The following is a 57780-nucleotide window of genomic DNA, read 5'->3' as shown; positions in this document are numbered from 1 at the left end:
AATCTGAGTCTGCTTCACAGCTGCAATTCCAAACATATTCAGAAATGAATAAGCTTATTTGGGGGGGGCACCTGACAAAGGTGTATAAAATAATACATGGTGTATAAAATTCTGGGCCATCCAAGGAAGCTGAAGATTCAGATCTGACACAGGTAGTTACCCTTTTCACCAGGTACATGTGCAGAATTTTCTCCCATGAGATGCAGTGATGGTCACAACACTGGATGACTTTAGAACAGGGGTAGGCTGGATGCGGCCCAATCGCCTTCTCAATCTGGCCTGCGGACGGTCCGGGAATCAGCTTGTTTTTACATGAGTAGAATGTGCATTTTATTTAAAATTCATCTCTGGGTTATTTGTGGGGCCTGCCTGGTGTTTTTAAAAGAGTAGAATGTGTGCTTTTATTTCAAATGCATCTCTGGGTGGGGCATAGGAATTTGTTCATATTTTTTTTCAAAATATAGTCCGGCCCCCCACAAGGTCTGGGGGACAGTGGGCCTGCTTTGGAACGTAAGAAGGGCCTGTTGGATCAGTCCAAGTTCTTACAGCAGCCAAATAGATGCCTGTAGGAAACCATCAAGCAGAATCTGAACACAAGAGCGCTCTCCCCTCCTGTGGGTTCCAGCAACTGGGATTCAGAAGCATCATTGTGCCCGACTGGAGGCAGAGCGTGGACAGTGCAGCTAACAGCCTTATATCCTCCACAATTTCGTCTAATCCTTTTAAAAAGGCCATATAGGTTGATGGCCACCATCTCTGCCTCCAGTGGGAGGGAGTTCCACTGTTCATGTGCTGCGTGAAGCTTCCTATGTTCCTTAATTTCTTTGAGGGGGAAAGAGATACAATCTCGGAATATTTTAAAATGAGGGATGCTGATGGGGCCCATGTCTGGCTGGAAGTCACACCCTCAGATTCTAGAAACCCTGGGGTTGAGACTGGTCACTGCTGAGAGGGAAAAGCACTTTGTGCATGCTCAGAGAATGTTACTGCTAAACATGCACAGCAGAAGGTTTGAGAGGAGCTAAGCCCTGCAGGTTTTTACCTCCCATTTTGTGCAGCGTTACCGGAGGCTGCATGTTTACTCAGGAGTAAATTCCATCGGGGTTGCAATAGCAAGGCTGATTCAGTGCTTATACATGTATATAGCCCCGACTTGCAAGCTCCAAAATTCCTAGGAAGCCACTGGCCTCTCGCTTGGAAAGCCTGCGGGGACAGGAGCCCTTCACACGTGCTCAGAGGCAGTGCTGCGTTTAGTTGCGACTCCTATCTCAGGGACTCTCTAGAAAAATGAATTTCGAGGTTAAGAGTCCCTCTGTGGAGTAGCAAAGCTGCTCTGAGCACGTGCAAACTTGCAAGTCAGCGAATTTCAGATCCGGGTGTATTTCAAACCAGAGCACGTTTACGTGATATGGCCACGAAGCTTGATGGTCTCCGAACATGTGCAGAGCGCCACGCTTTTGCCGCTTAAAAATCAGCTTTAGCAGCGGTGAAATCAACAGACCTCACTAGTCTGGTAATGCGTTTCAGACCAGAGACGCGGCCAGGAAACTGGGGCGCCTCTGAGCATGCACAGAAAGCCTCCCTTTGGGCTCCTGGCTCAAAACTCTGTCCCCGCCCCTTCTGCTAAGGAGGCTGCCGAGTCCAGCCAATCTGAAGAGGGCGAGGAGGGGGCGGCGCCCGATTTGAAATCTTTTCAAGGACCCGCAAAAAGAGGACCAGATCTCCCAGCTGCAAGCGGCAGAGGTGAGTTTAAGGGGGGCTCTCTGGGGTCCGGCTGCAATTATTATTAGCCAGATGCATGCATGCAAATATCGGGGCATCATAGAGGCTCCCTCTTTGCACCCCAAAGCAGGATGCGGCGCGCCTTTCTTTGCAACGCGGAATAAACCGAGTCTTACATTCCTGCAGGGCGTGGGCGAGCAAAAGCATACAAACGAATAAAATACAAAACGATCGGGAACAAGCTCGAGTACACAAAACAAAACGTAGACTGGGCGTTTCCACGCGTTGCCAGGAAAGCAAAATATTTGGAAATCGTTTTGCACGGCCAGAGTAAAAATGGATAGCGAATTGATCCATTAGCCATTTATCCTCGCGTGCTGTTTCCATCTGAGTATCTCTTGTTTTCAAAACAAAATTTAAAAATTCCTTCCAGTAGCACCTTAGAGACCAACTAAAGTTTTCAAGCCAGCGACCAGTGATGCTTGGGAATGCTATCCAGCTACATAGAGCTTTGAACACAAGAAGATCCTGCAGGATCACGCCAATGGCCCCCCATAGTCCAGCATCTTGTTCTCACAGTGGCCAACTGGATGCCTCTGCTGGGAAACCCACAAGCAGGATTTGAACACAAGAGCCCTCTCCCCTCCTGTGACTTATAGGAACTGGGATTCAGAAGTATTGCAGACAGAGCACAGCCACCCTGGCTAGTAGCAATCCATATCCCTCTCCTCCATGAATTTGTCCAATCCTTTTTAAAAGCCATCTAGGTCAGTGGCCCTCACTGCCTCCTGTGGGAGGGAGTTCCACAGTGTACCCATTTGTCCAACATACATCTTCATTGAATAGACATGAGTTCTACTGTTATGAGAGAGGGAGAAAAAAAATTCTCCATCCACTCTTTCCATGCCATGCTTTATTTTAAAAGCATTTATCACATTGCCTCTTAACTCGGCTTTTCTCTAAACTAAAAACCCAAACGCAGCAACTTTTCCTCATAAGGGACTTGCTCCATCAATCCTTTGATCAATTTGGTTGCCCTTTTCTGCACCTTTCCCATTTCTACAATAGATATAAAGCTAGATCAATTCTCCTGTATTCTGCTTCCCATTCCCTACCCTAGCAAACACAAAATTACCGTATTTTTCACACCAGACCATAAGACGCACCTAGTTTTTGGAAGAGGAAACCAAGAAAAAAATATTCTGAATCCCAGAAGCCAGGACAGCAAGCGGGATCGCTGCGATCCCGCTCGCTGTCCTGGCATCTTACTTAGCCGCGTGCAGCCCCGCTGCTCCCTGAGCTGCTCTTTGGGGATGGTGGGGGATAGCCACACACAGCCTCTTCCAGGCAAGGGGAGGCTGCACATAGCTAATCCAGAAGCCAGGACAGTCCCAAAGAGCAGCTCAGGGAGCAGCAGGCAGGCTCTGCTCTGCCGGCACCCGGGGTTTCCCCCGCCAGCCCCAAGGAGCAGCTCAGGAGAGTGCCGCACTCCGGCAATTTAGCTCCAGGGACCACACATTCGCTCCATAAGACGTACAGTTTTTAAGAGGAAAAAAGTGTGTCTTATGGAGCGAAAAATATGGTAAATCTGATGGGAATTTGACTGACCCCTCTTGAGTAATCCAGGTGGTTAGCAACTGACACTAAATGCCTGCCTTTGTTCTCCCCTCCCCTCCCCTCCCTGTAACCCTTTTGTGATCTTATGGACTAGAAACCTGAGTGGGCTTATTTACAATACTTTACTTAGGGGAGCCCAGCACAAGGAAAGGGAAGATGGCATCTGTGTTCCAGAGTGTGGTGGGGTCCGCCGTCGGCTGGCGAAATCACGAGATCCTGCCTGACCTAGAGGAGAGTCCGCTTCCAGACAGGTTCAGGAAGAAGTCTTCTCGCAACATGACGTCCATGCGGATGTCCCTGCGGAAGCGGATGCCTTTAAAAGAAGTGGAGGTGAACTTTGAGGAGAATCCGACATGGGAGAGCCTGGAGGCCAAGGAGAAAAGACAGAACTTGCGGACGCTTACGAGGACAGCTAAGAACGCCTTTGGGACAGTGTCGCAGGTATGGGTGGCTGCAATGGGCAGGTATTCAAAGGAAGTTCAGATCCAGCTACTGGAATGCTAATTTGGCTTCCCAGAAGCCGTTTACAAATAAAGATAAAACAATGGCATTATCACTAAAGCAATACTAGTGACGATAATGTAAGACTATTGAAACGTTAAAATAGCAATAGACTAAAAACGGATCAAAACTCGCACCAACCTTTTTAAGCCTTGTCTGAACAAAAATGATTTTAGCAGGTGCTGAAAAAAGTACAGGGCTATCAACAGGCAGTGATTTCCCAATTGCCATGTTAGAATATAAAGTTCATGTGGCTTCTGTAAATGGGCCATTTCTGCAGATTGAAGCAGTCAAGCGGGCAAGGCGATCTTGTTGCAGTTCAACATCTGGAGAGTAGCATGTTTTCTACCCCATGCATCCCAGAGCCTAAATCCCAGACACTGCCTTAAATACGTTTTTTTTCCCATTTCAGAAAATCCAGAAAAGCTGTCAAGGCCCCACACGCTCGCTAGTCTCCTCCTGGAACAAAGATTCTGTGGGTGGCAGCAGCAGGAGCTCTGCCAAAACCCAAAGCAGGCCGCCCCGGACCCCTCGCCGCAAGAGCAACAGGCTTGCCGCTGTCTCGACCCCAACATCTGACACCAGGATTGTGTCCCCATCTGGCAAGAGATCCCCCTTTCAACCTGGCTCCTGCCGGCTTAACAAAGAGCTTCTCCCTCTCCGGAGATCCATGAGGGCTGCAGCCTTGAGAAGCCCATACGGTTCTCCTGCGTCTGTCCGACAAAGGAGGCAAGTGGAAGAGAAGTCTGCTGCTTGCTGAGCTAGTTTGCCAGCAAGGGCTTAGGAGGAAGGAATGGAGGGTTGGAGCCTTTCTTATTTTCAGGCTCAAAAGGTGTTTCCAGTGAGGCTGATGTTTTGATTGATCAGCTCTGTGGCTGGGCATCTCTCCTGCATGCCAAAATTCTTGGTTACAAATCCTGACCCCTCCATGTAAATTGCAGGCTGGGGGAAACATCTTCTTTGCTTCGAAATATAAGGCCACTCCATATGTGAGATCTATGCCAGCCTTTCCAGCAAAGAGGCATATATCTTTTTTTGCCCAAGGGCCACTTTTCTCTCTGGAGAAACCTTCTGGGGGCCACATAGCAATTGTGGGGCAGGGCCAGAGGTAATTCTGAGGATTGCGATGTTTTCTGAGGTCAAGGAGGAGGGTTTTCATCTGTGTCTGGATAAAGGTGGACGCCATTTTGATTCAAGATGGTGGACTGATCCTTTCAAAACTGCAGTGACTTTATGATGTCTTTGAACTCCTGAACTCCTGTATTGAATAAGAATAATAGATTAAGAACATAGGAGCCTTCTAGATCAGGCCAATGACCCATCTAGTCCAGGGAGGAAGTTCCATAGTATGCATTAACTATATGCATCAACTGGTTTAATGCTTAATTTTAAACTGTTGTAACCCACTCTGACACCTGCTGATGAAAGGTGGGGGATAAATTTAATTAACAACGACAACAACAACAACAACAACAATAATAGACAGAGCAAAAGATGTTACTCTTAACTTTGCAGAGTAGGCTACATTCCTGCCACGGAGAACTCTGAGACTTCTGTACATACACAGTCTCTCTCTCTCTCCCTTCTGGTTCACCCATTCAAAGGAATGTCTGTTATGTTCTGCAGAGGCTACTCCTGCTGATGGTCCTTGCCTGAATTCCCCCATAGCGCTAATCCTAGGGGCTCAACCTGGCTTAAGAGAGGTCAGTTTGAAGTGCTCTATAGATAAATCTATACGTTTTGGAAAGTTGCTTTCCTGCCCGCTGTGCCTTTGCACACCTCTGATGATATCATCAATGCTTCTTGAGATCAAAGAGCGGGGCTTTCATCTGTATTTTGGATACAATCGGGTGCCCATCTTAATTCAAGATGGCAGACTGGAACCTTTCAAAACTACACTGACTTTATGGTTTCTTGGAATTCCCAAGCGATGAGGCCGTTAGAATTAAATAAATAATAATGGACCGGGCTAGGAAGAAGTCCCCAGTCTCTTGCTCAAGACCCGATTCATGACCCTCCTTCGTTCTCTCTCCATTGCAGACAATTTGATTGCAACCTGGAGCTGGTCTCCACCGGCATTCGCCAGTTGAAGCGTCTCTCTCGGGCCTTCAACGACATCATTGTCCAAGAAGAGAGGTGAGCCCGTTGTGTGGGGTGGGGCTTCTTCCTCCCATTGGCCAGGCTACTTGCCTGCTATTTAGGGCGGGGCTGTAGTTGCCTTGACTCTGCCCTGTGGCAGGGAGTGCATTACTTGAAGGGGGCCTGTGTTCAGATCCTCCTGGTCAAATGTGCTTTTGTAGATGGAGGCTATTTATTTCTTCAGTGAGAAATTAACCCTTAGGGGTTTTTTTAAAAAGTCTCTAAGTGGTTTACATAATTGTATGAAACAGTCATTAAAAAAAACCCCCACATGATTGAAAACAGGCTTTAAAGACAGCAGACAGTAACATTATCAATATGTTTTTATGGGCACCCAAAGCAGTAGGTTGTATTCTACTTGGAATAAACTCGCTTAAATGATCAGACCTCAGCTGAGGATTGGACTAGAAGAGCCTCTGTATCCCTCCCAACTCTACAATTCTATGATGCTAGGCATGTCAGTTAATTTCAATGATTCTACTCTGAGTAGGACTGATACAGCCGACTGCAACAAAGATGCCTGCCTAATGATAATCGGCAAGGAGTTGCCACCCCTATCTGTGCTACACATTTAAAGCAGTATTGCCATGACTTCCCCCAAAGAATCCTGGGAACTATAGTTTGCTGAGGGTGCTGGGTGGCCTCTAATCCCCTCCCAGGGTGCTACAATTCCCAGAGTTCCCTGGGAAGAGAGATTTACCACTTTGGGAACTGTAGTTCTGGGAGAGGAATAGAGGCTTCTCAACACCCTCAACAAACTACAGTTCCCAGGCTTCTTTGCAGGAAGCTGCGTCTGTTCCCTGGGAAGAGGGATTTACTGTGAAACCACTCTGGGAATTGTAGCTCTGGGAGAGGAACAGGGGTTTCCTGACAGCACCCTCAGCAACAGGGTTGGGGGTTCTTCCAGCCCCTTCAAAATGCATCATAAGGCACCTAAGGATGGAAGTAAACATCAGAAGGAGCTGGTGAAAAATGGCTCTGCTGCTTTTACAAGCACACTCCACTCTACAATTATTTAGCATTTCTATTTTTCCATGTATGAACATATGGAGGGCATCCCATGTTGGTTACCCTGCATTAAGGTCCTTAGTTATCAAATGCTGCTCAATCCCCCTTTTAAACTTTTTTTTTCCATTTAGAGTTGTTGTTGCTTTTTAAGCTGGATGTCACACCTACCAGGGATGTTGTTACCATAGATATTTCCTTCCTGCACTTGCAGGGAGCTGGAGGACTGGGTGATCTTTCTGGTCCTGTCCAAGCCCACAACTCTATGATTTTGTTCCTTGCCAATCCAGAGGAACGGAAAGAAAGTTATGGCAATGGGGGTGGATGGCAGGTGGTGGAGCTCAGGAGCTTAGCCCTTAACTTTCTGTCCTGAGATATTCTAGAGGGCAACCTGTTGCTGACCAAGGCTCTAGCGGCATCAAAATGGAACCACCTATGAGCCAGTTGAAAATCTCATACCTTTTCAGCTTGTAAACCCTTTGTTCCTAATATTCTCTCCACCTACCAGCAATATGAGAGATTCTCTCATTTCTAACTGAAGAGAAAAAAAACAAACACCCAGGTAAAAATGTGCTCTTTTTGTTTTGCTTGGAATATTCTCTAACACACCCGTTTCCTGCATGAAGAACACCAGCTTTTAAAGATATATGTGCATGCTGAATTAAAGCCCTCTTCGGAACCTTTACCCCCAGGTTTTCTATGACAGCTACCCCCTGAATAATACCATCCTTCCTTAAAGTGTGCCAAAATGGAATCTTTTATGTGTTTGCAGATGGTTTGGGTGGGTACATGGGTGTCAAGCAGCTTAGTCAGTGCATTTCTTCTGGGTTACATCTACAGAAGTCTAATGTCCAGTTCATGGGAAGTCATGGTACCACTCTATTCTGCCTTAGTCAGACCCCCACCTGGAGCCTGGGTCCAGCTCTGGGGCCCCCAGTTTAAGAAGGACATTGGAAAGCTGGAAGGTGTGCAGAGGAGGGCAACCAAGATGATTCAGGGCTTGGAAACTATGACTTATGAGGAACGGTCGAGGGAGTTGGGGATGTTTAGCCTGGAGAAGAGGAAACAGAGGTCATATGATAGCTACCTTCAAATATCTGAAGGGCTGTCCCATGGAAGATGGAGTGGGCTTATTTTCTGCTGCTCCGGAGGGTAGGGCTCACGTTACAAGAAAGGATATTCCAGCTGAACGTCAGGAAGAACTTTCTGACAGCAAGAGCTGTTCGACAGGTGGTGGACTCTCCTTCCTAGGTTTTTAAGCAGAGGTTGGATGGGCATCTGTCATGGGCGATTTATTGTAGTTGAGATTTCTGCATTGCAGAGGGTTGGGCTGAATGATGCTTGGAGTCCCTTCTGACTTTTGTGATTCTATAAAATGACAAGGAAGGAGATTCCGACTAAACATTAGGAAGAACTTTCTGATGGTAAGAGCTGTTTGACAGTGGAACAGACTCCCTGGGAAGGTGATGGACTCTCCTCCCTTGGAGGTTTTTAAACAGATTTAAAGTGCCTGGCCAGCACTTTCTTGATCTCCTGGGGCAGAAGATACAGAAGCATGATTAGTCGCACCAACAGTGTAAAGAACAGCTTTTATCCGTGGGCTGTTAGGCTGCTGAATGAAAAGATAACAACAGGGCAATCGAATTTCGGGGTTGGTGGGTGTCCGTCAGTAAACGAAGGGAATTAAGACTAAGAGAGCTGAGTGGGGGGTGCTCGAGTAATCTCACTGCATACAAGTTGTACAAGTGACAATAAAGTATTTCAATATCTGCCATGGATGAGACTCCTGCATCCCTTCCAACTCTACGATTCTGTGAAATGTGGTGCTGCATCACCAACCGTGGCCTGCCCTCAGTCAGCCCTCACTGGCTTGCCTTCTAACTTACAACCAACCAACTCAGGGGGTTGACAGCCCTGGCTGTCAGCTTCCATCCACACCAAACATTTAATGTGCTACAGTGCTCCTTCAATGTTTGACATTTTAATTTGCTGGCAGCTGCCCAGGGTGGCTGTGGCAGCCCAGTCAAATGGGCGGCATCTATTCCTTGGGATATGTCTGCCCTGTCTTCACTGATCTAACTTGGAAGTCCTTTGTGTATCCAACTCGATGTGAGATGTTCTTAACACACTTTTCTCCTTCTCTGCAGAGATCAAGCCATTGTCAACTACTACCAGGTGATGGCGCAGAACTTGCGGGCTGCCCAGGTGCGGTCCCGAAACCTCTCCCAGTCTTCGCTTAGGAGGCGGGTGGCCAAACTGCGCTGGGAGCTCAGCAGCTGGGCTGAGAATAACTTTAAATAGTATTAATCTTCGAGAATATGAAGGGTGTGTGTGTGTTTATCTTACTTTTTTAAAATAGTGTTTTTTGTATTCTACTCTGAATAAGCTTGTGTTTTAAAAAATGCACACTAATTTTTGTAACGTCTCAGTGAAACTACATGGGTTTTTCTTCCTATATATGTGAACGTCTGTGCTAAAACTGATCCTATTTATGGCATTAAGTCAAGCTTAACCAACCTGAATTTCATCTCTCTTTTATTTGAAGGCTGAGGTGTAAGTGTATCAATGAATAAAAGGAAATAAAGCTACAATGCTGGCCTGCTTAATCGCTGGAAAGCGGGGATGAAGGACGTTGTGGTTCCTTCCAGATGTTGCTGAACTACAACTCCCAGCAGCCAACACTGCCAGTGATGAGGAATGATGGGAGTTGGAGTCCAGTAACATCAGGAGGGCACCAGGTTGGCAAAGGCTCATCTAAGCCCTGCTTTAGCTTTTTATATTAGGAAGACTTTACCATCTCATTTTTAATTGTTCCCTGTTTGGGCCTATGTGTGTCATTTAGCACTCTATTAAAAGCACCAGCCAAAGTTAGCTGGGGGTGTCTGTATGACACCCTGCCCCCCCGCAAGCCAACTTGAAGGAGGCCCAAAGAAGAAGCGTAAAATGTGACACTGAATGCAGCTTCCTGGTAATTTTGGGCTTTGATTTAAAAGAGAAACACCAAGCTTCTAGTCCTTATGCATGAAAGGAGTTGGCTGAAAAGGTTTTGACAACACACAACAAAATATTGGGCCTTTGAAAACTTATTCAGCATCCCTCTAGTTTGAGGGAGGGGGGCTTCAGTCCACCCACCCGCTGTCATTCCTAGTCAAAATGTAATAAATCGCAAAAAAACCCCCAGACTATTTGCATAATTTACGTGTGGAGAGGTGAGTTGGGTCCCTTTTTTATTTTTTTGCTTAGCAGAGATGTCACACAATGCAAGACCTATCAACTGCTACGTATTGCTGCTATCTACTCCCACTTGCTCCTCTCCTAATTTGGGGGATGCTGGGAATTAATCTAACTTTTTGTGACTCCTCTGCAACTTTCCCAGTCATTCCTGGTTGCTGGCTCAGGGTACAAAATGATGCAACCAGAACTGTCCACAGTCCTCTCGATGGGCAAATTGCAAAGAAGACAGTCAGTTCCAGGACCAATGCTTAACTGCCTTATTGTGTGTGTTACTGATTTTTGTAGATAATGAGTGTAGATTATTTGAGGAAGTCACAATCACACAGGCTTTCACAGGGATATTTCCAGCCCTGGTCTTCCTCTCAATGCAAATTAACACCCTCAAGGGAGCAAAGTTTTGCCAGGCCTCACCAAGAGCCCATTTTGGTTCAATCTTCAATCTTGAAAACCTCCATCCTTCTAGTGACTGCTTTAATTTTTTAAAAAAATTGTTTCTATACCACCTTTTTATCCATGGGGGTGGCAGACAGAATTTGACCCCCCCCCCTTTTAAAAATACTGTTTATTTTCATGCTACAGAGGATAAATTTTGAGAAAACAATTGTTACAACAGTAAACAACAAGTAACTTGTCCTGATATAATTTTACAGACTTTTATCACGCCATGTTTGCCCCTCTTCATTTAATCCCCCCCTACCCCCCTGTGAGGTAGGTTAGGCTGAGAGGTTAGTGGCTGACCCAAGGTCACTCAGTGAGAGCTTCATGGCTGAGTGAATTATTTGAACCCTGGTCTCTCCCAGTTCCTAGCCCAACAATCTAACCGTTTTACCACACATGCATTTTAAACACAAACTCACATTGGGCTCTGCGTCTTGATTTGGGACTCAGTTAACCTCTGGAGACCAATTGCAGCTGGTAAAATGAGTTCTGGAAACCAGATGCACTGTGTCAGTGGGTTGCCCTAATCAGGCTCCAGGTTTTAAACAGTGTCCCATTTCCTGATTTCATTTTCTAACTTGTGTCTGATCAGAGCAAGCCATTATCTCTCCCTGCTGCACGGCTGAATATTGGAAAAGAAGGAAAGGGTTTTGCTTTGTTTTGTTTTGCTGAAGAAAAATTGAGCTGTTTAAACATCAATGGCCCCAGGCAACTGATTGAGGCTTCTCAGGGTTGGATAACTTCAGATGCCACAGGAAAGAGTTGCCCTTTAAAAAAACTGGTTGGGGTCCAACATTCAAAACAAAGCTTTTCTCTTTAAAGTCTGTCTCCTTTTCATCTTCCGTGGGTCCTCCTTTGTCTAGAAGGATTTAAGCTTAAGCAATAGTTGAGCTGTTGCTTCCAAAACTTGCCTTTGCAGATGTTCGGTGAGTGAGGGTGGTTCTGAAGAAAGAGCAGATTTTAGCAGGAAAGTGCCTTGTGCTGTGTCCATGTTGCTCAGCATTCCCGACACGGACTGGCCGAAATTCTCCAGTGCTTCGTATTTCCCACGCTGCCAGGGAGTGAATCCGAGGCCTTCTGCGTGCGAGGCAGGTGCAATACCATTGACCAGTGGTTGTTCTTCCCCATATTCCTTGGTTTCTGTGTAGGCCAACATGACAACAAAGTTTGGTTCTGTAAAGGCAGGAACTCCAGGGGCCCGTGCAGCAAACCTCTTTGCTCTCTGAAACTCCCCCCCCACACACACCAATTTTTAATTCTTTCCCCCATTTTTCCTTCTGGCTCTGTTATAGCTTGCCTATTCTTTCTCCTGGCTAACTTTCTGGTCAGAAGGACAAATGAAAGGGTTCCATTTCAATGCTGAAGGACTGCTTCAGAGGGATGGTCCCTCTGGCATAACCCTAGTCCTTACACCTTAAAAAATGTAGTATAAACACCGACAACTGCAAAACACTGGCCTGCGAGTGCCCCAATTGGAGAACAACCTTTACCAAAGGTGTCATGGGCTTTGAAGACACTAGAACTTGGGACGAAAGGGAGAAACGTGCTAAGAGGAAGGCACATTTGGCAAACCCTCACCGTGGTCGACACCTGCCCGGAAACCTATGTCCCCACTGTGGAAGGATGTGTGGATCCAGAATTGGCCTCCACAGTCATGGACTCACTGTTAAAACTGTGTTTATGGAAGACAATCTTACTCGGCTATGAGTGATCGCCAAAGAAGAAAGAAGAAGTTCTTAGTGGTATGAAAATATAACCTTATGCCTGGAAGCTGCACCTGAAAATCCCCTTCAGATGAACTTTGTTCAAAGGGGATTTTAAGATGCAACTTCCAGGCATAAAGCTATTGTTTAATTACGCAATGAGCAAAGGGCATTCCTAAGGAGACCAGCCCTTTGTTGAAGTCCTTCAGCACACAAACAGATCCAGCTTCTATCTACCTCATAATGGCCCATTCAGCCAGCTGTAACAGCCAGTGCTGTTGTGGTCAATGAGTCAAGAAGCAGAACAAACCATTCTGTAGAATGGGTGGGGAATGGGTGTTGCTAGACTCCAACTCCTGTCACCCCTGACCATTGGTGATGCTATAATAGGCATCTAGTGCAAAACATGGTGCTCTGCTCAACAGACCCAGAATCTGACCACAAGGGATCTTTTCGAAAGGGGATTAAGCAAATTTGTCGTGGATATGTCTGTCAAGGTCTAATAGCACTGAGATCTCAGTGGAAACTCCATATCCAGAGGCATCTACCACTGGGTGCCATAAACAATAGAACAGGGGTGGAGAATATAGCACCCTCCAGAAGTTTCTGGAAGGGTTATAGGGAGTGTGCGAATAACATGTTACAACAGCTCCACTGGCTATTGCTCTGTTTGTGGGCACAGTTCAAATATTGGTCATGAAAGCTTTATACAGCTTCGGCCCTGGCTGTCTGAAGGACCCTATGAACCTGCCCTATGAACCTGCCCAGGCTCTGAGGTCCTGGAGGGAGGCCCTTCTCTCTCTCTCTCCCTATATATATATATTCTATTACGAGTTTAATTACTTTTTATCTATTATCTTTTATACGTTTTTAGCCTTCTGTATTTTATCATTGTTGTTTCAATTTTTGTAAGGTGCTTTGATTCCCACACTGAGAAAAAGGCAGGATTTAATACTACTACTACTACTACTAATATATCCTTTGGTCCTGCTGGCTGCTGAGGCTGCTGGGAGCTGGCATCCATCAACATCTCCACCAGAAGGCTACAGATGTCCCCCACGTCACCTGCCTAAGTTTGCCACAAGAGAATAATATTACGGGTAGCCTTGGTATTGTGCTGCTTGCCTTGGTTGAACGCAGAGGTTTTCAACCTTTTTGTGTCCACGACTCCCTTGTCCAACTACATTCCTTCTGTGGCACCCCATGTGGGGCTTAGGAGCCCAGTTATGTCACCCTTTGCCTGCAGAGCTGGCAGCCTCTCACCCTTTTCCAAACACCCTCCCTTAGTGTTCCCTCAGCCTCCTCTCCTCTCCCCTCTCCTTGGGAGTCTTCTGGGCAGCTGCTGCTGCTGCCCCTGGTCTCTGAGATGCCCCCCTCACCCTAAAGAGAGATACCTCCTCATACTGCCTCACAGGGGCCTGGGAAGAGGATGCCCCCAGCCTTAGTGGCCCAACAGAGACTGGCCAAAGGTGAAGATGAGACCAGCACTTTACCTTGGGAGGCAGCAGCAGGTGCTGCTGGGCCTGCATGGCAGAAAAGCTCCCCTTTAGCACTGGGCACTGAGCTCCCAGGCAGGCCTTGCACACAACAAGGACAAGAAAGGCCAGCACACTGCCTGCCTGTCCAGCCTCCCACTTACCTGTCAATTCCCGATGGCAAGAGCTGGCAGACTGTCTGGCTGGGCTCTCTTGCCCGTTTGCTTGCTTACTCCAAAGCTGCCTCAGCTCCTGGCAACCAGCACCACCTGGCCAGCCCCAGAGGCACCATTTGCCTGCGGAACTTGTAGCCAGGGTTGCTTCAACGAACAGCTGTACAAGCCTTTGTGAGAGGGCATCAGAGGAGGGAGAGAAGGAAAGGGTGCCATGTGTTGTAAACAAAATAAGCCCTTTTTCCCTTTCAAGAGCCCGTATAGAGTCTTTAAGTGGGTTCCCTATCAGTAGGAGAAAATAAAAGAGGCCAACCAGAGAATATTGAGAAGCAAAGCAGCTATTAAGCCTGATCTTTATTAAAACTGTTGCAACAGGGTGCTCCCCTCACACACAGGAGAGAGGAGGAGGACCCAGAACAAAGGTTTGCCTGCCCTTATATAGACTTTGAAATTGCCCACCCTCAAACTCCAGACCATCCCCAGAAACATCATACATAGATCACAGAAGGGGTGTAGCCCAGGACCACCTCCCCCAATACAACATACATACATCACAGGGGCTGATCTAAAACAGAATCCTGAGTGTGTTGTTTATCTCATTCTGCCATTTACCTGATTGCATTATCTGGGTTTTGGCTACTCTTTTGTTATTATAACTATGGTACTTAATTTCTGAATCCAGGCATCCTCCTTTCAGAGAAACATTTGGTCAGTTTGGGAGAGTCAAAATGGTTTCAGGACTGTCTTCCTGTACTGCTTCAGACATGTGGTGTATATAGTAATGTACGTGTTTGCCTTGTACATTTAATTTATATATTTGAGACCTGAAATTCTTATAACACATGACACACTGCTTGAAAACCACTGGTTTAGAGAAACATTAACCTGTTCATTTTGTTTCCTCCTGATTTGATATCCCCTCATTGTGTGCTTTGTCTTAGTCACACCAAACAAGGCAAGAGGTGAAAAGCAAGAGTTCTTTTATAGCGTTTGACAAAGATGCTTCCTTATGGCTTCCTTACCAGTCCCAAAGAAAGCAGTCATGTTGGCACTCAAGACATCTGGCGAGCAAAACAGCGTAATAAATTCTCAGTCCTTCCCGCTGGCTAAGGCTGCAGATTTTAAGGACATAAGCAAAACTTACAGTATTATGGATCAGGCCCATGTCATCCTGCTCCCACAGTAGCCACCCAGATATCCACATGGGAAACCTGCAAGCAGGACTCAAACACAAGAGCCCTCTCCCCTCCTGCAGCTTCCAGAAACATTGATACATCCAGCTGTGGAGGCATAGCCATTGAGGCTAGTAGCTGTTGATATCCTCCATATATTTGTCCAATCCTATTTTAAAGCCATCCAAGTTTTTGTTGTTGTTGTTGTTGTTTTGGATTTGATATCCCGCTTTATCACTACCCATAGGAGTCTCAAAGTGGCTAACATTCTCCCCCACAACAAACACTCTGTGAGGTAAGTGGGGCTGAGAGACTTCAAAGAAGTGTGACTGGCCCAAGGTCACCCAGCAGCTGCACATGGAGGAGCGGAGATGCGAACCCGGTTCACCAGATTACGAGTCTACCGCTCTTAACCACTTCACCACACTGGCTCTCTTTTGATGGTCTTCGATGTTTCTTGCAAGAGGGAGTTCCACAGTTTAATTCTGCACTGTGAAGAAGTCTTTCCTTTCATCCGTCCTGCATCTTTCACCATTCTGGATCACAGAAGAACAGCTTCTAAACTGGATCGGGACTAACTGACCAAGCTGTCTCAGAGGGTGCATGAAACAGCAGTATCTCCATTTATCAAAAACAAACATGTTCATAAGATGATGGATTTTTTGGAGCTAGCCGAACTAACTGGAAGAGTCCGCGACCAGAAGGAGGAGGAGTACCAGGGAGAATGGAAAAAAGTTAATGATTATTTAATTAAATATGTTAAGTTAAATTAGTTGGAAATAACTTGCAGATAACTAATAGGCTTAGGATTTTATATAAGTTAAGTGATGAATCAATTTGTATAATTTCAAAAGGTAAAGATTGAAAGATGTTAAAGCTAAAGGTAAATTTTATAAGAACTGTGATTTGGAAAACTGTTAAATGGATATGCATGGAAATTCAACCAAGGGGAAGCGAGGAAGTCATTTAACAATGTTAAGAAGTCAGGAAAGCATTGTTTAATGTTTGGATTAGATATAAGGATTTATTGGAAAATAAAACCCCAAGGTGGTTGTCACCAATGGAGGCTAAGGCTCAGAAAAAACTTAACATGGAGGCCAAATGGCCAAAATATTGGGAAATTTTGGAGCAAGAAGGGGACAGACTAAAATTGCAGAGTTTTGAGAAATTAAAAGATAAAGTGCGAGACTGGCTTCATTATTATCAGATAATGGAGGCTTACAATTTGGATAAGAAAGTTGGCTTCCAGGTGGAAAAATCCAAATTGGAAACAGAACTGTTAGAACCCAAAACTAAGACTTTGTCAAAAATGTATAACTTGCTGTTGAAATGGAACACTCAGGATGAAACGGTGATATCTGCTATGATCAAGCGGGCACAAGATGTTGGACATAATATTATGTTTGCTGACTGGGAACAGTTATGGACCACAGGTATGAAGTTTACGGCATGTAATGCCTTAAGAGAGAATATTATGAAAATGATATACAGGTGGTACATGACCCCAGTCAAGCTTGCAAAAATCTATCATTTGCCCGATAATAAATGTTGGAAATGTAAGGAAAACGAAGGTACATTCTTTCACCTTTGGTGGATGTGCCCTAGGATTAAGGCTTTCTGGGAAATGATATATAATGAATTGAAAAAGGTATTTAAATATACCTTCTTGAAGAAACCAGAGGCCTTTCTCTTGGGCATGGTCGGCCAACTGGTGCCAAAGAAGGACAGAACGTTTTTTATGTATGCTACAACAGCAGCAAGAATACTTATTGCAAAGTATTGGAAGACGCAAGATTTACCCACTCTGGAAGAATGGCAGATGAAGATGATCGACTGTATGGGATTGGCAGAAATGACTGGCAGAATCCGTGACCAGGGAGAAGAGTCGGCGGAAGAAGACTGGAAGAAATTTAAGGACTATCTACAGAAATATTGTAAAATTAAAGAATGTTGAATGATGTTGGATTGAAATTAAGGGGTTTCCAGCTGTAATGTTTTGAGATAAGGATTTGCTGAGTAAATAATTTGAATTGGAATACAAGAAGGGGAGGTATGAGGAGGTCAGGGAAATATGTCATTGAAAATTAAGGATTGAGAACTGTATGTGTTTTTTCTTTCGTTTTTTTTTTCTTTTTGTTTGTATAAAATTGGAAACTTAATAAATATCTTTATAAAAAAACAATGTTAAGAAGTATAACTTCTAATAAGATTATGATTTGTGTTTGTTTGTCTTGTTCGTTTATAATTTTGTGAAAATTAATTTAAAAAATTGAGAAAAACACACCAGCAACTGTAAAAAAAAAAAAGAGTAAAGAAAAGTGAGGAAACCGTCCAAAACGACAAAAAACAACAACAACCCATATTCATGGGTGCCACTGACATGGCGTGTAAGCCAGCATAGAGCTCTGTGTACAGATCAGAGCTTTTCAGAAGATTCTAGACTCTGGAACTGGGCCATCAAACATATTTGCCCAACAGACCTCTGCAAAAAAAGGGATTATTGTTTCCACCCCACCCAAAACTCCCAGCTTTGGTTTGTCTCGAAGCAAGGGAAAATCCAGCAAGCAAGAAGCACACAGCCTTCCTGCTTCTTCAGTTCTGTGGGGAATTTAAATTTCCACTGTACAATGTAAGTCAACAGCTGAACAGGAGCAACTTTTCAGGGTCGTGAGTTCAAGCCTCATGTTGGGCAAAAGATTCCTGCATTGCAGGGGGTTGGACTAGATGACCCTCATGTTGTTGTTGTTGTTGTTTAGTCTTTTAGTCGTGTCCGACTCTTCATGACCCCATGGACCAGAGCACGCCAGGCACTCCTGTCTTCCACTGCCTCCCGCAGTTTGGTCAGGCTCATGTTTGTGGCTTTTAGAACACTGTCCAACCATCTCGTTCTCTGTCGTCCCCTTCTCCTTGTGCCCTCCATCTTTCCCAACATCAGGGTCTTTTCCAGGGAGTCTTCTCTTCTCATGAGGTGGCCAAAGTATTGGAGCCTCAGCTTCAGGATCTGTCCTTCCAGTGAGCACTCAGGGCTGATTTCCTTCAGAATGGAGAGGTTTGATCTTCTTGCAGTCCATGGGACTCTCAAGAGTCTCCTCCAGCACCATAATTCAAAAGCATCAGTTCTTCGGCAATCAGCCTTCTTTATAGTCCAGCTCTCACTTCCACACATCACTACTGGGAAAACCATGGCTTTAACTATACGGACCTTTGTTGGCAAGGTGATGTCTCTGCTTTTTAAGATGCTGAGATGACCCTCATGGTCCCTTCCAACTCTATGAGTCTGTGATTCTATGAAACCTAAAAAGAATCACAGACTCATAGAGTTGGAAGGGACCATGAGGGTCATCTCAGCATCTTAAAAAGCAGAGACATCAGAGAACCACTTTAGAGGACCAGCCCTACCACTGGACACAAGGAGGCTGCTGCCTCAGGTGGCAGTAATTAGTTCTCATGGTGGCCAATCAAATGCCCCTTATGGGAAAACCCCCATTAGTGAGGACAAGAGCATTCTAACCTCCAGAAACTGGTATTCAGAAGCATAGCCTTCATGGCTAGTAGCCATGGATAGCCTTCTCCATGAATTAGTCTAATCCTCTTTTCAAACCATCCAAGTTGGTGGCCGTCACTGCCTCCTGTGGAAATGAGTTCCATAGGTTAACAATGTGCTGTGTGAAGAAGAACGTTCTTTTCTCTGTTTTGAACCTTCCAACACTCAGCTTCATTGGGTGTCTGTGACTTCCAGTGTCATGACATAGTGAATGGAGGAAAGTTTTTCTCCCCATCTCCCAAATGTCATGCATAATTGTATGGACTTTTGTCTTGTCTCCTCTTACTTCCCTTTTCTCTAAACTAAAAGTCCCAAATGCTGTAATCTCGAAAGGGTTGCCCTTTCACAGACCTTTTTCCAACTCTACAATAAGTGGCATAAATTTGCTTTAAACCTTTGGTGTGGATGTGACCCAAGTCTGACTAGATTTGTTGGGATCCACTTTTGAGAAAACATGCATCACATCAACCTCTGTTGCTGGTCAATATTTTCAAAGTCTTTTCTGAGCCCATCAATGGCCTGATGACTGATTCACAAAGGCAGTTTTGGTCCTCAGGTACAGTGAGAAGCAAGGAGGTCAAACCGCCTTGTTTAAAGGCAATTTTCCTTTGCGGGGTGAGGGGGAACAGGGGAGAGTTTTACTCTGAATATATCAGGACTAGGGATTGAGGAGAAATGCAATCCAGTTTGCATTCAAAGGCCAACCTACCTGATTTGCAGTTTTTGAAACGAAACATGCTGACAGGCAAAATCGTCCTTCGAAATCTGTTGTCCTCCAAATTTCGCACATGCAGTACTTTCCAACCCAGTAAGGTGTACAAAAAAATGCATATATTAAGATGTGCCTAAAATTGCAGATATTACTGAAATACATACAAAATGCATTGCATAAGGTAAATATTGCTTTTCTTTTCTCTTTTCTTTTCTTTCTTTTTTGGCAGAATAGTCAAAACTGCATTCAAAGACAATGTGCATGAAAATTCTGCTGAATTTTCTCAAGGACTTCTTTTTAAAATAAATAAATCAGCAAAGTGATGTGTTAAAGTGGGAAACCGAATTCAAGAGAGCCAGAATGCGAAACTGAAATCAACAGATTTGCATATCCCTTGTCAGGAATGTAAGGCATGGTCTTTTCTGACATGCTTCATTGCATTTTTTGAAGTGGGTTGGATCCCTCTTCTTTCTTAAGAATAAATCACTGACTAATATTTATATAACCTTTCCGGCTCCAGTATCTCATAAATTTATCCCCCAGGAACAAGGAAGTGGGACTTCTCTGTTCGATGGAGGAAGAACCTAGCAAATATTTCCTCTTGGCCTAAACCAACCTGAGGTTGGTGTGTGTGTTTTCCCTCATCCCGGTCTCATCAAGAACCTGCCCACACCTGATAACCAGAGACTATAAAAGTACTCAGCACCTAGCAAAATCCACAGCCAGGAGCTGAGCACAGCAGGTGAGGCTTAGCACCTTTTTCTTGCTGCTGAGGACATGGCAGTGCCCAGCTTTCCACACATAGGAAGTTAGTCCATTAATTTCAATGGGTCTACTCTGAGTAGGAGTAACACAGGCGACAAGCCTTGGTCCTATTTATTGCATTTCTATTCCACCTTTTCCTCCAAGGAAACTCAAGGTGGTGTATATGGTTTTCCCCCTCCTCGATTAACCCTCACAGCAACCCTGTGAGGTAGGTTAGGCAGAGTGTGGATTTGAACCTTGGTCTCTCCCAAGTCCTAGTCCAGCAGTCAAGTCACTGCAACCACACTGGCTCTCTCCTTTGCCTCCATTGGAACGACTTTTGCGGGGTTTTAAAAGAACGTTTTTATTCTTTCCCCTACTCAAAACCCACCCGTTCCTCTTTTATTTTGCAGAGATGAAGCGAGCCCTTTCTCTCCTGAGCCTCTTAGTGGCCTTCGGATTCCTGCCAGCATCTGAATCTTCCTCAGAAGGTAAACAACAAATCCTGTGACTCTTCCAAGGGTGGGAATATTTCTGGGGGGAAGATGGAAAAAGGAATGTAATCGAATATTTTCCTTTATTTTAATTTCACAATATCTATATACTCCATGATTGCTCACAGCAGCTCACAAAAAGAGTTTTTAAAAGTGTGTGCATGGAACTCATTTCTAGGAAGTTGCCTTTGATTTTTCATATAATCACAGAATTGTAGCTTTGGAAAGGGCCCAAAGGGTCACGTCTTGTAGAGTTCGTGCATCGTTTTGGGGACAGGGTGGGGTGAATTTATGAAAATCTTCAAGGCGATCCATGATTGATTGGGTTGGGGAGGGTGCCTCTCTGAACCCCTTTTCTGTCAAAACCTGGTATGTGGATAGGAACCAACCTCCAAGAGGGCATCTCAGCTTAAGGCCTGCAAATAGCCACTCGCCTTTGGTGAGTTGAGAGTATTTTCAAGGTGACCAGGAAAGGAGATTTTTATTTTATTTTTTATGGTTGGTCCTGTGGAACAGGCTCTCAGAGTGTGGTGCAAATGATTTGACATACACATTTATGGGAAGGCTGGGCTGGTGAAAAATGCCAGGTGGTTGGGTGGAGAATCTTTTGTCAACTGAATTGGCCAAGATTGTCCTGGATAGTCGCTGCATCATGCCATCTGTGTACCTTGCGGCTGAAATTTGATTGCCCTGGTTTGGACTTAGGGGCCCTTTGAGCTGATGTTTTTGGCTCTCTCTTTTACAGCTTTGGCCTCTGAGAAATTGACTGGTCCTGACATTTTATTCAGCATCAACACAGCCAAGCGGTTGGTGGATCAAGCATACAAGTTATACCGGGAGAGGTGAGCTTCCTTCATGTAAATCTGCATTAAATCTTCCCTCCCTCCCCTTTCAGTCATCATTAGTGGAGTACGCCCCTATGGTATATAAGTACATACGGTAGGTAAGGTAAAGGGTCCCCTGACCATTAGGTCCAGTCGTGACCGACTCTGGGGTTGCGGCGCTCATCTTGCTTTATTGGCCGAGGGAGCCGGCATACAGCTTCCGGGTCATGTGGCCAGCATGACTAAGCCACTTCTGGCGAACCAGAGCAGCACATGGAAATGCCGTTTACCTTCCCGCCGGAGCGGTACCTATTTATCTACTTGCACTTTGACATGCTTTCGAACTGCTAGGTTGGCAGGAGTATAAGTACATAAGTACATACAATTAATCCAATAAATGTAAAATTATTAACGAGACATTATGATTTTTATGAATGGATCCCAAATATCATTGTATTTATTCATGCACAGTCTGCATCTAAAAGCAATCTGTTCATATATTGCCGGAGTTGGCATAGCATCATTAACAACAAAGAATTTTAGAAAGAGCATGCAGTGGTACCTTGGTTTTCAAACGTCTCCGTTGACGAACTTTTCGGTTTACGAACATGCCTCGGAAGTCAAACGTGCTACATGGTTTCCTCTGAGTGCAAGATCCTGAGGTCTAGCTGTCGGCTGTTGAGTTTTTGAACATTTCAGAAGTCAAACGGTCTTCGGGAACAGATTACATTCGTAAAACTGAGGTACCATTGCAGTTTAAAAAATAAAACTGAAGGGAGCAAAATGGCAACAGCAAGGCAGCGAGTAAGTGTCACTGCATAAACTTGCCAGTTGCTGGAAACCACAAGAGAGGAGGGTGCTTTTGAGCTTGCATCCTGCTAGTGGGCTTCTGGGTGGCCACTGTGAGAACAGGATGCTGGACCAGTTGGGCTACTGGCCTGATCCAGCAAAGCTCTTTTAGGTTCTTAGGTTTGCCATTAGGAAGGCTTGCTGTGACACTTCTGAGCACTTTCTACTAAGGTCCCCTGTCTCCCTGCTGCCATCTCCTCTGTGCTTCTCTTTCCAGAGCGAAGGAGAACTTGAGAAACCCCCATCTCACCCCTTCCGACTTCCTGAGACATTTAAAGGAACCGGTGGCAGGGACCAGGACTGCAATCCGGGCGGCAAGTTACATGGAAACGGCGTTGGATCTCCTGAGGCAGAAACTGCAGAAGGTCTGGCACCGTCACTTCAACATCACAGGTATTGTGAATCTCCGGGCGAAAGCTTTAGCACAGTGGTGGTTGTGGTGAACTTTCAGCCTGCGAGGCAGGTTTAGCCAAGCCACACCCACTTTACCTGAGGCAGGTAAAAGCTGGCCAAAAGGGGGGTTTAAAGGCAATGCTGCTCAGCTGATGGTCGGTGCCTGCAAACCGCTGACTCTTTGCTTGTGCAGCTTGATTTCAATCCAGAATGTGGCAGCTAGACTGGTGACTGGGGGCGGCCGCCGAGATCACATAACACTGGTCTTGAAAGACCTACATTGGCTCCCAGTACATTTCCGAGCACAATTCAAAGTGTTGGTGTTGACCTTAAAAGCCCTAAATAGCCTCAGCCCAGTATACCTGAAGGAGCGCCTCAACCCCCATTGTTCTGCCCGGACACTGAGGTTTAGCGCCGAGGGCCTTCTAGCAGTTTCCTCATTGCGAGAAAGCAAAGCTACAGGGAACCAGGCAGAGGGCCTTCTCGGTAGTGGCGCCCGCCCTGTGGAACGCCCTTCCAGCAGATGTCAAAGAGATAAACAACTACCTGACATTTAGAAGACATCTTAAGGCAGCCCTGTTCAGGGAAGTTTTTAATGTGTGACATATTAGTGTATTTTTGGTCTTTGTGGAAGCCGCCCCAAGTGGCTGGTACAAATAATAAATTATTATTATTATTATTATTATTATTATTATTATTATTATTTCAAACCACACTGGTAAATGATGCCCTTGTGATGTCAGGTGATTGACAAGTGGGCAGCCTTACCTCTCATACCTGGTGGGGTGGGTTAGACCGCTGAAGGTAGATTCTCATTGAAATTTGCTTCTAAGACAAAAGCCATTGCTTTTCTTCCCCTTATCGGATATCTTGTTTAGATGTGCTAAGCATCCAGCAGAAAGATATGATCACCAGAGCCACTGGCTGTGACTATCTGATCCGCCCAGTCCGGTGCCCACAAAACAGCCCTTATCGGACCATCACAGGAGAATGCAACAATCGGTAAGGAGAAGCTGGCTGGAGAAGGGTTTTATTTGGGGGGGGGGTGCAGGCAGGTCAAAGGTTCTCCCTCATCTGAGGGGAAATACCACTCTTACCACTGGTAAGAGCTGGAGAGGTCATCCAGGAACCTGGGCCAAAGGAAGGCGTTGAAGGAAATTAGAAAATTAGAAAAAGGATGCCAAAATGATCAAGGGCATGGAGTGGCTTCCCTATGAAAAAAGGTTGCGGTGTTTGGGATTTATTAGTTTAGAGAAAAGTCAAGTAAGAGATGACATGGTAGGAGTTCATAAAGTCATGCGTGGCATGGATGCAGCAGACAGAAGAAAGATTTTTCTCCCTCCCTCATAATACTAGAACTCACAGCCCTTCCATAAATATGACCGTTGGAGGATTTTCTTTTATCTGTCCTGAATCTCCCAACATTCATTGGATGTCCATGATTTCTAGGGTCACGAGAGATGGCAAAAAGCTTTTCTCTCCCCACTCTCCCCATGCAGATCCTCATCTCTCAGAGCAGGCATTTAAATATGTCTCTTGATATGTTCTTAACTGCCCAGAACTTTGCTGCTACGCCACATTTGGAGGTGGACAGAAATCTGTTGCGTGGCTAAGTTCTGGCCTGCATGTGATTTCGAGGAGTGCAGCTCAGCTCACCTTGGACTGGGATTTGCAAAGGTTAATCCCTCAAAGCATGCCTGCCTCCAGAGGAGCCTTCATGCATGGGGCAGAGTTCCAAACTAATGCGCTTCTCCCCCCGCCCTAGGAAGCACCCTCATTTTGGTATGTCTAACCATGGCTATGCCCGCTGGCTCCCAGCAGAGTATGAGGATGGTGTGTCTCTTCCCAAGGGTCTCATCCAGGGCCAGCTTTATAATGGACACCCCCTCCCACTGGTAAGAGCTGGAGAAGTCATTCTGGGATTCTGGGACAAATTATAGAGAAACAGCCATGTTGGGGGTGGATTCAGAGAGGTGGCTGAGGTGGTGGACCAATCGTTCGGGGTTTCTGGGGGGAGAGCATGGTGTCTGTCACCACATGGACAACCCCTATAAGAGGAGATTACTCTCATTTGATACAGCAAATCCCTGCACAGTCACCAAAATGAGATATTCTGCTTCTAGGCAATTTGAAGTTTGAGCCAATCACTTTTAAAAAATAAATAAATACAGCTTTCATCGATTTATCGTAAACATATCTACGAACTAAGACATAACCATACAGATCATAACAAAAACCATACACAGGGCATATTCTGTATAAAAAACAAATGACTGAGACACAGCTTTTAAGATCAGTCTATATAGTCCAATCAGGATGCGGGTGGCACTGTGCGTTAAACCACAGAGCCTAGGACTTGCCAATCAGAAGGTCGGCGGTTCGAATCCCCGCGACGGGGTGAGCTCCCGTTGCTCGGTCCCTGCTCCTGCCAACCTAGCAGTTTGAAAGCACATCAAAGTGCAAGTAGATAAATAGGTACTGCTCTGGCAGGAAGGTAAACGGCATTTCCGTACACTGCTCTAGTTCGCCAGAAGCGGCTTAGTCATGCTGGCCACATGACCCGGAAGCTGTACGCCGACTCCCTTGGCCAATAAAGCGAGATGAGCGCCGCAACCCAGAGTCGGTCATGACGGGACCTAATGGGTCGGGGGTCCCTTTACCTTTTTATATAGTCCAACCACAAAGAGGAGTGAGTCGTGGGAGTTGTGTACAACTCTCCTTATCTATATAATAAGAAAATGGGGACCAGTCTGTGTCAAAACTGTCTGATTTGGCTTCGCCCCAGACAATGCATTGATGTCTGGTCAGGCATTCAGATAAAGCAATGGAATTGAATAGGAATTTTTGATGCTTCCCCGTGTCGGGCTATTACCAACATGGCTTCTAATAGTACCTAGTTTTTTAGAAATTGAATTCCATCCCCACTATACAATGGCCCAAAAGTCTTATTAACATGCCCTACAAACCCTCTAGTGCACTTTTTGGCAGTGGCATGAATGGCAGAGTGCTGCCACATGTGTGCGTGTGTGTTGCTTACAGTTCCTCTTCTGGCTTCCCCTGTTGGAGCCAGAGCACTTAGCATTGAGGCTATGCAGATTGAACACTCTGCATCATTTCCTCCGGTGGCCCTTGGGTGCTCCAACATAGGTGCGGCAGGTATCCAACGAGATCATTGGCACCCCCAATGAGAAGATCACGGACGACCAGGAGCGCTCACTGGCGTTCATGCACTGGGGCCAGTGGGTCGACCATGACATGGACTTAGCCCCCATGACTGAAACCAGCATCCAGAACCAGGATGTCCACTGCGACACCAGCTGCAACTACGCGCCCCCCTGCTTCCCAATTAAGGTAATGGAAAATTCAGTGTTAAGAGATTCTTAGGTGAGACAGGTGTATGTGTTTTGCTGGGGTGGAGTGGAGTCAGGTCTTTTGCAGGCCCTCTGTCCTCTTTGAACTATTAGCTCCCAGCAGCCTTTGACAACATGGCACCTTCTAGGTGTGTAGGACTACAACTCCCATCAGCCGGCTCGACTGTGGTCCCATGAGCCCCAGCATTGTAACAGGCATTCTGGCTGATGGGAGCTGCAGTCTGAAATATACGGGTTATCACATAGCTCTTGACACAAAGCAAAGTGCACATCGCAAATGTTGGAAGGTTCAGGACAGATAGGAAAAAGTCCTTCTTCACACAGCATGGTGGTTAAACTGCAGACAGTGACGGCCATCAAATTGGATGGCTTTAAAAGAGGATTTCACAAATTCATGGAGGGAGAGGGCTATTGATGGCGACTAGCCATGATGGTGATACTCTGCCTACAAAGTTGGGGACATTAATGCTTCTGTATACCAGTTGCTAGAAACCACAGGAAGAGAGAGTGCTGCTCTTGTGCTCAAATCCTGCTTCCGGCCTTCCCTTGGGGGCATCTGCTTGGCCACTGTGAGAACAGGATGCTGGATTAGATGGGCCATTGGCCTGATCCAGCAGCCTCTTCTTGTGCTCTTACACATTCTTATCGGATGTTTCCAAGAGTGGCTCACAAACTGCATTTGTCCACTAGCAGATTTGTGCCAGGGGGCTGAGTAGGCTGAGTTTTTTAAATATCTAGCAGAGCCCATGGGGAGAGGAGAAATGTGCCGCTGTTTGCATGGGAGGAACAGTTCCCTGGTCGTCATATTGGCCAATGCCTGTACCATCACCTACCACCCTCCCACAATACTTGGATCAGTGGTAACATTTTCTTTTTTAAAAAAAAACTTGTTGGGAGTGTGATTATTTTTCTTTCTGTCTTCTGGAATCTAAAAAACAAAACAAAACTTGGGCCAGTCACCGTCCCTGCACCTAACCTATTGCACAGGATTATTGTGGGGATTAATGAAGAAGGGAGAACCATGTCTACTAACTTGAGCTTCTTGGAGGTATAGATGCAATAAATAAAAAACAAACGAATTGTGGGTATTGCCGATGATACGAATGGAGCCAAACTGAGATATCTATTAAATGATGATGACCCCCTAAGATCACTCATGGTTGCCAGATTCTTGATCAGCGTCCTATCCCTAAAGAAGAGAAACGGACTCCTGTGCGGCTCGGATAATCCCTTTAAACTATGATCTATGTTTTAGGATGTAATTAGGTGATATCACCATTGATGTCTTCTACTAATTTATGAGTAGAGGGCGATGTTTATGTTACAAATTTATTGTAATGTATGATGTTGGTCTTTTGTTTTTGTTTTGCTTTGGTTCTTGTTTGTTTTTTGTAAGTTTTTGCGGTTTTAAATTTGGAGGTTTAAGTACATTATGTTGGTATGGGAAACTGTCCTGTGATGGGCCAATGGCCGTAATAAAGATCAATACAACACAATACGAATTGTGGGATTGTTTCCTGCAGATTCCACCTGGAGACCCGCGGATTACAAAGCCAGGCGTCTGCATGCCTTTCATCCGGACCACCCCTGTTTGCAACCCCACGACGTTCATCCGCGAGCAGCTCAATTCCATCACGTCCTTTCTGGATGCCAGCATGGTGTATGGGAGTGAGGAGCCTCTGGCAAGAAGCCTCCGGAACCAAAGCAGCTCTCTGGGTTTAATGGCGCTCAACCAGAACTTCACAGACGCTGGTCTGGGCCTCCTTCCTTTCGAGAGCAATTCAAACAGCATCTGCCTCTACACAAACAGAACTGCCAACATCCCATGTTTCAATGCAGGTATGTCTTTCCACCAAGGCATGGTCAGCAGCTGCCAGTCCGTGTAAACAGTAGTACTCTAGGTGACCAATGATAAGGTAACTTCCTATGTTTGGATGGATCTGGGCATCAAGTGTTAGGCCAAATGCACACCATCTGTTTAAAGCACTATGATACCACTTTAAACAGTCATGGATTTCCTCCCCCAAAGGATCCTGGGAAGTGTAGTTTATGAAGGGTGCTGAGAGTTGTTTGGAGACCCCTCTTCCCCTGCCAGAGCTATAATTCCCAGGGTTTCCCGTGAAGAGGGATTGATTATTGACTCTGCCTGTCAATGCCTCTGGCACCACCTGCTGTTGGGCTCCCTGCCTTCTGCCCTACCAGTCTCCCTGTGGCTTCACACAGCAATAAAAGAGTGTTAATTCATTTTCTAGCTTAATCCGCTTGAAATTAGAGGGATGGTTTCTTTAATTTTGCAGGGGATAAACGTGTCACTGAAAATCTGGGGCTGACAGCTCTCCACACCCTCTTTGTCCGGGAGCATAACCGTTTGGCCAGGGAGCTGAAGGCGCTGAACCCCCACTGGGATGGGGAAAAGATCTATCAGGAAGTTCGGAAGATTATTGGGGCAGTGAATCAGGTATGGTGACAAATGAGCTCTTCCTTCGGCTTCATTCAAAATGGAGTTTCACTCTAGCTTCATTCATGCCTTCAGGGAAGGTGCAAGGGAGGAATTTAATTCAGCTCACATTTAGAGACAAACTCACAGAATTTGCACTTTCTGCAAGAATGTTCAAACCAAATTCTTTGCATTTCTCCAAATTTCACAGTGCAGTTCTCCAGCCAAGTGATGGGTACAAAAATGCATATTTTGGGTGTAAAGTTGCTTTAAAAGGGAAATATTGGAGAAAATAACAAAAAAAGTTAACTCATTGGGAAATCAAGAGTACCCTGAGAAGAAAACCCCATGATCTTGAAGAAGCTAACAGCTGTAGAAAAAGGCACTGTCCCTTTAACTGCCAAGGAGGCGGGACCTCCAGGCACTTAGGGGGCAGGACCTCTAGCCAGCGACTACCTGGCCGGGCTATAAAACTCTGCCAGTTTCTCCAGGACCTTTGCTGAGACAACTTGGATGCCTGGGCTTAGCAGTGCTGTCCATGGTGCTGAAACCCCACCTCAGTCACTCTCCAAGGTCCTGAGCTGTTTGGAGGAAAGGGCTGGATTTACAGTACGGTTGCATCTTAACGCAAAAGTTTGGTTTCAAGGCTTCTGCATATACACAAAAATCGCATATGCCCAAACACCCCTCATGGCTAGTGGGTGAGGGGGAGAGAGACAGAATCCCTTGTGCTTTCAGATCCTATGTGTCAAGTGGGCCTTACCCAGCAAGTGAGTCAGAGAGCTTAAAAGCTCTTCAGGTAACACAAACAGACCCATTGTGAAAAGCTCTCTGCCTTGCTGGGATTGAACTTGGATGATTTCAACCAGGCTGCCTTCAACCACATTGGTTGAAATAGCACAAGTTAAATGTGTGTAAGATGCGGTTGTACTGCATATGTAAAAACCATGCCTGAGATGTATCTCCAGTTGCTCATATGAGTCCCATATTAGCCTGACCTCAGTTGTCTTCCCTCGTGTAAGCTCCTGGAGGTCAGGGACTCTCTTTGTTTCCCTTCAAACTTTGTAAAGTGGCCACTAAACACCCATAGCCACACACTTGCACACACACACATTGTGTTCATTTCTATACAATTTTAATAAATAAAAATAGTAATGCTTGTGAAAACTTAAAGCTGGACAGAAGCTATGTCTTCATTAGAGGACAATTTGCACTCTGGAAGGCTAGGGTGGTTTACTTAATTGTTGTTAATTTGTAACTGTTGTTTAAGTTTGAAATCAATAAAACATATTTTAAAAACCAAAAAATAACAGTGGCGTCTTTCCTGGTTTGGTTGCAGGTGATCACCTTCAGAGATTACCTGCCCCTTGTCTTGGGCAATGAGATGAACAAGCAGTTGCCTTTGTACAGAGGCTACAATGACTCTGAGGACCCCACTGTCTCAAACGTGTTCTCCCTGGCCTTCCGGTTTGGACACGGTTCTGTTCCCCCATTTGTGCCCCGCCTGGACCAAAACTTCAAGCCCCTTGTCCCATATTCCAATGTCCTCCTTCATCTCACCTTCTCTGCTTCATGGAGAATCGTAATGGAAGGTAATGCTTCTGTTCCTTGTCCTGCGGGGTTCTTGGGCTGTCTGGGAAACAGAAATCTCCTGGGAACAAAGTAAGGGCAAACAGGGGTCATGAAGAACTTTCTATATAAGGTTGTTCCAAGCTGGAAAGTGTGCAGAAGAGGGCAGACAAGATGATGATGGGTCTGGAAACCAAGCCTTGTGTGGAACAAGTTGAGGGAGTTGGGTATATTTAGCCTGGAAAAGAGAAGACTGAGAGGAGATATGATAGCCATCTTCAAATATCTGAAGGGTTGTGGCATGGAAGATGGAGCAAGCTTGTTTTCTGCTGCTCCAGAGGGGACCAATGGAGTCAAATTGCAAAAAGGATATTCCAACGAAACATTAGAAACAAGTTTCTGATGGTAAGAGCTGTTCAACAATTTTGAAGGTGGAAAAACCGTCCCCTTTCCATTAAAAAATAAAAATAAAAGGACACCCTAAACCTTGGGTTGAGTGTTCCTCATCTTCAGGGCCACCACTACCTTTCTCTTCCAGGTGGCATTGACCCTCTTCTCCGTGGCCTCCTGGCCGACCATGCCAAGCTGATGAAGCAGAACCAGATGATGGTTGAGGAGCTCCAGGAGCGACTCTTTGAGCAGCTTGAGCTCATCGGCCTTGATCTGGCATCCCTGAACCTCCAGCGGGGGAGAGACCATGGCCTGCCAGGTAGGAGAGCCTGTCCTGAAGTTTTTGACCCTGTCCATGGTTTCTTGTGCTAAACAGTGAGTGAAGAGATCCAGGGTGGCTTAGTGAGGAGGAGAGTCAACAGGAGACTTAGGATTGCAATGTCTTCACAGAGATAGGAGTTGGGTGATTCCCAAGAAACCTGAGGCCTTTCTGTTAGGTATAATTGGACCGAAGGAATTGTTTAATTTGTTTATGTATGCTATGACGGGGGCAAGATTGTCCACGCACACAAATGGAAAGAAGAGGAAGTCCCAATGAAAGAAGAATGAAGATGATGGAATATTATGAGATGGCTAGACTAGCTGTGAGAATTAAAGAACAGAATGAAGAATGAAATTTTTTTTATTGAAGAATGGAAGTATTTTGTAGCATATTTGAAAAAAAAATCATGGTTATGTTAAAATGTATGCAGGATTTGAAGTACAGTAGCAGATAAGAAGTGGTAGTTTAATAATTTATAATCAACACTGTATTTTTCCATATGTAAGACAACCTTTTTTCTGAAAATTTTTAATGATAAATTTAGTGTCGTCTTATACATGGGTTAATATGCTGAGCAAGAGAGAGCTGGTGCTGCAGCAGTAGCAGGGAAATGTTGGAGAGGAGGCTATTTACTCACTCTTCCCAGCTTAGGAAGAGTATTTGGTGAGTGTCAGTATGTGGTGTATTACTGCACCAGTTCCGTCAGCCAGAATGGAGGATTGTCGAAAAGCTGCTCAACAGCTCAGCAAACTTACAAAAGAAGCTCAACAATTGTTGAGGGCTCTGAAAAATAGGGGTTGTCTTATACATGGGGTCATGTTATACATGGAAAAATACAGTATATAATGGGTGAAATATAAGCAATATACCAGCTTTATAAAGAAAGAAAAGAACATAATGGAAGGGTGGATGGGAAGTCAGCGGATATGAAATAAATGTTCTGATGTTTGTTTAAAAGAATTTGTAAAATTTGAAAAGCTAATTAAAAAAAAGTTTTTAAAAAGGAGTTGAGTAGGCTGCAAGTTGAGCAGGTTGGGGAAAAAATAATAGCCTAAGATGTCCAAATCCTTAAGCACATTTGAAGAAATAATGTCTTGAAGTGTTTAAAATCCCCCATTAATATGAAGCGCGTTTCCATTGAAAATGTATTATACAATCTGGGGACATCCTCGATCTCCAAATACAATTCATTTGTATTAGCGATCTCAGCAATTTATACACTTTTGTTGAACGATTCTAAGACAGATGCTTGATAAATGCATTCTAGCTTCAGAACAATCACCATACCGTTTGGTGTAAAAAATTGGTTCCCTTCAGTGGGTTGCACTGTGCCACACTGTGGTCAGTCACAAATACATAGAATCATAGAATCATAGAGTTGGAAGAGACCACAAGGGCCATCGAGTCCAACCCCCTGCCAAGCAGGAAACACCATCAGAGCACTCCTGACATATGGTTGTCAAGCCTCTGCTTAAAGACCTCCAAAGAATGTATTGCTACATCCTTGTAGCAATACTGTCAGTACTGCGGAAGAACGTTTGACCACCTTTCCATTACAATAGTGCACTGGTCCTCAGCAGGTGACTCAGGACTGGAGGTCCAATCTCAGGATGGTCCTCGCAGAGATGCCACTGCCTTTTTGTTTTGTGAAGAGAAGCAGCCTTCCTCCTGCTTGAAGCTGGAACAGACGCTGTTGGAAAGCTGTTTCTCCTTCAGTTATTTGTCTGGTGGCAGTGGTTGAGGAGGAGGGCAGGCTGGCTGGCAAAGGCCCTGCCTGAGGCAAGGAGGTGGCTAAGCAGCTGGGAGGAAATGGGTGTGTGGATTCGCTCCCTGTCCCCGTCCTCTCCCTGCTCAATAGTCAGTGCAGACCATAATGAGCTGGATGAAGCATGGGTCTGATTTTTTGGAAGGCCCATGTTCCTAAGGAAGGCAATTCTTCTGAAATCCCCCCTTCTTTACCCCAGTCTCCTCTTACTTCCATGGCACTTGGCTGCTCTGCTTCCCATTAATCCATCCTCCAGCCAGACTAACAACCCTTCCCTGCTCTGCTTCCACCAGGATACAATGCCTGGAGGCGGTTCTGCGGCCTATCAGAGCCCAGCAACGAGGCTGAGCTTGCTGCCGTAATGGGCAATTCCCAGCTGGCAAAGAAGTTCATCGACCTTTACGGGACACCAGAGAACATTGACATCTGGATCGGGGCCCTGGCTGAGCCCTTCGTCCCCTATGGGAGGGTCGGGCCCCTCCTGGCGTGCCTCATCGGGACACAGTTCCGGAAAACCCGGGATGGAGACAGGTGAGCTGCTTGCCCTCTGAGGCTCTCATTTCTCTTTGTGACAACTTTGTGACAGAGCTTGGGGCGTAATTAGAACCCAGGTTCCCTTTTTAGGGAAGGGGATCTGAGAGGAGCAAGGAGGATGGTGGCCATTTTCTTGCGGGGCGCAGTGTGCCATTCTAGGAGTGCTGCAATCGACACAAGATAATATCACCATTGTAAACAAACAATAAATGTCCATTAAAATGGCAAAAGTAGTTTCTTTCCCAAATAGTTTTCTTTCTTGAACAATAGCAAACACAGTACATAAAGAGCTCACTTGTGATATACCAGTGGTTCAGTGCTCAGATGTCATTCCGGTAATCTGACGTTTCGTTGCTAAAGAGCCTAGTCATCGAGCTTTGTAGTAAATAATATACAAGAGAAGACAGTATGTTAACGACTTAAAGCAGGGATATATCTATCTATCCCCATCTGCATGTTTCCATCAGGAGGAGCATAGAAAGAGGACAATGTCCTTCAATTTGCTAAGCCTGGTTTAGTCTTTATTCCTGCATTTGCAATTCTTCAAAATAAAAGCTATTTGGAAAGAGAGGAGAGGAGCAATGAACCACTGATATATTACAGGTGAGCTATTTATTCACTGTATTTGTTTCAGGGACTAGACTGAGGGGGACAAGACTGAGGAGTAATGGTGGGGACCACCCCCTTCTCCCGAAGCTTCCAGAGAAGAGGAAGGCAGTATTGAATTACAGCAGTGGTTTGAGGAAGGTCACAGCTCAGACACAGGCGAACAGAAGAGTTGGGAGGTGCTGGGAGAAGAGAAGGGGGAGACAGAGCAGCCAGCTGACACGTTATCACTGGAGAGCATTTCTGGCCCTCCTTCTCCCAGAACCTGCCATTCATTGAGAGTGCAAGAGCAAAGGTCTCAGAGACAATTAGCCCCTGGTGGCCACCGTAAGCAGAAGTGCTGTTGTTAGGAAGTGAGCAGGGAGGAGTTCAGTTGGAGCAACGCCATTAACGGGAGATAGACTGCATTCCTTTGTCTCTCACTGTGACGAGTAAACAAATTAGTAAGAACTCTTCTTTGTTTTTCTCTGCTTCTTGCTGCCACCGTGGGAGGGATAGAATTCCCCGAAGCCTAACAGTTTGCTATTGTTTAAGATAAAAACTATTTGGGGAAAGAAACTACTTTTGCCATTTTTATGGGCGTTTATTGTTTGTTTACAGGTAGTTGCCTTGGCGATATTAACCTGTGTCGATTGCGGAAGTCATTGTATCACCACTCTGATCATTGTTTCATTTTAGGAGTGCTGGCATTGTTGGTACTTGACAAGGGCCCTCTATTGATTCGCAGAAACCCCCCAACTCTGTTCGTCCTTAGGATTGATAAGAAGCTTCCTTATGCTGCGACCTGTCTACTTCAGTGTTTACTACAGTGACCGGTAGCAATGCTCCCATCAACCCCAGCATCGTACAGCCACCCTAGCTGGGGCTGATGGGAACTGGAGTCCAGCAGCATCAGGAGGGCACCAAGATGGCAAAGGATGCTCTAAGCATCTGGCTAGCTGCTGTAGGAAACCAGGTGTGAGACAATGGGACCTTTGATCTCTTCTGGGGATCTCAAATAACGTTAGTGAAAACAGTCAAAAATACCACAAGTCAAAAAACATAGCAGGTGCATGGAAAGATTTCAAGGCGTGGCGGACCCTTTTCAGCCTGAGAGTCACATTTCTTCCTTGCCAACCTCGGGGTGGTGTGGGGTACATACCAGTGCTAAGTAAGGCCAGAGGCAAAAGTGGTTGGAGGCAGTGGGTGTGAATGTAACCTTTGTACAGTAGGCTACGCCGCAGCCATGCACAACCCAGAGGCTTCTGCATGTGCTCGTCTCCATCCTCCACCCAGGCAAGCAATCCAGGCATTCTCAGAGTTTGAGGATGCGATCCAGTCAGTTAAAATCCCTCCAGGGAGATGCAAAGCAGGGCATGACCTGGGAGCATCCTGAGAGCCAGAGGGAAAGGTCTAGAGATGCACATCTGGCCTGCTGGCTGAGGACTGCCCACCTGTGATTTAAACCAGTGGTACCCAAAGCGAGCAGTACCACCCCCTGCAGGGTGGCGGGATTCCCTAAGAAGCAAGGGGGCGGCAGGAGGGCATTGGAGGTGTAAATAACTAACTGATTTGGAAAAGCTGGTATCACTGGTTCAAGTTGGTCAGTTTTGTTGAATGAATTAAACTCAATAGTTTTAGCTGGATTTTAAATAAATGCGCAATTAATTCTTACTGTTTTGAACTTTGTTGTGTTATTATCTTATTTATAGTGAGGCACACAAGTCACTATTATGAATAAGAATTTTTATAGGGTAGGGTGCATTGGGGGGGGGTTGAGCTTGTGGAATCAAGCGGGAAGTGGCCCCCAAAAGTTTGGGAGGTGCTGGTTTAAAGGATAAAACCCTGAAAGCATTTGCTCAGATGAAACTGTCTTCTAGCATTACTCAGGTTAGAATGCAGCCCTTGTTACCAATTAGATGGGATTTTGACGTCCCAGGACAAATGCCAATCAACCTCTTCCCTTTCCTCCTTGCTTGTTGCAGATTCTGGTGGGAGAATCCCGGAGTGTTCACCCCCTGGCAGCGGCGGATTCTGAGCGGCGCCTCGCTCTCCCGCATCATTTGTGACAACACCCACATCCAGGAGGTGCCCCACGATGTTTTCAAGATGAACCACTACCCGAGCGATTTCGTGAACTGCCGCAAAATTGGAGGACTGGATTTGTCTGCTTGGAAAGAATAGACTGGCAGCAACTGGGGAAGTTTTGGGGTGGGTGGGTTGAGACATTGCAAACCTGCCAGAATGCCAGAAAGTTAATGTGAGCTGGGACTCAGCCCTGCGGGTATCACAACCACTCCAGAATGCATAGTGATCTTCTTCATGTCACAGTGATGAAAACTGACCCGTCTCCTGAGCGAGACTCCCAGTTGGGTTGGAGTTCAGATCCTGTAGATAGTGAATCATAGCATTGTTCAGTTGGCAGGGACTCCAAGGTTCATCCAGTCCACACCCTTGCAATGTTGGAATAACAGCTGAAGCACCCCTGGCAGATGACCATCCAACCTCTGTTTAAAAGGCTGTAGTGAAGGACCTTTGTAGTCCACTGCCACAAACTCTCAAAATGCCTCTTTGCCATCCCTGGGCCAAAATCTGGGATTCATCTCTGCCATTCATATTTCCTGACATTCTGGGAAGGTGGTTTGGGCTCTGGAATGAAGGAAGGTCAGTTTGAGGTGGCTATTTGGGGTAGATTGGGGCTAAATCCAGCAATGACCATCCAAGGATTTGTGACACTCACATCTGCCCTTGGGATGTGAAAACAGCACAACCAGCCAGATATTTTAATTAAGCAAAATATCACAAAATAGCAAGGTGGGGTTTTTTTGTTCTTTAGAGTTCTTGACTAGGAAGAACTCAGAATCTGAACACTTGCGTGCCCTTCTGCAACATTGTTGTTTGGCCTAGTGAAGTATTGCCCTGCTGTGGATTTTCTGATGGAATGAGCCATTCATCCGACTTTAAAATTTGCTCTTTTCTCTTTCCTTTCCATATTGTCACATAGCTGGATTTCGAAAGCTATGTGCAACACATATTCTGATTTCATTTCAGCGATTGTATAGGCACTAACTGGGAGATGTATTTATTTTTTAATGCTGGAGTTGTGAGACTTACCTATCAATACTAATTAAAAAAAACCCCAGATAAATACATGAAACTGTAATTTGTGTCTCCAGAGTGACTGGTGCCCCTTGGGCAGAAGGCAGGGAGCCCAACAGTAGGTGGCGCCAGAGCCAATGGCAGGCGCAGCTGACTAATTCTAGGCTTATCTTCATCTTCCTACTCTCTGCTAAGTTCTATGAAAGCAACACTGAGACTAATCAGATGATAGTCAGTGGCACCTTCTGGGCTGGTTGTAAGAAGGCAGGCAGGTGGGGGGCGGGTTGGCCAAGGGGAGACCAAGGTGGTGGGGCAGTGCCCCACTTGCCCTAATGTACAATCCTCTACTGCTGTGATTTCTGAACAAAGAGACACAGGAAGCTGCTAATGGCTCCAGAACCATAAGAACACAATAAGAGCCTGCTGGATCAGGCCAATGGCTCATCTAGTCCGTCAGGTTTGTTCTTCTCAAGGAGGCTTGCCTGGAGAAATCATTATACATCTTTAGGTTGTTGTCAGGCAATAGCTTTCTTCTATAAACAGGCCTTTGGCCTTTAACTCTCTGTGGCCTTTTAGAAGTGGGTTTGATATTTTCAACGTATTTCTTTTTTCCTTTTGGTTTCAATGCATCTATAGTATGTGGGTTTTTGTTTTCATTTTGTTCTGTCTGGTTGGTTGGTTGCAATTTGCTTTGGGTTGCCCTAGACAAGAGAAAGCGACTCACAAACTCAGTGAATAAAATAAATAGCCTAGGATCCTGTTCTCACAGTGGCCAACCAGATGTGCTCAGAAACCCCACAAGCAGGACCCAAGAACTAGAGCAATTCTCCCCTCCTGCAGTTCCCAGGAACTGCTATTCAGAAGCATTGCTGCCTCAAACTGTGGAGGCAGAGCAGAGCCATCATGCCCAGTAGCCACCAATAAGCCTCTCCTCCATGAATTGGTCCCATCATCTTTGAAAGCCATCTAAGTCAGTGGCCATCCCTGCGCAGCAGACCTGCAACAATTGTCCTTTGAGCATAGTGTCAACCCATTTGGTAGTAACCTCCCCGTCCTCAAGTTTCAGCCACTGACCATTTAGGGGTATTTGTATCTGCCCCCCATATATTTTTCGTTTTGAAAAAGTGTCTATACAGAGAGTTTTCTTTCTGAAGACAGAAAACAACCTCATGCCATCATAATCATAACCGTAAACCAAACTTATTTCAAGCCATTTCAACCACCCAGGTAGCTGTTATTTAGCAACATCATGCATGTCTCGCTGAGGTGGAAACAAATGGATCTATCACACAGCAACTGCTTTATTCTGGATCTTTGTCGCGAAAAGCAAGGTTGGGTAGGACTGCCCCTGCAAATTTCCAAAACAGTAGGTGGGACGTGAGCAGGGGCAAGAATCCAACTGGAGCCAAGCGAAGGCCTTTCTTCTTTCTTAGGGATGCAGGTCCCAGTTCTAGATCCACAGGAGCTCCGTCCTCAACAAGAGCCATCTGCAGCTAAGAGAAGAAGGGGAGAAAGAGGATTAAAGGAGCTCCCTCCCCAGAGAGATGCTGAAGATGCACTTCTTTGCCCTGGCTGTCAGGGGCTGGTCTGAATCAGATGCCAGAGACTGGCCTGACTCCGGAGATGAAGGAATGCAGGCACAGACAGAGCAGCCTCTGACAGAGGAGGAGGAGGAGGAGGATCCCCCCCCCCACCTTACACATTCCCAGAAGCAGAGAGACCAGCAGATTCAGAGGCTGCTCAGTCGGGGGAAGAGCTGGACAGTTTTGAGATAGTAGCTAGGCAACCAGGCGGGAGGGAGCCTTTGGGAGATTCTTAAATCGAGAGTGGCGGGGAAGTCCCTCCCTCCTCTAGAACTTGGAGGACTGAAAGGGTCCAGGAACAATGGAAGCTCAGGGGAGGGACAGGTGGCCGGTGGTGCACTTCTTGCTGCGGAAGGGGACAGGACTCAGAGTGAGCAACTGCCATCCGTGGGGAGGGCGGCCTGATGTTGCTCTCAGTATGTTGTAAATACAACAGACTATAAACCTGACAAAGGCTCGTTACTTCTTATCGGAAGCTACCGGAGGGGAGGGGAAAACTCCCTTGCCTGCCAGCGTACCTGACACTGGCTTTTGACCCTTTATTTTAGATAGATAGACGACAGATAGATAGAGATACCGGTTCTGTGTACCATTGAAAACCACCAGAAAAAAAGCACTGGTGATCATGATAGTAAGTTACGCCCTTGTAAACTCCAAGCATTTGGAAAACGAGGAAATGGAAGGTGGAGGACCAAGGCTCCCGTGGTCAAATCCAGCAAGCATTTAGTTGCAGTGGGAGCCTGTGGGACTCCCTGCCACATATCCCTCTCCATTGACAGACTCACAATCACAAGTGCACTTCCAGGCAAAGAGGCTGAGCCTTGGGACAGTGCTGCAGCGGACGAAATCCCCGGGGTAGCTGTTGGCCCGGAACACATTGCGTGGCACCTCACGGATGTTGGTGTTTTCACAGATTATGTGAGCCAGTGAGACTCGGTTGAGGGCCTGGAGCTGCGATGGGGTGAAGACGCCGGGATTCTCATAATAGAATCTGAGGGGAAAGAGAAAAGGGGTCAGTGCCCTAGCACCTGGCACCATGAAAGCAAAAGGAGTGCCTGCTGGATCAGGCCAAAAAGGGCCCATCTAGAAGTGGGGATCAGATATCACTGGGCACTACCAATGCTGAGTCATACTGACCAATCTCCTTGTTAAATCTAGATTATAAAACCTCTCCGGTCATTCTGGTCCATAGATTTAAAATGTTTATTGACATTTCCACACACCCAGTCCAATCTGGGTTTATTCGAGGGTGAAGAATTACTGATTCAATAAGGATTTTTTTTTTTTAACATTCTTCCTTTCAGCAGGAAAACATCATCTACTTTAGCAAGTCTCACACATGATATTTTTAAAGCATTTGATTGCATAGAACCAAATTATTTAATGGAAGTAGTTAAGAAATTTGGATCTGGCCCAAAATTTGTAAAAGCTTTGGAAGGTATTTATTATAGATTACTGTAATTACCTCATGATTAGGTACCGTAAAATAATATGTTTAGTATTTTACACACACACATCACTGACTGGACCCCATTTTCGATAGTCGTGTCATGTTTTATTATTAAGTGTGTACAATTTTGTAACAAGAAAATGAACAATATTTTCTAAAAAAAGCATTTTTGTTCAGACAGGCCTACACAGACATGTAGAATGTTGCAGTATATTTTAATCTATTTTTCACTTATTGCTGATTTTATTTTTCATATGCTTTAAAGAATGGTTTTTAATTTTTTCCCCTTTTTTGTAAACCACTTTGAGGGTTTTTTTTTTGTTTTGTTTTGTATAGATTTTATGAAAATAAATGAAAAGTGAAACAAAATAACCATCTCCTGCTGGCCTTGCCACTAGTTTATGGGCTGTAATTTGCTTGTCTTTGTGATGAAATGGCTTCTGCTTAATTTAGAAGGAAAGTGACGGGTGTACGTAAGCTACTTAGGAAGACCAGTCGATTGAAACAGAAAATCACAGAGGTTCTGGGCTTCCTCTGCCTGCTCACCTGTCACCGGTCCGAGTCCTTCGGAACTGGTCTCCGATGATGCACGCGAAGGTAGGGCCAACTCTGCCATTCCGGACCAAAGGCTCTGCCACGCCCCCAACCCAGAGGTCAATGTTGTTGGGGGTCTTGTAAAGGCTCATAAACTTCTTGGCCACATCGCGGTTCTGGATGACGGCAGCGAGTTCGTTCTCATTCTGGGGTTGGGAAAGGCCGCAGAATTGCCGCCAGGCATTGTAACCTGCAGGACGAGCACCGATATCAAAAGCTGGGTTCATTTCAAGGCATCTGAAGTGCAAGAGAGACACTCTAGCACAGGCAAAGAAGAGCGGAGTGGGGTTTTAGAGGGGCGTTGTTGTTGTAATGCAGCCAACCCAAGTGGGTGGGACCCCTTTCCTGGCATACAGTCCGCCAGGAAGTTTATTTCTGCTAGGGAGCACGACAGCAACAACCCTCCCCACCTGCGGTTTCCAGCAACTGATATTCAGAGGCATCCTGTTTCTAATGGTGGAGACAGAGCATAGCTATTGTGGAAAGAGGGGAACAAATAGTTCCATAGAGCTTCCTCCCCAGGTGGGGTGTGTGACCTAGCTAAGCCTGACAGGACAGCTTACTCTATGGTCTTAACCCCTTCATGCATTAATTAGAATTAAACATGTTGGTTATATCCCACTAGAAGGCTATTGGGATGTGAAGAGATGGCTGTTCTGCTCAGCTCCTGCTTGTGGGCTTCTCATCCATCAACCAACCATCAGGGCAACAGGATGCTGGACCAGATGGGCCATTGCTCTGATCCTGCAGGCTCTTCCTAGGTTCTTTGGTTCGGAGATTTCTGTCTTCACTGGCCTCCCGTACCCAGCTCCTGAGAGTTTCTCAAGAGGGGACTAAGGCTGGCCAATGAGTCTTTCAGACATTTCTCTGCACCGGCTGGTCATTGAGCAACAGTCTCCAACATCTGTGCAGGCTCTGCTTGCCTTACCTGGGAGGCCGTGATCTCGGCCTCGCTGCATGTTGAGGGAGGGCAAATCTAGTCCACTGCCATTCCTGATCTGTTCAAAGAGTTTGTCCCTGAGAGCATCCACCACCAACTGGTCCGGCCTCACCAGTTTGGCTGGCTTACCCAAGAGGCCTCGAATAAGCGGGTCAATACCTCCTGGAAGAACAAAACATCTGCTTGCAAAATTATGGCTCACTGGCACATTTAGCTGCTGCCTGAGGGACCTCCATCTCCCCCCACCTGCTGAACCTGTAGCCTCTACTGGATTTCCAGACCACAACCTGCCTGCAGCTGTGCAAGTAGGGTACCTTTTAGAGTTGGAAGGGACCACAAAGATCATCTAGCCCAGCCTTTCTCAACCTGTGGGTCCCCAGATGTTGTTGAACTACAACTCCCATCACCCCTAGCTAGCAAGGCCAGAGCTCAGGGATGATGGGAGTTGTAGTCCAACAACATCTGGGGACCCACAGATTGAGAACCACTGATCTAGCCAACTCCCTGCAATGCAGGAATCTTTCACCCAACATTGGACTTGAACCCACAACCTTGGGATTAAGTGTCTCATGCTCTACCAACTGAGCTATCCTGCAGGGTTTAACCACTGATTGATGCTGCAGCAAGCTCCTTTGAAGCTGGCCAGAAGGAAGGGATTTGACTCCAGTTTGCTTCCTGCCAACAGAGGAAGCAAATGCCCTCAACTGCTCAAGGGAGGTACTGACAGCGAGCCCTGCTTACCGAGAAAGAATCGGGATCTCACTTTTGCCCACTCCTGATGTCACACACAATCTCAGCTGTGGAGCAGGAGGGTATGTGCTTTGGGGAGATTCGCCATGTGCATCAAAACTAGGACCTTTGCCAGCCAAACTTGGCCTGTGGCCTGGAGGTTCCTGCACTGCTAAGTGTATGGGCTGGCGCATATGGGAAGAAGTACCTGAGCCTCAATCGACGGGCTTTCTGGAATCTGAGATAGATGGAAAAATCATACAGAAACCACCATGTGATGGGGGAAGGACCAGATGATGGAGTCCCAAACACCGCAAACCTGGAAGTGAGTGTTCCGGTTTGCAAACGTTCTTTGGAACCCAAACATCCAACTCAGTTTCCGATTGGCTGCAGGAGCTTCCTGCAGCCAATCGGAAGCTGCACCTTGGTTTCCAAACATTTTGGAAGTCAAATGGACTACCAGAACGATTCTGTTCTACTTCCGAGGTACGACTGTATTAAGATCCTAATGACTAATATCAATAATATAAGCACCCACTAGTTGCTGAGCTGGTGATACACTTTAAGGTTAACCTTGTACATGTAGCACAACACAATGTGTATTGCACAACTTTGTTGTAGTTGCATTGTCTTCACTTACAAAAACATACAGATGTGATGGTACATAATAAGACAAGGCTGCACCGCTGTACAGTCAAAGCACAAGTCTAGTCTGCAAGTCATTATTCAGAATAGCATGTACATTGAGCATGAAATACATTATTTTGTTAAGAATGACATAAACCGTATGCAACATGGTTGGGCCCCAGGACCTTTTTCGGACCTCAGGGCCCCGGAGGTTTGCACCGCATTCCCCCTCCTCTTCTTGGCCTTGCCCAAGAGGGACATACCTTGCTGAATGATTCTCCATGAAGCAAAAAATTCCTTCTCGAGGGGGGTCTCGCTTTGAAGCTGGTAGCGGCTATCCAAGCGAAACACCACAGGCCGCACCGAGGCATGCCCAAAACGGAAGGCGTTGGTGAAGGAGCTGGCGATTCGCGGGTCCACGGAGTCATTGTAGCCCGTGCTGCGACCCACAAAACGAGGGAATGCGTCACCCAGGAGGGCCGGCAGGTATTCGCTATAGGTGATTTTCTGGAATGTAGAAGCAGAGGAGAGCGTGAAGAGAAACAGACACTGAAGTTCTCCCTTAAAACATATTCAAAGAAACCAAAACAGCACAGGCCTAGTGATTCCAGTAGGTCTTGCCCCAATGAGGCAGTTGCAGGGACTAAGGTCACCACCTTCCCACAGCTGCCTAAGTCCCCTCCAGGGTTTCTCCCAAGCAATATGAGACTGCGCCTGTGTGTCTGACTTTGCTCTCTTGCTTCATGCCTCTTCTGGTCCTGGGAGACCGGGGGCAGAGGCAGGGAAGGGAGCTTATAGTAGCAGGAAGGAGAGACACACATGCCTCTTCACCAGCCAGACTGCCTCTTGATCTCCCTCCTCTCCTGCCTCTGCTTCTAATTCTGGGGTTTTTTCTGCCACAGACTCTTCTTGCTCACCAAGCCCTCCCAGTCTTCTCCATCTTCTCCCTCGGACCGCTCATTGCCATCCTACTGACAATCCCCAGGCTCTGAGCCGCCTTCTCCTGGGGGTTCCCTTGGGGGTTGGTGCCCTTCCTCTGCATTTAGCCAGTCCATGGGATGTGGCTTGAAGGTGGTGTACAGGCCCTTCCACTCCTCAGTTCATCTCCACAACAATCCTGTGAGGCAGATTAGGCTGGGAGGCAGCGACTGGCTCCAGGTTGAGTAGAGATTTAAACCCTGGCCTGCCAGGTCCAAGTAGCCTGAAACTCTAACCACTACACTACACTGCCTTTCTGTCAAGCTTAAACTCCGCTCACTCTGCATACCAAAAAGGGTTTCAGTAGGTGATTGACCTAGTTATTCCAAGAGAATCCCCTATGAACTGAGGTTGGTCTTGGTGGGTAACAGAGATAAGAATCTACCCCACCCGCCATACCTCTCCACAGCTAGCTCACCCCATCCCAAACTCATGAACATCAGTAGTCTGGACTGAACACAGCGGGGGCTTTTCCAAACCGGCCTTGCATCTTGACAAGACCTTGCCTCATTTCTTAGCGGCACAGGGCTGCTGTCTCAACCAGTACCTGAATTACTGCTCCATTGATTTTCCGGGCTATGTTGTAGATGGTGTCTGAATCCATGTGTGGATTCAGCATCTTCAGCTGAGAGGCCATGCGGTTGTGGAACCTCATGAAGAGCGTCTGCAAGGCAGTTAGACCTGGCATCTCGTTGACACGATTGTCCCCTTGAAGACCCCAGAGAAGAAGGAAGTGTTGTTAGATCCAACCAGCCACCTTGTGCTTGTAAGAAACAACTTGGAAAGCACAGGCTCTCTAAAGGCACAACATTTTAGCAAGACTTCTTCTATCATCTATCTATCATCTATCTATCTATCATCTATCTATCTATCTATCTAATCATCTATCTATCATCTATCTATCTATCATCTATCTATCTATCTATCTATCTATCTATCTATCTATCTATCATCTATCATCTATTTATCTATCTACCTTTTATTATTATTATTATTATTATTATTATTATTATTATTATTATTATTATTATATCCCACCAACTCCCCAGACAGGGACTCAAGGTGGTTTATACAAATTGAAACAATGCAGATAAAAGACAAAGAGCTAAAAATATATAAAAGATAAATCAATAAGAAGTAATTAAAGTCTTTTTCGTTTTGTTTTTGTTTCGTTTCTTTGCCGTTTTTGTTTTTGGTAAAAAAATAAGAAAGCAAAAAACAAACAAAAACAAACAAAAAGAGGTAATTAAACTCTAATAGAATTGAAACAATATAAAATTCACATCGAAATACAAATAATAAAAACAGTACAGCACTATCAAAAGTCCTCCCTTAAAAAACAGCCAGTCCTCAAAGTCCTGGCAGAATAAAACAATCTTCACCTGCCAGCAGAAGGACAACAAGGAAGGAGCCAGTCTAGTTTCTCCAGGGAGGGAATCCCAAAGTCTGGAAGCAGCCACTGAGAGCCTAAAGGCCCTTTTTCGAGTCCCCATTAAGCAAGCCTGACCCCATGGGTTATCTACCCCTTCAAAGCAGGAACCACAGCTAAGGAATCTCTGGCAGATGGTCGTCCAACCTCTGTTTAGAAACCTACAAGGAAGGAGATTCCACCAGTGTCCAAGGTAGACCTGTTGAAAATCTACTACCACCTGGAAGTTCTTCCTAATGTTATGTGTCTTTTCTTGCCATTTTAATCCCTTGGTTGAGGTCCTACCCCCTGGAGCAGCAGAAAACAAGCGTGCTCCACCTTCCATGTGATGACAGCCCTTCAGATATTTGAAGATGGCTTCCTAACATCTCTCAGCCTTCTTGTCTCCAGGCTAAACATCAACTGTCCCTCAACTGTTCCTTACAGGTTTCCAGAGGAGCATAGCTGAGTGGAAGAGCACCTGCTCTGCATGCAGCAGGTCCTGGGTTCAAATCCCCAATGTCATCTCCAGGTAGGGTAGCCTGAAATCCTGGAGAGCAACTGCCAGTCAGTGTAGGGCAGGGGTCAGCAGCCCAAGGCCCATGAGCTGCTCCCGAGCCGCCTGCTCGGTGAATCCTTGCATGCTGTGCTAAACCAGCACAGCGTGGGGACTCACTTCCGTGTCGCTGAAAACTGCGTATGCGCAGGCACTGGAAATTGCAGGCACGCGTGAGAGGGATCTCTGCTGGAGTGAACCGGCCCAGGCGACCCCTGGTGTAAGGCAATACTGAGCTAGATGGACTTGTGGTTTGACTCAGTAGAAAATACCTTCCTTTTCAAATCAAGAACAATGAGGACTGGAATCTTACTTGGTCTTGAGCCGAAGGACCAAAGCTCTGTGAAAGAACATCTGCCTTACATGCAAAATCAGCCCTTCATTTAGAATCATGAGGACTAGCATGTTGGTTTATTTTAAAGGACATGGCCAAAGCTCTGTGCTAGGGAGAAGGTCCTGGGAAGGGCTGGGAATATCCCCTCTTTTGAAACCCCGGAGAGCCCTTGGTGCCAGTCAGTGTGAAACAAGGGTCTGATTCAGTATAAAAATAAACAGACCTACCTGCAAAGAAACAGGGGATTTTTGCTGTCGTGTTGGTTTTATTGCAGAGCTCTGGGAAGCCTGGCGGGTTGCCGAAAGGGAGGTAGGCCAGCCCTTTGTCTGTGTAGTTCAGGTTGACAGCCAGCAGCCCTTGGTTGCTTGAGGCGTTCCTCAGTTGCCTCGCCCAGTCGACTTCGCTGGCGTAGACCATGCTGGCGTCAAGGAAGGCCGTCAGAGCGTTGATCTGGTTGCGGATGGCGTAGCCCCCGTTGCAGGCAGGGGCCGCTCTCGTGAAGGCCATGCAGCCTTTGGGGTCTTTCACTGGGTCATTAGGAGGGATCTGCAGCCCCACAAAATAATAATTTTTTAAAAATGAAATAGAGAGCCAGTGGTGGTCTAGTGGTTAGAGTGGCAGACCTGGGAGGCCTGGGTTCGAATCCTCCCCACAATGGCCATGGGGGTGACATTTGGCTTTCAGCCTAGGCTACCTCACAGAACCCTGTTGGGAGGATAAAATGGGGAGGAGAACTATGTACACCACCTTGAGATCCTTGGAAGGAAAGGTGGGATAATAATAATAATAATAATAATAATAATAATGATGATGATGATGATGATGATGTATGTGACCTTCAATCTGGCTCCCAGTATGTTTCCAAGCACAATTCAAAGTGTTGGTGTTGACCTTTAAAGCCCTAAACGGCCTCGGCCCAGTATACCTGAAGGAGCATCTCCACCTCCATCGTTCTGCCCGGACGCTGAGGTCCAGCGCCGAGGGCCTTCTGGCAGTTCCCTCTTTGCAAGAAACCAAGTTACAAGGAACCAGGCAGAGGGCCTTCTCAGTAGTGGCACCCACCCTGTGGAATGCCCTCCCACTAGATGTCAAAGAGAAAAACAACTACCAAACTTTTAGAAGACATCTGAAGGCAGCCCTGTTTAGGGAAGCTTTTAATGTTTAATAGACTATTGCATTTCAATATTCTGTTGCAAGTCACCCAGAGTGGCTGGGGAAACCAAGCCAGATGGGCGGGGTATAAATAATAAAGTATTATGATTATGATTATCTGTGTCGGGGATCCGTGGACTATTGTATCAGACAGGTTGCATTTCTGGAAAAGGGTAGAATGAATCCTGGACTTTCACGCACCTTGATGGGGAAGCAAGGGGGTGCCTTTGCGCAAGTATTTTCACAGTCTGCTCCTTTGATGAAGGTGAGGGTGGCCGTGGTACTGGGCCCAAAATCCAAGTCGTGGTCAATAAACTGGCCGTATTGCATGAACATGACCGATCGGAATGGGTCGTCGGTGAGTCTTTTGTCGTTGAAGGCGACGATCTGGTTGGATACCGCCCGGACCTGCAGCAGACATTACCAAGACATAACAGAGGAACAGATCTCGGTCGCCGATTCCAAGCGCCAAGGCTGATGGTTGTAAACTTGCGGACCCTGAGCCTGGACACCCCCAAAAGGCCTCACACTTATCCAGATTCGCTGAAGGGGCCAAAAACACCCCGGCAGTCAAAGTTCAGAAGCTAAAGCGAGGGCAGAATGCAGCAGCACAGTTGCTGGCAGGAGTGAGACCTTGTCAGCCTATAGCACCAGAGATCTGCACTGTCTGCTGATTTGTTACCAGGCTAAATTCATAGCTGTGATTCATGCATTGCAGGGGGTTGGTCTAGATGACCCTTGGGGTCCCTACCAACTCTACAGTTCTATGATAGAAGAACACAGATTATAACATGCATTGTGATAGGTGCCACTTTCCTATCCGCTTTGCCACCTTCCCCCTCTTTCCCTAAAATCCTTCCCTGCCTCCCGCTTGGGCTCCAAAAATGGCCCAGAGGACACCCAAGTAAAATTTTCAAAAAGAAGAAAAATAAAAAAGACTTCTGATCTTCTGTCTGTCACTTACATAAAAGGAATTATTCAAAACATTCACTCCAGAATGACATCCAACTGATCTACTATCTGTTAGGCAATAATACTTATTAACCCAAATATCTCAAATTAATTCATTTTACTTTCCACACAAAAAGTCCAAAAGGGCTTCTCTAATTATTGTTATTAATAAATGTGTTGGCAATGGTTTTTCTGTAATCAAACATGTCAACTTTGTCTCCAATAACTTGAACAACTATTCCTCCATATTAAACAACAAGTCTTTCTGCCTTTGTCCACAAAAGAGTCTCTCTGCTGTGATCATATATTAAAATAATATTCCATCATTATTTTTTTGTTATGTATTCATTAATTCACCCGTCTTGTATCTTCTGTTCCCATTTCCTGTTGTCATGCTGTGGATTTCCATCATGATTAAAAAAATTATCCCTTCTCTTTTCCTAAAACCCTGACGCATTCTGAGCAACCGTTCAGAAATCTGTTTTGCAAAGCAGAGCACAGCTGGGGTTGACTCCTTACCAAGGGCAGGGGGAATCCATAATATGTCTTGTTTTCCGTCCAGCCACGCGGGAGGGATATGCCATCTTCGTACTCTTGCAGAAGCCGCCGGGCATAAGGGCGGTTGTTGGCCCCTAAGGTAGGAATCCTCCTGGAATGTTCCAGAAGGGCCACAGAGATTCATTTTTAAAAAGCAGCAAAGGGGGGGGGAGAGAATCATATTTTTATTTATTGCATTTAAATCCCACTCAAGGGGGAGTTCATGGTTTTTCTCCTCCATTGTTAATGGGAACTTAGGAAGCTGCCTTATATGGAGCCAGACCATGGTTCCATCAACTCAATATTGCCTACACTGATTGGCAGCAGCTCTCCAGGCCTTTCCCCCAGTCCTACCAGGAGATGCTGCCAGGGTTTGAACCTGTCCACAGGGCAGATGCGCTGCCTATATCACTGAACTATGGTCCTGTCTGTGAGCAGCTCACCAAATGAGTTCATGGCTGGGCTGGGCTTTTAAAAGCCGACATGCTGGATATAGAAGCTTACCTGTTGTTACATTCTCCCGTAATAGTCCGGAAAGGGCTATTGAAATCACACTGCAATGGGCTCTGTTCCTGCTTGGCACAGCCAGACGCCTTGTAGATAGTTTGCATCTGGCCTGGACTGAGAACATCTGCAGGAGGAAGGAGATGGAAGAGGTCTCAGCTAGGGACACGGAAGGGTTTAATTCGGTCCATGTTTTTAAGTGAGCTGAACAGATTTACTACACCTCTTGCGCTGATAAACCCAGATCGGAATTTTGTGATGCTAACATCAGAAGAGCCTGCTGGATCAGGCCAATGTTCTAGTATCCTGTTCTCACAAAGGCCAACTTAGAGGCCTATGGGAAATTTGCAAGCAAGACCTGAGTGCAACAGAAATTCTCCTTCCTGTGGTTTTCAGCAACTGGTATTCAGACAGAGTAATTGATGCATCAAACCCAGAAGTCTCGGGATCACCCAAAAACCAACGTTGTCCGATTCCTTCAAAACCAGTGCCAAAGTTTTGTAGTCGTTTTGTGGTGAAAACCCCATGTTTTGTAGCGCCTCACAAACAGAGTGCTTCATACTTCAAACCCAGGGGTTTGCAGTTAACACCCAAAAAACCAACATCATCTGATTCACTCAAAACCGACGCCAAACTATTGCAAAGGTTTTGCAGAAAGCACATTGGGTTTGATATATGAAGGACTCCATTTGTGGGGCACTACAAAATATGGGGTTTTTGCAACAAAACGACTACAAAACTTTGGCGCTGGTTTTGAGGGGATCAGACAATGTTGGGTTTGGGGGTGTTAACTACGAACCCGGGTTTGACATATCAATTACTCTGTGGGGGTTTTTTTTTGCTACAAAACGACTATAAAACTTTGGCACCAGTTTTGAGGCGATCCCAGATTTTGGGGTTCATAGTTAAAGAAGCTGGAGTTTATCCTTTGCATCTCACACTCTTGTGAATTTCGCAATACAGCACCAGAAGCAGGTGTGTGTGTGTGTGTGTGTGTGTGTGTGTGTGTGTGTGTGTGTATTAGGATAAAATGCTTTTTGAAAAGCATACCTTGAGATTAACAATGTATTTCGTATACATTTGTTTCCACCAGGGGAGAAAATGGATTGTTTGGTCCTGTTTCCTCTTTCTAGAGCAGGCTCTTGTGCCTCATTGACTAAGCATCTTTTGCGTGACCTGTGGCCGACACGCTTTCACAACCCCAGTCTGGGAAAATGGAAGTGGCTTGTGCAGATCCCTTTCAAGTAGTTTCTAAAGCGTGCCTGGGGTGGGAGTGGGGGCTTCCCAACACTAGGGAGATGGTAAACACGCCAGCTTCAGTTTCTCTCAATTTCTGATTTTCCAAGCCGCAAGTTCAGTTCCCTACATTTCCACATCAGTTGGTGACTTATTTATTTTTTAAGTAAGCCGCATGAAAACCCACCGGCATTCTAGTTCTCGTTATTCATGACACACAGCTTTCTGTAAGCAATTTTGCTCCATAAAACACACACCTTTGTGGAAAGCATATTTCTCTTATCATAACACAAGTGCTTCTTTGACAAACTGGTGCAATAAAGAATGGCAATCACAGAATCATAGGGTTGTAAAGTTGGAAGGGACCCCGAGGGTCACCCCCCTGCAATAGGACATTTGGGGGGTGATTAATTAAAACAAAATTGGCACAAGGTTTGAAGCCTAAAGACTCTTTTTCAGCTGACTGTGACAGCAATATCAGAGCTAAAAAGGAAAACAGAGGACTCCCCTCACACCATCAAACTTGTTGATGAGCATAAACTGCAGACTGTAAATGGTCTCCCTCAGGGAGGGGGCTTGGGGACCCCCCTTCACTGGAGATTTTAAGCAGAGGTTGGATGGCCATCTGTCATGGATGCTTTAGCTGAGATTCCTGCATCCCAGAAGGTTGGACAAGATGACCCTCAGGATCCCTTCCAATTCTACAATTCCATGATTCTCTACAAATGGCTGTCTGGGATAGGAACTTGTGTTATTTGATTGCTGTCTAAACTCCATCTTCTAGACTGCCTCTCAGCCTAATGAACCTCACAGGGTTGTTGGGAGGATAAAATGGAGAGGGAGGAGGTCTATGTACATTACCTTGAGCTGCTTTGGAGGAAAAGGTGGGAAATAAATGTGATAATTAATATAAACAAAGTGTGCATAATTTTGCACACTTTGGCCTAGCGTATGCAATTGCGCACACACAACTTAGCTGGAGATTAGCTGCAGAACTGAAATCTGGATTTCGTGCATTGATGAACAGTGTGTGAAATAGGCTGGTTCATCTTGAAACAAGAAGTGCACCTGGTTCCTCCTCCATCACCTACCTGTGATGTTGAAATCCCCGGGGATTGCCGGCTGCAGCTTCTGTTTCAAGAGGGCCCAGGTGACGTGCATGGTGTCCGCTGCTTTCACCGCCTCCTTGGTTCTTCCCACGGGCTGCTTGAAGGAGACCAGGAGATCTGTGGGGTTGACCTTCTCTCTCTGCAGCTTCTCATTTAAGCTGGAGGGCCGGAAAACAGTTGAGTGAAGCTTTGTCACGCAACAGCACTTGAAAGCACATTTCATTATATTGTTGTTGGTTGCTGGGGTCAGTCTGGATGATGCCCTGAGCACCTCCTAATTCTTGGTCTCCTGTAATACGTGAGGGTTAGACTCTAATAGAGGATTCTATTGCTGAACTAGCCAGAAAAGTTTATTTGCTCCTGTCATCATGGCTATTTCAAGCACAATACCATAATGACTTTCTGATTATCTCATAATAAGCCTCCAACCATGTCTAAAATTAAGTGGCACAGAAATTCTGTTAAATGATAGTTTAATGCAATTTTATTGATTGCATCACTTTGATCTTGCAGGGCTTCTGTATCTCTTTGACAGGGGCACAGCAAGCAGATATACAGGAGGGGTAGCCTTCCCCTGTGTGTGAAGGATTTCTTGAAGGATTTCTGCTCGAATTTCCACCTGAAACACAATGCAGCAACTCTCCAGCAAACTGGGGAAAGTCAGGAGAGAAAGCAGAAGATAACCCGTAAGGCTGTCAACTTACCTGCTCCTACACCTTTAACAGCAGCCTGAGTTGTCCACTTCTCCTTTTAACAATTACCTGATCTGTCAACACTAGCGGTTGAAACTTTATGCGGTATGGAGTAAAGGACAAGCACTTTGCCAGCGTTGCTGTTAAATGCGCAGGAGCAGGGGCCAGGAAAACAGCTGGCAACCTTAGGCACCCAGTTTGCTCATGGACAGCGGCGTTATGACCCTTGCCATCGTGGCCACACCCAGGTCCTTCTCATGTAAATCGGCACGATCCTGTGAAACGCAGAATCATAGAATTGTTGAGTTGGAAGGGACCAATAAGGGTCATCCAAACCAACCCCCTGCTATGCAGGAGCCACAGCTAAACCCACTGTGGCTGTGTGGAGAAGGGAGGAGACGCAGCCCTCACCGCTGCTGGGTGCGTTTGTAGGCATCTTCGACCAGCTGTTTTGCTTCTTCTACACTCCTCAGAAGGTCTGAGGTGTCCAGAATCTTCCCAATGGCTGCAACAAGAGAGAGAGACCATCCCTTAGTCTGGGTTTGTCCAAGAGGAGAATCTTGCATCAAATGCCTCCATTTAAAACCAAGGGGTGTTGTTTGCACCTCCCACTTAGAACAAAAAGCTGCAGCATAATTGCTAACAGGAGTGAGATATTGTCAGCATGTAATACCTGGGCTCAGAGAGCTTGTCTGAGGCCTGGGGCTGGGAATCCTGTTCTTGGCATGACTGTGTAAGTCTGGCAGGCCCTGGGGGGGGGGGGGCTGAACAACATAGCCCTCTGAGGCCCAGGGCAAGTGTACCCAGCCGACCCCCGGTTCTGCACGGTCCTGCTGTACTGGTTGCCAATTTGATACCAGGCAAAGTTCAAGGTGGTCCTATTAGTATACAGTGGTACCTTGGTTCTCAAAGTTAATCCGTTCTGGGAGTCCGTTCAACTTCCGAAACTGTTCAAAAACCAAGGCATAGCTTCCGATTGGCTGCAGGAGCTTCCTGCAGTCAATTGGAAGCCGTGTTGGACATTCAGCTTCCGAAAAACATTCTCAAACTGTATTGCTTACGTCCGGGTTTGCGGTGTCCGAGAGCTGATTTGTTCGACAACTAAGCCGTTCGAGAACCAAAGTACCACTGTACATGAATAAAGCTTTTGGGACCAGCTTATCTGCAAAATTGCCATACCCCACATATGCCCACTCAAGCGCTTTGATCTCCGGAATTGGCACAGTTACAGGTGACACATAATACCTGTACTGCATTTGTAAGAATTCAGTCTTTTAGTGTGGCAGCACCTCTACACTTTGGAACTCCCTGCCTATTGAAATCAGGCAGGCACCTTCACTGTACAAGTGCCACATAATTCCCATTCTGCCTTTGTAAGAATGTATTTCACATACTAATGGCAACACCTTGGACTTGACTTGGGAGCAGATCAGCGATCAGCGTAGCTCTCTGAGCAGAGCTGTTCTATGCTGACAGGGTTGCCAGCTGAGCAGGAAAAAATGTCTTGGTCTGCTCTAAGGAGTTTAACAGCAGCCTGATAGACAGAAATCTGCAGGCGAGGCTTCTCCCTGCTCAAAGAGAAGTAACATCGCCTGCTAACCCATTCAAAGGACAGGAGCTGAGTCCAGTTTAAAAGTTGGCCATTTTAGACATGGCTTTCTCCCAGAGAACTGTAGTTCAGCAAGACAGTTCTCTGTTATACAGGTCCCCAGAACTCCATTATAGAATGACAGTTCTCCAGAGGCTTGGACTACTGCAATGCACTCTACGTGGGGCTACCTTTGAAGGTGACTCGGAAACTACAACTAATCCAGAATGCGGCAGCTAGACTGGTGACTGGGGGCGGCCGCCGAGACCATATAACACCGGTCTTGAAAGACCTACATTGGCTCCCAGTACGTTTCCGAGCACAATTCAAAGTGTTGGTGCTGACCTTTAAAGCCCTAAACGGTCTCGGTCCAGTATACCTGAAGGAGCGTCTCCACCCCCATCGTTCTGCCCGGACGCTGAGGTCCAGCGCCGAGGGCCTTCTGGCGGTTCCCTCATTGCGAGAAGCAAAGCTACAGGGAACCAGGCAGAGGGCCTTCTCAGTAGTGGCGCCCGCCCTGTGGAACACCCTTCCAGCAGATGTCAAAGCGATAAACAACTACCTGACATTCAGAAGACATCTTAAGGCAGCCCTGTTCAGGGAAGTTTTTAACGTGTGATATTTTACTGTATTTTTGGTTTTTATGGAAGCCGCCCAGAGTGGCTCGGGAGGCCCAGCCAGATGGGCGGGGTATAAATAATAAATTATTATTATTATTATTATTATTGGATGCTGTAGAGGCAGCATGCAAAGCAAATGTCCAGGTAAGGACAGCAGCTAAGCCACAGAAGCTTTGGAGAGGATCCGAAGGACTCATCCCTCTGGCAGACTGTAACATGCTGCTAGGCGGGTCCCGTAAGCAAATACAGCATGCACAGCTTAGAACGATTTCAGAAGGTTGCAGTTGTTTCCATGGCGGGCGGGGAGGGAAGCAGAACTCAAACTGCAGAGGAACAGCTGGTGCAAAGTGATCCAGTGAGAGAGTGCATTGCAGAAGTGCATTGCAAAACTCAGAGAAGTGGGAATTTCAAAGGATGTTTTTGTGTTTCATTTCATGGGTCATTTCAGCTATGTAGGCCTCTAACAGCAAAATGTTCTCCAGCGACAAAAAAGAGTGGAGTCCCCTGAGGAAACTTGGCACAATTTCTGGATTGGGGGGGGGGTGGCAGGGGAGCAGGACTGATGCAGCAGGTTTTTGCACACATTGTTCAGAAACAGGTCGAATTACAGGCCTTCTGGCAGCTACAGGTTGCAACACACAGGAAATCTGAAGGTTTCCTTGAAGCAACTGAAATTCTTCTGTTGACAGATTTATCCCTGGCTATTCTGCAGAATGTTTCGGGCTGTTTGGGAACAGTGCTGGATTTATTGCACAAATTATGAAAACTTCCAATTGAGGACCCAGATTACAAGAGGCCTGAAACACTTTTTTTTGTTTCGTTTGCTAAATTTCAAGTTTATGTAATTGCTATTTTTAAAAGGAAAACATACTCCAAATCAGACTTTACCATTCTGATATGACTATATATATATATATATATATATATATATATATATATACACCTACTGGCTGCAGAAATATTTGTTGTTGGATTTATAAATCTGTGCAGAAATGAGTTGTCTTATATGCTAAGCAACAAGCAGATAACAACACAACAAATTTTATTGGTCAATCAAATACAGATTACAGCCAAAAAAAAAACCTACAGAAAAAGAAGAAAAGATGTACCGTATTTTTTGCACCATAACACTCACTTTTTTCCTCCTAGAAAGTAAGGGGAAATGTCTGTGCGTGTTATGGAGGGAATGCCTATGGGTGGCATGCCTACGGATTTTCCTCCTCTAAAAACTACGTGCGTGTTATGGTCGGGTGCGTGTTATAGAGCGAAAAATACGGTAAACAAAGAGTCTCGGAAACAAATTAAAACATTTGGGATAAAATCCTTGTAATGTGTAGAGCATGTATACATGGGTGACTCTTATCACAGAGCACAAAAGTGGACTCAAGGACTTTCTTGAGTTGGGACGTTTTTATTACAAACTTTGCTGCATTGAGCATGACTGGTTTGACCGAGCAAGACAGCAGATACTTGATTTTGTTGATGTCACTGAGGGTGACAAGAAGAAGGGGTCAGCAACCTTTTTCAGCCGTGGGCCGGTCCACCGTCCCTCAGACCACGTGGTGGGCCGGACTATATTTTGAAGAAAAATATGAACGAATTCCTATACCCCACAAATAACCCAGAGATGCATTTTAAATAAAAGGACACATTCTACTCATATAAAAACACCAGGCAGGTCCCACAAATAACCCAGAGATGCATTTTAAATAAAAGGATACATTCTACTCATGTAAAAACACGCTGATTCCCGGACCATCTGAGGGCCAGATTTAGAAGGCGAATGGGCCGCATCCGGCCCCTGGGCCTTAGTTTGCCTACCCCTGCAAGAGGGTCAAGGAATTTCTTTAAGTATTTAGCCCTTGGATTTTCCTACAGCTTACAAAATAGCATATAGTGTTTCGTATCCTCAACTGACTGGCACCCGAAGATGCGGAATCGCTGTTCTCTAGGGATATTTTTGTATCGTCCATCCAGAAAGTTAATTTTGATTGTCTGGAACCTTAAAAGCCGTGCGAAGCAAAGGGGAAGTAATCTCAGGCAAATATTTCTCTATTCCGAGCTCAGTTTTTACAATGGGATAGATGGTAGAAAATCTAGATGCCTTTTTACAGCTTCCATATCCCTTATAGCAAATAATTCCTGCAGATGCTCTTTATTGAATCTTTGACTACACTGCTACATGCTAAGCAGGAAACCTCCAGGTACTTTCATTTAAAAGCCTCTCAAATGCAAATGGACTTTTTGCAAGATAAGTATTCCAGTGAGATTGTTGCTTGTGTATGCAAATATCAATGTTCTATTTTTCATTGTGCTTTCTGTTCCAATAATGCACTTTAAAAGATACTGCTATGGGGGCCTCTTAACTTTGAAATAGTTTAGGGCATCAGAATGTCTTGATCTGGTCCTTTTAAGGCGGGGTGGGTGGGAGGATAGGTGGGTTAACAAAACACTCTCCAAATATAATTATTTTTAAAAGCAATAGCAAAAAGAGAAGCAAGGGCCTTACCACGGAGAGGAAGATCTGTTGCCTGGAGAGGTTTTGTGGCCACCAGGCATCCCAGGAGAACAAGGAGCAGCTGTGCACCTTGGAGAGCGAGAGAAAGAAAGAGGACAATTTTATTTGGCCCCCCAAAAATATAAAAATGTTTCAAGAGCAGTTTCTTTCGGTGCATGACTGTTTCTTCATCAGCAGACCTGTGAAAGCCCCACCTGCTCCAACATTTGTCTCCCCCCCCCACCCAAAAGAGCAAAAGCAGGCGGAGATTTGTATAACATTTAGAAAGCATTATCATTGAAATAGGAGATTAGTTTTCTGACTCGCCTAGAATTTAGGACCAGAAAGCATTTGGAGGGGTAAGGACCACTCACCTGCCATCTTTGACGCTTCTGCTCATCGGTGGCTTGGACACCAACACTTTTATACCTGGACACACCCCTTGGATGGCAGGAGGAACTGTCCGCAGGAGCTGGATTGGTGGAGGAAAGGCCACACCCCCTTCTCCGCCCCACCCCCTTGAGATGCTCTGACTGCTGTATGAAGCCCCACCATGCATTGTTCCAGGAATGCAGATTTCAAGCTCTGCCCAGCTGTGGGGGAGGCCAGTCTGTGGCCAGAGGGTTGCTCCCAGGTCATTTGGGGGCACAGGAATTGGGGTGTTGCCTCACTGCTCCCAAAACTAATTGCTGAGTGTGATTGATGATTGCAGCAGGGGTACATGATGCTCTGCAGGCTTCGCCACCAGAATTGAGTAACTCTGTGTCCCGGAGTGTTTCCTCACCAAAGGCTTCCTGGGACTGAGCTGTGCCAGTTTGGCACTGTGATCTAATTTTGTAAAGTCTTGTTAAGGGATATTTTAAGGGAAACGGTGAATCTGTTTG

At 45.9% G+C, this 57780-nt stretch overlaps 3 protein-coding genes across 5 annotated transcripts; 2 read left to right on the top strand and 1 right to left on the bottom strand.

Moving 5' to 3' along the window:
• The first annotated feature begins 1369 nt into the window (after nt 1-1369).
• Nucleotides 1370-9575, top strand: PIMREG (PICALM interacting mitotic regulator). 3 transcript variants are annotated; one of them, XM_053367772.1, is made up of 6 exons: nt 1370-1743; nt 3470-3780; nt 4253-4569; nt 5881-5976; nt 7493-7546; nt 9132-9218. In XM_053367772.1, exons 1-5 carry the CDS (start codon nt 1566-1568, stop codon nt 7521-7523), a joined length of 933 nt encoding a protein of 310 aa, XP_053223747.1. In that variant the 5' UTR covers nt 1370-1565; the 3' UTR covers nt 7524-7546; nt 9132-9218. The 3 variants fall into 3 exon arrangements, with proteins under 3 accessions (XP_053223747.1, XP_053223746.1, XP_053223748.1); XM_053367771.1 differs by lacking the exon at nt 7493-7546 and having other exon boundaries at nt 1371-1743; nt 9132-9575; XM_053367773.1 differs by lacking the exon at nt 7493-7546 and having other exon boundaries at nt 1658-1743; nt 3434-3780; nt 9132-9575.
• A 12017-nt stretch (nt 9576-21592) lies between these two features.
• On the top strand, nt 21593-36822 carry LOC128403129 (myeloperoxidase-like). Its single transcript, XM_053367796.1, has 11 exons — nt 21593-21612; nt 22564-22739; nt 23618-23741; nt 24505-24634; nt 25887-26090; nt 27634-27949; nt 28408-28568; nt 29887-30139; nt 30655-30825; nt 32887-33124; nt 35698-36822. Exons 1-11 carry the CDS (start codon nt 21593-21595, stop codon nt 35894-35896), a joined length of 1992 nt encoding a protein of 663 aa, XP_053223771.1. The 3' UTR covers nt 35897-36822.
• A 1169-nt stretch (nt 36823-37991) lies between these two features.
• On the bottom strand, nt 37992-57363 carry LOC128402757 (eosinophil peroxidase-like). Its single transcript, XM_053367126.1, has 14 exons — nt 57271-57363; nt 56909-56986; nt 52603-52696; nt 51482-51657; nt 49155-49281; nt 48633-48762; nt 47364-47570; nt 46238-46556; nt 44260-44420; nt 42998-43241; nt 41367-41540; nt 40391-40628; nt 39180-39385; nt 37992-38304 (listed from the first exon to the last, which is right to left on the bottom strand). Exons 1-14 carry the CDS (start codon nt 57275-57277, stop codon nt 38285-38287), a joined length of 2181 nt encoding a protein of 726 aa, XP_053223101.1. The 5' UTR covers nt 57278-57363; the 3' UTR covers nt 37992-38284.
• Between the last annotated feature and the right edge of the window lie 417 nt (nt 57364-57780).

This window comes from Podarcis raffonei, chromosome 15 (assembly GCF_027172205.1).
Source record: "Podarcis raffonei isolate rPodRaf1 chromosome 15, rPodRaf1.pri, whole genome shotgun sequence".
Taxonomy (NCBI): Eukaryota; Metazoa; Chordata; class Lepidosauria; order Squamata; family Lacertidae; genus Podarcis; species Podarcis raffonei.
This window is presented reverse-complemented; position numbering and strand designations above follow the sequence as displayed.

Coding starts and splice junctions, on each gene's coding strand:
- PIMREG (XM_053367771.1), top strand. CDS start 1,566: ATGCACAGAAAGCCTCCCTTTGGGCTCCTGGCTCAAAACTCTGTCCCC. Junction 1,744..3,469: donor CCCAGCTGCAAGCGGCAGAG/GTGAGTTTAAGG, acceptor TACTTTACTTAG/GGGAGCCCAGCACAAGGAAA. Junction 5,977..9,131: donor ATCATTGTCCAAGAAGAGAG/GTGAGCCCGTTG, acceptor CCTTCTCTGCAG/AGATCAAGCCATTGTCAACT.
- LOC128403129 (XM_053367796.1), top strand. CDS start 21,593: ATGGTATATAAGTACATACG. Junction 24,635..25,886: donor ATGGACACCCCCTCCCACTG/GTAAGAGCTGGA, acceptor GCTCCAACATAG/GTGCGGCAGGTATCCAACGA. Junction 26,091..27,633: donor CCCCCTGCTTCCCAATTAAG/GTAATGGAAAAT, acceptor TGTTTCCTGCAG/ATTCCACCTGGAGACCCGCG.
- LOC128402757 (XM_053367126.1), bottom strand. Junction 41,541..42,997: donor ATGGAGAATCATTCAGCAAG/GTATGTCCCTCT, acceptor TTGTTCTTCCAG/GAGGTATTGACCCGCTTATT. Junction 38,305..39,179: donor CTGGAAGTGCACTTGTGATT/GTGAGTCTGTCA, acceptor TTCTTCTCTTAG/CTGCAGATGGCTCTTGTTGA.